Source organism: Pyrus communis, chromosome 17 (genome assembly GCF_041283825.1).
Source record: "Pyrus communis isolate YQ-2024b chromosome 17, ASM4128382v1, whole genome shotgun sequence".
Lineage (NCBI taxonomy): Eukaryota > Viridiplantae > Streptophyta > Magnoliopsida > Rosales > Rosaceae > Pyrus > Pyrus communis.
The window spans coordinates 5785035-5857123 of NC_142581.1; the positions used below are offsets into that span (position 1 = coordinate 5785035).

Consider the following 72089-nt stretch of genomic DNA (forward strand, 5'->3'; position numbering starts at 1 on the left):
GAAAGCACTCCCATTACACAAATGAAGTTTGAAAGGCATTAAACACACGTGACCTTAAATATAGGGTATATATTTGTACCAACCTATCCACTTCCATAATTTGACTGTCATTTGATTCCCATGACACAATATGAAATCAAGAATTTATGCAATTCATGTTATCTTGGCAAGATGAAACTTGTGTTTATAAATATTTCAACTCTTCTATTTTTTTTATTTTTTGGATGAACAATAACTTTTTATTACTTTGATTTGTAGTATTGTTAGCTAAGCTAGTCTAATGGCTTGCACATTTAAGATCCTAGAGCAATGTAAGGTCTCTCCACCAAAAGATTCAGTTCCCACAACCTCTCTTCCCCTCACATTTTTGGACATACCTTGGCCTGGCTTGCTACAAACCTGTCCAACGACTCTACTTCTATGAATCCCCTCACCCATCTCACCATTTCATGCAAATTCTCCTTCCATCACTTAAACACTCTCTCTCTCCCACACTCTCCAGCCCTTCTTCCCGCTCTCTGGAAACCTCACTTGTCCCCCTCCTCCCTCCATGCCTTATGATAGGATTTTTAAGTACCTGCGCAAAGAGGTTAAAATCACACAAAATACTTGCAAGAGAACAAGGTTATTGTAGTATAATACGGCTCAAGTAAGGTCGTTTTCCGTAGGGATTATTTAAAACAATTTATGAAAAACCAAAATTTTAGTTAATTAATTATTTGCAAACAAAGATTGGAAAATGTTGATTTTAAATTTAAAAATAACATAAACGAATTTTAATAAAAGTAATTTAGGGAAAGCAACTAATAACCAATTAAAAAGGAAACAAATCAAAGAGAGAAGGTTTTGAGAAACAAATTTGGAAAGGCACTAGGGTTCCTCCATCCCCTTAACAATCATATGTAGATTTACCAATTACTTACGAATTATTCATGCAACTTTGAATGATAGGTTTTCCTTATGCATATTCTACTTGTGGCATTCAAGTTAGAACGTATATCAAACATGCAATCCATCTGCAACATTTAGATTAAATATAAACATGCATGACTTATTACGCTTTGTGAAAACCTTTTGAAAAACCATGCAACACCTATGACGTGGCATTCGTTGTAGGTGAAATTACAACTATCAATCACTAGAAGCAATACCCAATTTCCCGGTGGCATTCCAACTGAATTGCATCCAATTACTTATCTAAACATCCTAATGGTTGCGAATCATTAAGACACAAAGACAGTTTAAAACACAATGATTAATAATTCAAAGTATGCATGCATAATATCATAAGCAATTAAATAAAAATTACATATTCATACTAAGGTTCAAACCTTTGCCCTAGCAAAAGAAAATTAGCTATGCTTACTCATAATTAAAATCAACATAATTGTATTAAACTACAAAAAGAATGAAAACACCTAAAAGTATAAGTCTTGAAATCTCTAAGCTTTAGCCTCTCAAATCTTGCGTGCATTCTAGCTATGGCTGGACAAAAAGGCTTATTTATACTACTCTAATTAAAATCCTCCTAGTAAAAGGTCTTAGAATCAAATTAGGAAACCAAATAAATTGAAATAAAATAAAAAACATAATCCTAAATTGACTTGATAAATTCAACCAAAAATCTGCACAGCCACGTTTTGGACCCAAATCAGCTCCAAAACTGGCCCCAAATAGTTGGATTTAAAGCTTGAACTATCCTGAACACTTCTCCAGAAGGCTACAAACCCATCCAAGATCATCGTGGTCTCCAAAAACGCAATTCAAGCCCAGAAACGTCACTTTCCAGCAACATGTATTGCTCTTTTAATAAATCGCCAGAAAATAACCGCTTGGTAGAAAAATTCCAAATTTTGACACGAACAAGCCAAGAGACACACGAACGTCTTCCAATTTGAATTACTCCAAAATTCATCTGTTTGATCATATTTCGCTCCAGATGAAGTCGAATGCCCTATATTAAAAATATAAAGCAAAGTATCAAAATTCTACCAAAATAATTACCAAATTATACTAAAAATAGGGTAAAATATATAATATAATATTGACTCATCATCTTACATCCACTACGCCGCCAATGAGTCCTCTGTCAAATTCACCATTGGTGAGTCCACTGCCAACTTCACCCATCTTATAGGCAACCACCCAAGACATATCCAAGAATTCCATCACCTTGTTCCCCATTTGCCCAATTTTAATAATTTGGATTCTTATTCCAATTCCAATGACACAACCACATTTGTACTTCCTATTCTTGCATTACAAGCAACAATTTTCCCAAACTCTGGCTTATGCATTTCCATAGCGTTTCGCCATGTTGTGGATGTTGTGCCTTGGCTGATTATCTTCACCAACATACAAACCTACAGTTGAATAGTTTAAAATACAAGAAATAAAGACACCGAGAAATTTACAAGGTTCGGCAAAAACCTGCCTACGTCCTCGGAGAGATATTGCTCTTCACTATGAGAAAAACAATACAAATTACACATGAGTTAAATCGACATAACCCAATCCCATATCCCTTGTACACCCACTCACAGAATTTTCCCAAGAGCCTCACTCTACCCCAAGAGTTCTTTCACAAGAGACCTTTCACTCTAGCTCTCTTTGATTTCTCTCACCCGTGCCCATGGTAGAGCCAAATGCTCTCACCATCTCTTTGGATGCTTTCCTTCTCTTTTTTTCAAACCTTCTCCCTTGGCAAGCATTTAAATAAAAATCAGCCCCTTTTCTTCTCCTCCTTTCTTCCACCCGAAAGCAAAATAATTATGGCTTTGAAAAAGCCACAAAACAAGGAACAAATCAAGCCACAAAATAAGGAGCAAATCAAGCCACAAAACAAGGAAACATAATCCTCATCATGATGTTCCCTCATCAATATTGTTTTGTTTCCTAACCTAATTTGGCTACTATCCAACAGTGGATGGACGGACTGCTAATCATTTCATGAAATGTTGGGCTTTCGTTTATAAGTCAGGAAGAGACTTATCTTGGATACATGAATCAGTGAATCACCTCCAAGCTATGATAGAAGTTTGATCAGAACCCCAAAAGATTATGAGCCGATTTTTGTTCAATCAATACATCGGTTTGAGATCAACATGGAAAAATCATGGCAAGGGCAAGCCTTCTTCCATTTTCGTAGACAATTTTCGTGCAACATTTGTACTAGGAAGAGAAAATATTCAAGCCCTGAAACAGTCTGTCTTGACTCAATGCAAGAATTGCAATGAACCAACCCCAAAGCGGTTGACAAAATTTATGGTCACATGTGGTTTTGTGTGGGTGTGCTTGATGAAGGCACTAGATGGTAGAGAAACAGCGGTGACTTCAATGAAGGGTGATGACCTCTTACGCATAAGGTTTGCAGCAGATATCCGAGGCCCCTTTCAAAGTCCAGTGCCCATCACCTATTTCGGAAACTGCTTGTCAGCATGTTATGTGGCAAATAAAAAGCAAGAGATAGTGGCGGAGTATGGGATTGTTAAGGCCGTGAAGGCCTTGGAGGGTGCAATTTTTTAGCTGAAAAATGGAGATTTTGAAGGGTTAAAGAAGACGGTTTCGTCTCAAGGGAAGTTAGTTGTAGCAGAAAGTGGTGTAGCCATTGCTAGATCGCCAACGTTGGGGAGTTTATGGGACTGATTTTGGATGGGGAAGAGTAAAGAAAGTGGAGGTGGTTCACTTTGTTAATTCAACAGTTTTTTCTCTTGGGATGGCATTGAGGTTGGCTTGGCGCTACCAAGGGCTACGATGGATGCATTTACTTCTTTGTTTGAACAAGGTCTGCGAATTTTCTGCTAAAATATGGATGCTTTAATTTCATTTACATTTGAGATAAATTTTAGTGTGTGACAGAGGTACAAAAAAATAATCAGTCATGCAATATTTCTTGGGGGCATTTGAGCATGATCCTTTTGGATCATCTCCTTGAATGGAGTGTGGTTCTTGGGTTTTGCTTTCTTAGGGTTTTTATATATATGGGGGCTTTGGCGCTGTTATGGTGCTGTCGTTAGTGCCTCATGGTCGTTGATGCGACGGTCTTCATAGCAGTGGCTATTAGGATGAGGGTTTTTATGCCTCTTTGTTGGGCTTAATGTTTAGGGTCATTGCCATATGTTTCTAGTCTGGTTTGTTATTTGATAGGCCTATTTGTGGGTTCTATGCTTCTATGACTATTTTAGCACCTCTGGATTCCTATTTTGTGGACCTTAATATGCTTGAATTGAAGCTTGTTTCTTATGCTCCTTGTCTCTGCATGTTCTTAATGAAATATATTGAAAAATTGGCTAAAATGATTATAATTTAACTCTCAATTTTTCCTGACCAATATTAAATATTGATGTAGCATGAAGCTAAAGGATTACAAGCGTAATTCTTTGAAGAGAAAACTTCTAGAGTCCACCCAGTTTTTCAGAGAAATCTCAAAAAGTTTGTTTGGTTAATGATTGGAAGATGAATTACATTGGGAGCCAATCAACTTAAAAAGACATAAGCACAACATTGGGGAAGCTCAAGAGCCTTGGGAAATTAAACAACATGAATTTAGACGAAAATTAAAAAGTCCGAAATTTATTACAAACTTTATTTTGTAGTTTTAGAAATCTAAAACTTCAGATGGCCTTAAACAAAGGGGCCCCAGTATACTAATGAGTCTTGTTCTACTCGTAATTCTCTTAAAAAATAAGTGCCCAATTCTGAAACCAGAATATTTCTTGCTGCCTTTTCTGTCACCATATTGATTTAATCCAATATTTTTTTACACACCTCGACCGAGATCAGGTCATGCTGGCCGTCACGTGGAAGTGACGTAACCATGTGCACAGTGCGGAAGCTAAGAAATAATAATAAAAGTACGAATAAAAACAAACCTAGCTATACACAAAGTAAATAACATACATGTGCAAACGTAAGTGTGAAAAACAAAGTTCAGAGCACGGAATACCTAGTGCAGTCCGGGAGAAACAACACTAAATAAACACACCCAAAGGTGGTCCTACACTGGTGATAATCTGTCAAATAAGCCGAGAAATCCCCTGGGGAGCCACCAAAAGTGCTAGCCAACTAGAACCTGGAGGGGCGCAAAACAGAAAACGTGAGTGGGCAAAAACAAAGCTTTTCAAAAATCATTTCATAAACAAAGTTCTAACCCCTCGCCGTAAAACCTGCATACTTCCTAGAAAAATATAATATATACATATATATAAATCATGCTCAAAAATATGCCATGCCAAATGCCTCTAAATAAGATGCAAGTACTCAGGTAATGCCAATCCATGCCATATAATCTGTCAACCGGAGTCACCTAACGTGACCTGTACGGCTGAATCTAAAGCTCAAATCTCCAACTCACTAACTACACCTGCACACGAGTCGGAACCACCTAAAGTGGTCTATACGACAGGACTGGGTGTAAATAAGTACGCTCAAGTGCTACGATCACGTGAAGACTGGGCGAATAATCGCGGGTCACCTACGAGTCGGAACCACCTAAAGTGGTATGTACGACAAGACTGTGCACCTAACTTGGATCCAAGATGAGCGTGTGGTGCGGGAGGTGAACATCACGTGAAGGACTGTGCCCAACTCTGGGCGGGAGCATTAACACCGGGGGTGCAGGTTATGAGCTCTCTATGCATCTCAAGTCACTACTAAACATAAACATAAACCATAACTTACCTGGCACTTACCTATGCATCTGCAGCACCAAATATATGTATATATGCAACTAATAATGCATAATTAAACAGGCAAACATAATGCATGGCATATAAAACATATAAACGTTTCATTTCACTTTCTAGGAAAAACACAAGTATATAGGTATATACGGAAAACCAAAAGCCCACTCACTGATATGTAGAAGGGTCGTAACCTCCTTGCCTCGAGTGACCGCGCTCGTCCTCGGGATAGGTCTCACCTATATGCGAAACAACTATAAAAACGTAAATTTTAAAGCACATAACCAACATTACAAAATAACTTCTCATACAATGCTCAAATGGGGTGTATGAATAATACACCAACGTGATCTACTCAACCTCACGAACATCCCCATATTTTTAAAATAATTTTCTGACACCGCACGCGCCCCTACGCCCCGGCCAAGGCACGGCCACACGCGCAGGCACATGCTTGGCACACTAACGGCGTCAGTTAACGCCGTTAGGAATATTCCGTTAAATCTAACTGATTCCGTTAACGCCGTTAGAAATATTCCGTCCAAACTGACGGAATATTCCATCATCTTCTCCGGCCAACCTCCGGCGCCATCGTCAGCGCCGGAAAACCAGGAAAAATTCAAAACTTGATAACTCACTCGTTTTTCATCCAAATTTCACAAAATTGGTACCAAAATGAAGCTTACAACAAGAGGAACAAATTCATACCACTTTCAAGCACTAAAACCACCGGAAACTTGCCGGGAAAACACCACCAACTCCGGCCAAACCTGCAACTCACAATCCCGACGTCCAAAACCTTCAAACGAACCACCCCAAACCTCATAAAGACCTCACCAAGCTTCCTACAAGCTTGAAATTCCCAAAAACACAAGAATTAACATGTGCATAAACAGTGAAATGGGTATGGTTGAACTTCTAAGGACCTCATGAGCACAAATGTATAGTTTGTTTCCTCGATCTACCACGTTCCCACTTGTTTTGGTGTTGTCCGTACATATGGAGATAGGAAAGAGAGAAAGAGAGAGAGAGAGAGGGACAGGGATACGAGACAAGGAATGGATGAGGGTGAGTGTGAAGTGTGTGTGTGGTCCAAAATCAACCAACCAAAACCCCATAGTGACCACACAACGAAACAAACATACTAGGGGCAAAACCATCATTTCACCCCTACGGTACGAAAAGTCCGGGACAGACTGTCACATTTTTCAACTTCAGTTTTTTTTTTTCAAAATTTGAAACATTTTATTTTCTTTATATTTCTCCATCAGATTTGATCCATATCTTGTCTTACATCTGATTCCTCCACTTGAAACGATCTTGATAGCAATAGACTACAACTCCCTTATTAAGCAAATAAATTCTTCAACTCGAGAAACCCCAACTTTTAGTGTACTTAGGTGAAATGATCACAAAATTAATTCCATAAACAAGATTAAAATGTGCCAATCAATAATCAAAATATTTTTACTTCCCCAATGTTCTTGTTTGGTCAACAATGGAATTTAACTCCAATTTATTAGATTGTTGATTCTTCATAGCCATAACATTTAGAATCACCCATACCTTGAATTTCTTGAGTCTCCACTTGTTGAGTTGTCATGTTTTGGGAGATCTCCTACAACGAGATTCTCAACAAGCTAAATTACTTGTTCTTTTTCTTCCACCTTGACCTCCACCATTTATGGGCGTGACGAAATATCAGTCTCCATCATTTTAGTTTCTTTTCTAATGATTGCTTGACCCATCATTTCTGAATACAATTTATAGAAATCGAGAAAGAATTATTTAACCCTTAGTTGTTTCAACCAACGTCAAGTTTTGATAGAATTTTTACCTAGTTGTTGCCTAGACCCTTGCATTTGATCCCACCATAACCGCACATCACCATCTAAACAAGAAGCAACCATTTCCACTGTCTAAACAAGAAGCAACCATTTTCACCATCCTCCTTTCCAGAATTTGTTGTGTCTTGAAAGACCCACAAGAGAAAATCTTCAATGGAACCACTTCCCAGGAAAATAGAAATATCTTCAACATCAATAGATGACGTCGGTTATGGGCGAATCTCATACCGTGTTCATCTTCAATATTTCGGACTCCTTTACGAACAATGTCACTTGCATATGGTTCAATAACCTAGTGGATAGGGTGTTGAGTTTATACCCATATGTCCCGGGTTTGAAACTTCCCCTCTCCTAAATTATTGTAATAGGCTCGAACTCTCCCCCCCTCCCCTTAATAATAGTAAAAAAAAAAGTCGCTTAGAGTGTTGCTGCTCCCACGATTGATTGCCAATTGATGCAGCACAAGTAGAGGGATCCGAAATGTATTCCAATCTGACTTGTTATACACCCAATTCTAACACTAGAATATTTTTTGTCATCATATCAATTGAACCCACTATTTTCCTACTTTAATTTTTCTTTTCCAGAAATTGAATTTTTTTTTTTTTTTGTCGGCATTGACCTGTATCTCATCCTACATTAATTACCGGTGACATAACAATCAAGTATCCACTAAACGATTTGATATTGAAAGTAAGTGAAAACCGAATAATTTCATTGAGACCTATAAAATAATCATTTGGACCAATTTCTGAAATATTTCGAACAAAAAAAGGCTTCAGATGCTAAATGCATAATAAAAGACTAAATCTTTGCTCTCTAATATTTGAGCTTAGCTAATATTGTTTGTTAAAAAAAAAAAAATATTTGAGCTTAGCTTAACCAATTATTAAGACAGAGCCTGGTGAATGAAAACAAAAAAGAGGTTGGACACAGACCAGCTTCCATTCATTCAGCATGCCACTATGGAAACCAAAAAACAAAAGAAAAAGTCGATAAAAGTGCGAGCATATTGAAGCAAATAAAAAAAAAAAAAAAAGGAATTATGTGAAAGGCAATAATGAGAGATTAAAATACAATCCCACGCATCCCGTACATTTTCTTAATCAATTAATAATTTGCAAGGCCCCGTATCCCATACATATTATTTTATTAATACTCAGATTTTCCCACACCACTGATCCCATGCATTAATATAATCAATTATATATCCATGATCTCACTTTCCACATCATCACAATATATTTGAAGAAACAGCACAGTGGCCAACAAAGAAATAAATTTAAAAGGTTGATCAACACCAGAACAACCACTAACGTCGATCAGTTGCGTGTAATTTTGCCATGCATCGCATACAATTTTGGTACCACAATTCTAATCCACGTGTTTACAAGTGAGAACAGCTGAGGCCTCATGAGGGAGGTCAACTCTTCATGCAGATTCTCTGTAATTATTCAATCCTCAAATTTGTAGTATACAACTGTAGATTTCATACTGTCATACACAACAACTACGTATAAATAATGTGCATGGATGTATAGAAAATTCAGGGATCGACCTGTGATTCTATTACGTCCACAAAACTTAGATCACATTTCTCATTTAAAAACCCTAAATCGATGATGCCCTCAGAAGATACAGGATAAGGAGAACCACTTGATATATATTCAAAGTTTGTTGGGAATTTTGGAGGCCACACATCAACAAAAGTTAGCTATCAACGATCATACGATACAATTAATTAACTACCAAATTTTATATAGTATAATTTACCGACCCTAGATTTTTGACAAGTAATTACATAAACTGGTATAATGTGTACGTCTAGTATAAGGCATGCATCCAGTTCATGATCGTAAACCCTTGAAAGCAATTATAGTGACGAAGGACGACTTGGAAAACTTTCCACGACCACAGATATGGATTTATGATACTTAGGTATGCATGATCTGGCCAAATTGATGAAACAGTTTCGGGCACGTGTCTACGGCCATAAACGTGTGATTGAAAGCTCGATCGACCTCCAATCTAAATAAAAATTAAATTAAGTGATGGCTAACATGTATGTCTAATAGACACCAAACAGGGGACAAAGATAAAATTATGATTTGCTTAAAATTATTTTATTATGAGGCATGTACAATAATATTGTAAAGTATGAGCTGAATTGAACTAGCAGCTTCTTCTTTGAAATTCAACAGCTGATATCATATATTTGAAACAAATGATCCTTATATAGTTACATACGAATATTTTAAGGGGTAGAAAAACAGCAGATCGATATTCATATTCTTCTAGATTTTCTCTTTTGGGAAGAAAGAAGAAAGATAGTGAAAATTGCAAAGCAAAGTGAAACAAGCAAGAAAGCTGCAGCAGCATTTTGACCTCTCGATGCAAAATCTTAGTAGATAAGTATTATAAGATAGTATTTGACCAATTCGGGTAATGTTAGATAGAGGTGGATGGACTGTAGCACCTGATTTTCAATGACTAATTTGATTTTGCAGATGGAGAGAGAGTGTCTTGCCCTTACAATGCTACTGCGCGCAGATGACAGAAACTCTACGCACAGAGGACATTTGTCAGTTTTGAGATGGCTTTGATATGGGTTGACTTTATTGTTGGAAAGTAGGAAGTACACCTTGCTATGTGGCTTCATCTTAATGGTGTGTTTTAGAATACGTTCCAGCTTGGAAAGTTAGCAACGACGTGTAACATGTGTAAACAAAGACGACACATCATCTTCAACTCATCTTTAACTTTTAATTTCAAGACTTTATTTTCACAAATAATAAGATAACTTGAACTAAATTTATCTATATTACAAGAATTAGAGGGTTTGAAACTAAATACAGTGAGTTGAAGAGGAACACTTTATTCATCCAAATAGACCATCACTTGCGAGTTTTCAAGATTTATCATTTTTTACCAAAACTTTTCTCAATTTATGGATTTGTTGTCATCTATAGTTGGTCATATGTAAAAATAGAATGTTGATATATTATCTAATTGTAAGTATATTATAGCCAACAAGAGCAATAAGTTTCAAATGTAGAGAAATTTTAACAATACGTTAAAATTTCCCTAAAATAAATCCAACCAGCATTTTAAGTTCAAATTTCTTCTACCCGTACGATAAAAATGGCATACATATGTAGATTCCACAGAGAAATAGAGACGAAGAGATACAAATGCATGCATGTTGGTTTTTTCGAGTATAGTGATAGGAGAGTATGGACACCAATTGTTGGAATGTAGTTCTTTTTCTTTCTGTTTTCTTTGGTTAACGAAACACACAAAAAGGTTGGGCTCCAATCAATCAATCTTAAAACATGGCAAACATTACCGTATGTTCCTAAATATGTCAACATACAACTGAAATTTTGTCAATTGTTGTAGGACCAAGTAGAGAAGTTATTTTCAATTATTCATAGTAGATTCCAACCAATGAAGAAATTAACTGCACTTTTAGAAATAAATGACAATGTTTTAAAAGATGGTCAAAATATTCAATATTATCATGACAAAAAACACAACATCGATCAAAGGTTTCGCTTTCTTCCCTTTCATGTATATAATGTATTTTAACACAACAAATAAAAATGTATTTTGATTAATTAGACATAAATAATTGTAGATCTAGGAGCTAGCATCATTGACCATGCTGATGATAGCCCGACGTAAATAAAGTTAATAAGCTTTGGCTTCCTAGCCTTCATGAGCAAGTAATCTCAGAATCAGAAAGTTGATAGAAAAGGATCAAACACTTAATGAAACACGAAATTGCAAAAAACAGAAGGTCGATCAAGCTTTTCTTGTTGTTGATCAGCAGATCTAACAACCTTACCGTCCTATCCTTTTCATGAGTACTGCTTTAACAAGCTACAAGATTAGGGTTTAATGATGGAGAAAAACAAAAAAGGTCAAACCCCAACAGCGTAGTATGTAGTATTATCTGCTGTGACTTCTCGGGCACAATTATATCCAAGCATGATTCTCTTAATTTACTTGGGTTCATTCTTTATTTATTTTTTCTTTTTCTATTTATTTTTTTAACGTGGGCTTATGATCCATAACTAAATATTATACATATTGCATTCATATTCCCTGTACTGCAGATAAATGGACATGTGTCCTCAGGCCGGCGCCAAATCCATTTTGACTTCAAAAATGTTTCCCAAACTTCACCCCTTTCCACTATATAAAGGCCTCATCTTTCCCTTTTGATCAGCAACTTAAACTACTTTCTGATTCTAAAGTCACAAAGTACCCTTGTCCATCCTAGTAAGTACTTTTGGAAACTCATCTCTCCACCTCCACATCAAGTTAGATAACAGAACCAGCTGTACCACTGCAAATATGGGAAGAGCTCCTTGTTGTGATAAAAATGGACTCAAGAAAGGTCCATGGACAACTGAAGAAGATGCCCTGCTAGTGAATTATATTCAGAAGCATGGCCCTGGAAATTGGAGAAACCTTCCAAAGAATGCAGGTATACACAATGTTCATCAAACAGTTTCTTTTTTTCTTTTGTTAATAATAAACAAACTGTCATCGATGAGATTTGAACTATCAATTTAATTAATGATTTGTTGTGAAAAATTGTATAGGACTCCAGAGATGCGGGAAGAGTTGCCGCCTCAGATGGACTAACTACCTGAGACCTGATATAAAGAGAGGAAGGTTCTCCTTTGAAGAAGAAGAGACTATAATCCAACTACATAGCATCCTTGGAAACAAGTAAGCTTATGTTTAATTGAAATTTAATTAACCGTACAAATCGCTAAACAAGTTGTTGAAGTATTTTAGGGTTTCTGACCTCCCAAAATCAAAATGATTTGCAATTAATAATTATATTACATCTTCTGATCAATTTTCTTTTTCCAATAATGTTAGGTGGTCAGCTATTGCTGCTCGCTTGCCAGGAAGGACAGACAACGAAATAAAAAACTACTGGAACACGCACATCCGAAAAAGGCTCCTTCGAATGGGAATTGATCCCGTGACTCATGCTCCACGCATCGATCTTCTTGATCTGTCCTCAATTCTCAGCTCATATGTGTGCAACAACCCAGCTGCTGCACTACTCAATTTGTCAAACTTGTTGAATAGTACCCAGCAGCAACAACCCCTTGTTAATCCAGAAATGTTAAGGCTAGCAACAAGTCTGTTATCAATCAAACAAGAAAACCCGGAAATGTGTTCCCAAAATTATAATCTCCATCAAAACCAGATTTCCAATTCTCAGGAACAAAATAATCAAGTTCTCCCACCTTTACAATGCAATGATCAGTTTCAAAATCTTATCCAAGGGGGAGACTTTTCTGCTGACATGGCAAAACATCTGATGCAACAGATCAATGTGAAAGGTTACTCACCAAACATGACCAACTTGAGCTGCCCCCTTTCCCAAGAAAACACAGTCCCTCCGAATTTGAGTGCCGATCATCATCAAACAGCTGTCTCCCAACCAAACTATGTGCCTTGCAGTACTACTTCTGGTAACCCTAGTCCTGATTATCCGGAAAATTCATATTTCCAATCTTTTAACTACAACAAGAACCACGATTTCAGCTTCGATTCAGTTATGTCAACGCCTTATTCAAGCCCGACTCCTTTGAATTCATCAGGTACATACATAAACAGCAGCACAGAGGATGAGAAGGAAAGCTATTGCAGCAGCTGGTTAAAGTTTGAAATCCCAGAGGGTACTTTGGACTTCAGTGATATCATCTAAAATCTCTTGGTGGTAGCTCGTAGCTAGGCATAATAATCTTGTACTTTGTGTTTGTAGTTTTGTATTTTCTTGTAGTTGATGTTGATACTGAAATTCTTTTTTCATTGTTAATTAATACTACAGTCTTTGTTTTTTGTACGTACTAATTAAAATAGCAGTTTCCTATATATATATTAGATATCGATCAAAAGGTAGGGCTTGCATGCGCATTAATTACTAACTAGGGTTCTTCCATGCACGACGACGAAAGTATAAGCATATATAATGTTACCATTTTCTTTGCCAAACTATAGATAATATTTTTTTCAAATTAATCTTATATATAAATGTGTACTTTTTTGAGAGTTCATCTATTATTATTGGGTACTATTATCTTGTTGGTATGTGTAGCGTGGGCAGTAGGACCATCAATTACAAAGTCAAATGTATTACAGAGAAGCAAATGAGAAAACACTTTGATTTTCTTGCTTTGAAGATTTCTAAATTCTCATTCGATACTATCTCCATCATCTCTACGTACAGTAGTACTGGATCCTTTATTTTTCCTTTTCTTAGTTTATGTTGATTGCCAACTTAATAAAACAAAACCCACGGTGTTTTTGTTACATTGTAAGGGAATCATGTTAGCAAATTAAAGAGAGAAATAAGCAAACTAATTGCAAACTTTGAAGTTTATATTATTGGCTAAAAGAAAGAGGAAAACTACATAGAATTGGAAAACTAGTTGATAAAATGAGTAATTATAAAGGAAGCGATCCTAACATTCCAAATCCTACAAAGAATTGGAAAACTAGTAAACAAAGAAATATATAGGGAAATTCTAACTGAACAAACCAAATTTATAACTCCAGATCTAGTAAATAAATCAATTAACTACCAAAAAAACCCCTTATTCCAACCTAATTGTAACTCATTTTTGTACCCGCACTCACCACTTGGGTAGTATTAATTTGTTAAGAATTTACAGTTAAGCCAACGACTCAGAATTACACTGATATTATCCTAGCTTAACCACCTGCACAACCCGACAGATGTTGGATTTTATCACAAAATGTCTCAGTAAGTAAAACATTGGATATAAGTTGTAATTTATCTTGTGGTGCGGTACTCTATTCTCCGATAGTACTAATCCAAGCGGCTTTGGTTTGGCACATTTTTATTGCTGAATCTTGTAAATTGGCTGTGATTGGTAGGGAGGGTTGAGACAAGTTCTGCATTCCTAATTTTGTAATTACAACTCAAATCAACAAAAGGCAAACACAAGTATATTTCCCTTTTTATCTGTTCTTCATTTATTCGTCTAATATATCTACGCATTTGCATAATTAGCAGCATATAAATGTAACTTTGGTAGAACTCTGATGACGATTGTTTGTTATTGAGCTCTTTCCACCAGCTGCCTAGTAAACGATGACCATGAATGATTGATCTGGAAGAAGAAATTTTACCTTCTTTTCTTGGCCGAATGGAAGACAATGAAGCTTCTTGTTTTCAGTTTGGTCAAGAGAGCAGCTACACACATTTCGTGCTTCAATCTACTTCTAAGTCTTTGATCTTGGAAAAAGCACTTAAAGTGCTTTCTACAAAAAAACACTAGTTATGTGCTTCTTGCAGAAGCATTTCAAATGCTTTTGGACATGATAATATTTTCTTTAAAAACGTTTTCAGTCATTTAAAAGCATTTCCTAAACAAGCTCTCATTCTTTACAAATTCGTTCTTTATAAGTAAGCATGCCACAAAATGACTTTGTTTTTTTTTTTTGACAAACGATATTATCTACACTAAGAAGGAGAGGGTGGACTAGCCTCACAATAAGTTAACAATAATGTGGTTCAAATTGATTAACTTGTTTAAGATTGAAAAGTGGGCTATGAGATTAGTTGAACCTCTATCACCTCGTGCTTAATTATCTTCTTAATTCACACGGAGAAAGCAAGACTTTTGACTTCAAAATGCTCGCAGTCATCTTTTCATTTTCTTCACGACAATAGAAAAGGTACATTTAATTTGTTCCAGTCATGCAAACGATAATTGCTATCGGTCACTATCCTTGTAATATTTCAAACAAGAGTAATGCTAGGGAGATTAAATTTGTAAGCAAAATTTTGAAAACTAAAAGATATAGAAGTTGATGATTGGTTTATTACTTTAACGTTGATAAACATGTTTATTCTTATTGGTGACATATCATTTAGTTTGCAAATTTAGTCTCTCTAACATTACTCTTCAAACAATGAGTTTTCTTCCACTTGAAGTGGGGGCAAAATTAACGAATATCCGATACATTTAATATATTTTTTAAAGGATATGAACTCAAATTTGTTCTTGCAAGCGACCCCTTATCACAGTGGTGGAAATGAATTGAATCCTTACATAACAGCATGAGTTCGAATTTTATCGATGACTAATTTAACATCCAATCTAACAAAAATCTACCAACAAACAAAAAAAAAAAAAAAAAACTCAAAAAACTCAAAAAGACCAAGCAAAGCATGACACATTTATTGCCCCATAAGCAAAAAACTCAAAACGAATATGTCTAGGTCAAAAATAGTGGGCTAAAAAACCAGTGGGCGAATCAGTGCAAAATTAGTATTGGCGGTTTGATTTGATTGGTCGATTCTTAATTTTATTTTTCACGTGTTCCATTTTTGTGTAGAAAAAGTGCACATATGGGTCAATAAAACTATTTTTTTGTTGGCTAGAAAAGAAAAAACAGAAGCTATAATGTATGTGATGACAGTGATGGAGTGGGGGGCGTGTTTAACATGCACAAGGCCTTCCACCGATAGTTTTTCCTTTTCGAGTTGTAATTCTAGTTCTACTTTTAATTCCTTTTCTAGTTGTAATTTTAATAGCTTTTCTAGTTTTACTAGCCTTTACTTTTCTAGTTGCTTTTCTTTTTCGAGTTGTAATTCTATTTCTACTTGCAATAGCAAAATATGTTCCTGGGTCATAAAATTGGGATTTACGTCATTTTGATTCCCTCCAGAAAAGCAAGTTTTTCTTACCTTCCTGTACGAGTAGTGAAGAATTATAGTGAGTTGTGGTTGGTTGTTGACCGATGGAAAGCATGGGAGTCTTTGGGCATAGGAGGTTCTCTCTCTCTCTCTCTTACGATATAAATAAGTCGAGGAATGAGCTATCATATGCCTTCTGTTTGAAAGGCTAATTTCCTTTTACTCAATGAAGAAAGCTAAAACTAAAAGAGTAGGACATCAATTGTATTATAAAAGTTTAATGAGAGATGCGAATCATAGCATATCCAAAGTAGTACTTTCGTTTTGTTTTCAAGGCAATTAAATTCTTATTGTCCGGTAAGGCAAGGAAAGGCCTTTTCCCCTAAGGGCGAACTTAACCGGGCATGGAAGGCAACTCTATCAAGTAAAGCTAGTCATCAGTCAGGGTTGAGACAGTAAGGTCGTTCAGGCTTGCTTGAGATGGTAAAGTCGGGAAGGCCTCGTTCAAGTTCTATTCTCTATATGAGCTTCGGGTAACCAAATATGAACTGGTACCATGGGTGACAGCGAAAGAGGCACTTGTAAGCGATAGCACTGGACTTGCTTACTCAAATTAGTCTTACTAACTATTCTCAAGTAGAATGTGCTATTGGGATAACAATAGGAAAATGAAAGTCTTGCTTGTACTGATCTTATTTCTAGTTAATAGCACCTTTCATGTGAAGACTAAACAGCAACTAAGATAATAAGAGCTATAGCTAGATGATCATCTTATATCTCTTGATCGGACTAGTCTCGTCCCATCTGGTTTGGCTGACATAGACAAAGGGTATCCTTCTCGGGTGAACGTGCATGGTATGGTGAGTTGCTAGCTATGGCCCAATATAAAGCAATATGAATACGTTTTCTTACTAGGAGTCCGAATGAATGGATATTTTCTATTGATTATCCCACTCACTCTCTTTCTTACACTGACTTGTTAGCTATTTTGTCTGCAATTTACACTTTAAACTACTCAACCAATAGGAAGAATGGAACCAAAAAGGGAATCCAACTCGATTACAGGGCACTATAACTCGCGTTAAGGGGGATGAAAATGACTCTACTGAACAAGAAGAGGGCGAAGGATAGGTAAGAGATTTGTTGGCTTTACACCTATAACTTACTTGCCTTATATTACTCTTGCCCAGAGAGTTTATATTGGAAGAAAGCCTACACTTATATTTTTATATTCTACACTACCCAAAAAAATATTATCCATTTTTACGGGAAAGAGCTGAGAGGGAACTGGACGAAACTTACATGCAAGGAGACTTTAATAGGATCGCAAAGGGAAAGATATATAAAAATAGATAACAAAAAAGCTACTTCAACAAGGGTGAGAAAGAGGCTTGTTAAAGCTTGAAAACTGGTCAGATTAGGATAGTAAAGTAGGAGGACCAGTGCTGGCATCAACCCTTGCCCAACCTGCTCGTTTACCCCAGTCTAGCTTGAAGAGGCCCATTTTAAAGTTGCTAAATGTTACTCAATTCTTTTTTCTTCATTCAATTTGTTTGACACATCATCACTTAATAAAATTTATAAACGATCAATCTAAAGCCGTAGTCGGCTTGTCAAAATTTCACAACGTACCAGGTACTAAACTGTTAATCCAAGAGGCAGGTACTAACATGTCTTATTGGATAAAGTTTAGGGTATTGAACTGAAATGAACTCCTTTTAAATCTAATTATAATTTGGATTTGATGATGTAGTGTACAATCGATATATATATATATTTTTTTTTGAACAAACAATATTTCTACAGTAAGGGTGTGGGGGGAGTTTGGGGGGGGGGGGGGGGAGTTTGGCTAGCAATAATATGATTCAAATTCGTTTTTGGTGAGAACCAAACCTTCGATCTCTCACTTGGCTACATTTGATATTATGATGTCTACAACTTTACATGCTCGGTGCATGAATGAGAATTTGTTGAGTAGGATGTGAGACAACCTTTGTTTTGACAACACATCACCTATCCAGTGTCGGTTACAAGATTTTTGAGGTCCGGGGCAACGCCCAAAAATGTGTCCTAACTTCATATAAGAAATTTTTAACTCGTAAGATTATGCTTAGAAAAACACTTAAAACTCAATAATTTAAAAAAACGGAAAACTAATTTATTTTTTATTGAGAGAAGGGAACTAAAAAACCTTGGGTTTAAAGTGTTTTTATATAAATCTTGAGTTGTTTCCTCGTCATTGTGGGACTAAAAAAAATTAATCATATTTTTTACTCTTTAATTGATATATATATATATATATATATATGTATAAGCATTGTATGAGCACTAAATTAAACCTATTGGTGACACATAATATGATTTGCAAATTTGGTCTAAAAATCTGGTCTACATTAATTAGTCTTTGTTGAAGGTTAGACTTGAAGATGAATGGCTTAAAAGTAAAACTGTAATCCACATAGCTATTAGCTAGTAATTAAAAAGAAATTAATAATGAAACAGAAGTTCAAAAAAATTGGAAAGAATAAATATGCACATAGTACTTCGAGGTCAGGTCCTCTCGTTAATTTTAAACAACAAAAACTACTGCTTCTAGTTAAGCTTTTTGATTATTTAACCAAATTTTATAAATTCATACTCTTATGAAAAAAAAAAATGAGTAGAAATTTGAAAATAAAAAAGCAAACATAGTATTTTGAAACCAGGACCTCCTGGTTAATTTTAAATTGCATAAACCACCACCTTTGATTACACTTTCTAATCTTTTGGCCAAATTTTATAAATTTATACTCTTATGAAAACAATTTGTAAAAATTGTAAAGTAGATAAACACACAGTGTGTCAAACCCGCGACCTCCTAATTAATTTTAAGCAATAGAAACCACTAATTCTAGTTAAACTTATTGATTATTTAACCAAATTTTATAAATTTATACTCTTAGGGAAACATATATGAATATATCACCCTAGTAAATTTGGTGCCCCTAATTTTTTTGGGCCCTGGACATTACTAGGCCAGGGCCGGCCCTGCACCTGTCAACCAACCACCTCATATCCAATGAAAGGATCCCACTCTTGAAGGTTTGTTATTGGGTAGTGCTATCAACATACCTATTTTTACCTTTCACACACCTCTTTCAATTTTTGACTATCGAATCAAATGAATTGAAAAACCAATGAATAAAAATTAACAAGAGTCTATGGAAGGTAAAAAAAAATGTGTGAATAGTACTAACTTTTTTATTATGCCAATGAAAAATGATATTGAAACATCGATTTATTCTTATGCAACACTATGCAACTGTGAAAAAGGAGAAAAACAATGTGTTAAAATCACTTCCCTGTGACAATATACACACACTTATTCTTATGGCTAGGATCATCTCCTGAAAGCTAAGCTTAGAGAGGAGCAGAAATACAAGACAACATGCCTTTCCTTTTCGTACAGCATGCGAATACCCGACAACAACCGTACTACTACTAGGAGTATACTGTACAAATTAAGACTTGACCCCATTGTCTAGATATGCAACACGGATCACGATCCTCTCCTGAGCAAAGAATAAGGATCCTCCTAATCAAACATATTGGATCGTTGAAATTTTATCTAATGATTATAATAATTGTAGTCGTTAGATAAAATTTCAATGATCCGATAGGTTTGATCAGGAGGATTCTCATCTTTACTCATAAGAAAATCCTGATCCATGCAATACCATGATTAAACCTTTTACGCTTTTTCTCTGCTGCTTTTGAATCTCCAATACCAATAAGCGAACTTTTCCAGAATCTTCTTTTTGCTTTTAAACCTAATCTTCTTGTATAATAATCTTGACTCAAAGAGCTACGCCCAGTTGTGCAGTTGTAGTATTCTCTACACAATAATTTTCAAATGGGAGGACCCAACGAGTCTTTGGCGAAGACCCATCCCAACGCCCAATGAGGTAAAAAAAAAAAAAAAAAAACTTTAATGAAAAGTTTCGGTACTGTTTACTTTAACGAAAAATCATATTTTTACACTAAAAAGTCAATCATTGTACTATTCACTTTATTCTTTATTTTTCTTTTATCATTAAAACTTAAAATTTTCAAATTATTTTTATTAATTTTTCTAAAAAAAAAAAAAGCTTAAAGCTTTAACAAATCAAAGTTATTAAAATGCAGGTAAAGAAAGTCTGTGGGGCATACGAGAGAGGATTAGCTTTTCCCAAAGGAACTTTTGGTCGGAATAATTTTTGCTTGATTGGCCCTTTTATGTTTGTCATGTGTTAGTAACAAGTTAATATTTTTTCATTTGTGGTTTGGACTGTTGCTTTTCCCTCGTATATATAATCTCTACAGTCTTTTATCTCTTCCGTGAGTTGGAACCTACTTGGGGTTGTGCTAATTTGTCCTCTGTGGAAAGGAAATTTCACTTTTAATCCTAGAAATATTTTTTTTAGGTTATTAACCCTAGCTTAGTTGAATGAACATTATTTGACTCATTTGCTTTGTTACCTGCAAATTAGAGTCTGAAATATATGTAAAAATAGTTCGTTAAAATTAGAGACGATAACTTTTATACATATATCAAATTGTGATTTGTTAGCACGATAACTTTATATGTACGAAGAAAATCAAGTATTATATATGAATTAAATGGACACCATTTTGAGACATTTTACAGTTTTGCTTTTTGATTATATGTACAAAATTTATTTTTCTTGAGTACAAGCACTTAACTCTGACTCATTTTAACCATTAATCCAACAACTTAAAATAAGTGACCAATAATCATTGGACTTCATTGTGGAGCCAAAAATAATCCAAAAAATCACGGAGCTTACACGTGAATTATTTCTGAAGAAAGACAAGATTGTCCTTATTAAGTGAGCAGGGATCAGCCTCATTCACCACGCGCAGCTGAGGTAGAGCAAACAATGATCAACGACTGCTCAGGGCACCTCTGCCCGTAGGAAAAATTAAAGGTATTTATGATAGAATAATCCCTTATTCTTATTATAAATGCACTCCTAATCAAAGAAGACATCTTTCAAGTAAGTTATCCTGATTCCATTTATTTAGGATATTTACCTAATTATTCTAAGATATTTATTTACACAAATATCTTAAAATATTCTCACCCAAATTCCACCCAAGGGCTAGCCACCTTATCTTATAAATACTCCATTTATCTCCAAAATTTGGGGAAACTTTAGCTACCCCTAAAGAGGCTTTTTGCTTCCCACAAACACTCAAAATACATTATTTTCAGAATTCTAACTTTGGCATTAGAGACTCTTTGACCAAAGCCCCTTCATTTATCATGGGCGCTTGAGGCTTTTGACCTTAATCTTAGGTGTTATTATTTTGCAGGTGCAGATTCGTCAATCAAGGAAAGGCGGAAATTTGCATCCACAAATTGGTGCTTTCATTGAGAGCTCTGATCCGAAGGCTCGAAGAAGACTCTTGCTTTCAACTTTATTCGTTCGTAGATCCACGACTACGATGTCAGGAAATTCAGAAACCACAACCAATGAGACCTCCTACGTTGAAGGACATAGACCAACTGGTGGAGATCGCGATGTGGCTCCATGTCGTTGCTCTTCGAGGTTTACCACGGTAAAGACTGCACCTTTGCCACCACGAGCTACCGTGGCCATGCCAGCAGCGGCAATCGCCGCTGTAGTGGCCCACGGGACAACCACCACTCAACGCGAGGAAACCCTAGGGCAGGAGGCCCACGACGCAAGTAGCCAACAGGCGCAGACCCAAACAGCTGCTCGCCCTCGGCAACAACTTTTGGCTCCTGCCACGTTCACTTGGATGCGAGCTGCCTAGACTGAGGTAGCCCAAGCCACACCAACCGAGGTGGCCTAGCGCCCATACGCCCAACCTACTCCCACAACCCTCTAGACAGTCCAGCATAGTCCTATACCAGTTCAACTAGCCCAGATTTAGATCCCAAGGCCGACGGTTGAACCAAGGTATTTTTACCCCACCTTACTGCAGATCTGACCCATCTTAGCTCAAGCTTTGCACCTAGAGTCCATTACACTACCATAACTTAAGCAGGCGTCTACCGTCCCAACTCTTCCATTCCAAATGGCGAACAACACATATCTCGACAAATCGCCAAAGTCACAAGCACCCTCGCGCAGCAGACTACCTTGGTGAGTCAGCTCTTGCAACGCACCGAGATGCAGCGTGCCCCGGACGAGGCATCCCGGAGCAGGACAAGGGCAGGCGATGACGTTTCTCTCTAATGGCATCCTAGTAAGTAGCCCTTCGACTAGTGTAGACTCTCGTCTTAGCGCGTGGAGGAGCGTGCACTCTCGGTTAGGCCCCCGAACGAGCATACATTTATGTTTAGGGCCACACTCCAATAATCAACATGGACAACCTTCCAGGCAAAGTGTTCATACGCGGCTAGGCCCGCAAGGAGCATCCTCCACCTCACATTGGAGTAGGCAGCACGGCAGAATGGGATAAGCAGTCGCACAATCCGACTCAAGTTCAATCGGCAGCCTACAAGTAAAGGTGAAAATTTGTAGGTGTTATTATTTTGCAGGTGCATATTCATTAATTAAGGAAAGGCGAAAATTTGCATCTACATTTATGAAATGGTAAAATTACCCAAGAAAAATTGATACAAACACTCTTTGAAAGTTTGGTGGGTGGGCGTTCGATTTCCATGTGAACTGCAGTGTAATGTTTCCCTTCCTCTCTCTCTATCTGAGCCATTTATATTATTTCATGTTATCTTTAGAAAAATAATGTATGCGGAAAAAGTTTGGCTGTACCACAGGCACACACGACTTGGGTCTGAAGAGGAGCTGTTACCCAGTAAATGAACCAGTTACTATCACACGCTTAAGGTCACGCATATGCTGCTTGCTTGAATGAGTTCATCACAGAAACGGTCAAATACCTAGAACGATGCCCTTCCTTTCCAACACCGAAACTGCTCAATTTGCTTTCCCTTTTCATGCACAAGTTTCAATATATATAACTCTCTTTCCCTCTTTTCTCTTTTCTTTTTTTCACCTTTATCTTTTTTTTAGCTGCATGTTATTAACCTTCGGCCATGTTAATTGCCCATTTATAATTATATATGAATAATATGAAAATATGACTAATTAGGCTTGTGACTAACTTGGCACGAGAATACCAGATACATATCCAATCTATTCCTATCTCTATATTCAGTCATGATGAGAGAGAGAGGGAGAAAAGGAGAATGCACACAATGTATACAAGTTTATCTCCTTATGACCTTACGTAGCAACAGAGGAAATCTTTGCTTCAGGAGTTATGCTTCTATACATCAGTATGGTAAGTGGCTCGAATTAATCCACTCATTGAAATTCTACAAAACGTTAATGCATATTCAGTCATTAATTCAACACTATATGTTATGCATTGACGTGGTATAGAGTTGAGGTACACTAGTATACCCAAATTACCAATATTAAAACGAGGAATGTTAGCAATTTTTTATATGAAAATTCACATTTTTTTCGTACTTGACTTTCTCACTTCCAGTGTTATGATTCAACCTATTTGTTTTCCGTTATCATTTAAAGAACAACTTTACTTAAAAAAATTAACCAAAAAAGTATTGGGGGTGTGATATCCATACACCCATTTTTACTTCTTCCACACTTTTTTGGTTTTTAGCCGTCGGATTGGATGAATTGAAGAAGATCAACGAACAGAAATTAATAAGGGGTGTGTGAGAAGTAAAAAGGAGTGTGTGGATAGCACACCCCAAAGTATTATCTCGTTGAAAGATTCTATAATTTACATATCTGCCTTTTCTCAAGGCATTTCTTTAGACAAAGACCTTGTTTTTCTTCTTCTTTCCATATGGTAAATATTTCTCAAACATAGAGTGTAAATCAAACTCAAGTTTAATCATTTAGTCGTCTAATGACAATGCAACAAATAGATGAACTATGTTATTAAGTTAAACACTGAAATTTTGACAAAGTTCATCATATTTAATGGCTTGAAGTTGTGCCACATATTTAATGAGCTTCATTTTATTTTTTCTTATTTTTGTTCAACAATCCTTGCTTTTTCTACTCATGTTCAGACCACCATTTACCTTCCTCGTTATACATGCCAGTCAAGGTTGGCTTCTCATGTCGATCTTGAAGCCATAAGAAAATTTGGCAGTTATCTCGAAAATTTCAGAGTTGCTAGAAAGATTGAAAATAAATTTTGAATTGCATCGTCGTTCTCATAAATTTGCTTAATAATCTTCACATGCGTAACACAGCAAAGAAGAAAAGAGAAGGGAATGGCAGGGGGGGAATGAGGGGGGATAATCCTCCTATCAGTGTTTGAAGAGGATAGAGAATGAAAAAAGGAAAATGACACTACATCCTTCCAAATCTTTATACAGCCTTTTCTTATCATACAAAAACCCAGCACTAGTACTTAAAATCCTCTCTCTCTCTCTCTCTCTCGGGTTCCCCCAAACGAATATCTTCTATTTTTCACGGACCCTCATTGCCCTTTAGTCTTTATAAAATTATTGAACCCAAAAGTAGTTATAAACTACTGTATTATGAGTGCCCACTTTACTTCGTGAAACTCCACACACACAGTACACGGAGCGTCTCTCTGCATAATTCGAGAGGTCACGGTTTCTTTTCATCTGGATCATAATCCCCATCGAAATCACATCACACCATTTCTAGATAGAGAAAACTCCCACTTCTACAGAAAGAGAGAGGGAGACGAAGAAAGATGAAAAAAACCAATCTTTCCATCTGGCTTTTTACTAATTTCATTTCTCACTCTAATTTCTGTTCAAAGTTTGTGGCTTAGGGTTTGAGGAGAGAGAAAGTGCAGCCTTTTCTTCTGCTCTAAATATTTTCAGAATCTCTTCCCTTTACTTTTTTTTTTCTTTTCTCCAACTTTTTCCATTTCATAATTCAAAAAACACCACCATAAAGTTGTCACCTTTCTCTAACAAAAAACAAAACCAGATTTCAAAGTCCTCACCTTTCATCATTTTTCTCCAAAACAAGCTTACTTTACTCCCAAAATGTCATCATTTCTTCCCACCTCCACTCTCACATTTTTCCTCCTCCTCCTCCTCTTATTAATATCCAGCTTTCATATTTCCCTCGCCGGTCTACTCGTCGAACCAGTGACCGGTCACCCCCAGCCGCTCAAACCGGGGGAATACTCCAGCCCCAACACCATCCCGGCCCTCCCGTCCCAAACCCAGACCCAAACCTGCCACCTCGACCTCTCCGCGGAGCTCTTCGGCGGCGTCAGCCAAGCATGCGGCCGAGACCTCGACCGGAGCCGGTGCTGCCCTGTTTTAGCCGCCTGGCTCTTCGCCGCCCACGCCGGATCAGCCCTCGAGCTCCCCTCGTCGGATACGGCTCCGTCGGCGGTGCCCGACCAGCCGATGATGCCGGACGACTCGCAGAAGTGCGTCAACTCGCTGCAGTCCTCGCTCGTCAGCCGGAACATTAGGATTCCTCAGCCCAACGCCAGCTGCGACGCGGTTCTGTGCTTCTGCGGAATCCGGCTCCACCAGATCGGCTCCTTGAGCTGCCCCGCCGCCTTCAACGTGTCGCGAGGATTTCACAACGCCACCCCCACCGCCGCTGTCAGGAATCTCGAGAAGAACTGCCGCAACTCTTCGTACTCTGGATGCACCAAGTGCCTGGGCGCTCTCCAGAAGGTCAGTTTCGTCTTTTCATATTTCAATACGAATTTTCCCCCTTTTTAGATTACAAGAATGCCCTGTGACTTGAGTGTAATTACAGCTCAAGGGAGGGAGCAAGAACGGAACGGCGGGGGACAGGAGCACGAGCGAGAGAGCGAAAAAGATGTTCAACCTTGACTGCCAGCTAATGGGCCTGACGTGGCTCCTCGCCCGGAACAAAACGGCGTACATTCCGACCGTTTCGGCCGTGCTGCGCGCCATAATGTACAGCGCGCACCCGCCGCACGAGAACACGTGTAGCCCGGACCAGGAGAACATGCCGCTGGCCGTGGATTCGCTGCAGATCGAGAACGGGCAAGGTTTCGCCGCATCGCCGCCGTCCATCTTCTTGTTACCGATTCTCCCTCTGATCATTTGGGCGTCTCTGTTTGTTTAGGGGAATCCGGGTGTGTGAGGTTTTGCCCATTTTTTGGGTAGTCCCTGACACCCTGTCGTGTCGGGTCACGTGACGCAAGTGGACAAGACGGGGCTGTTGGGTTGTTTTTGTCATTTTGCCCACTGTAGATTTCAGCTCGGTTTCGAAATTGTAGTCAAAATTGTAGTGAGTAATAATTCGTTCCTCACATGGGGAGAGATTCACTTCCAATACGGTAGACACAGGATGCCACGGCAATCTGCAGTGGTTCTGGGTTGGTGTTTTAAGTCATTTACACAAAAATAACTTACATGAAACGAGAATGCTAAACTGACAGTGTTTTAAACTAATCACGTGAAGTTGAGTGGAAAGTTAAAATATGTGGTGATGTGTAGTGGTCGGTTTAAGATACCGTCTTTTGACATTTCTGTTCTATACAAGTCTCTTCAAGCATGGTCTTGTTTTTGGCCGCTAGCATTGCGAGGGTCTAGTCACTCACGTGAATGCAGGGAAAATAAGGTAAATAAACGGGTTTAGGACACTGCCCCCTACTTAGCATATTTGTTTTTTGTTTTTTTTTTTTTTTTTTGGGTCCATCGATGGTAAGAAAATAAAGTAAACAGATGGGTTTGGGACTCGGGCTATCCAATCCGAGGGTGAAAATATTCTATTTGATTGATTAGATTCATGGGTGGTGGGAATTTCTGGAGTTGCATTAATGGTAAATCATTTGGGGGTGCCCAAGGCTCATTTATAACATAGAAACTCCCCAAAACTGAGGATGTTGGTCGAAGAGTAAATGCAAAATTTTGGACCTAACAGTTTCGGATTATAAAACCCAGGACACTGTAACTTGAGGAAGTAATAGAAATGGATTAATTAATAAATTGTTTTTGGAATCGGGACTATTAAAAGGCAGTTTCACATGTTACAGGGAGCGAATTGCGGATGTATCATTGTCTTGCTCCTCCATTGGATAATTCTTTTTGTGTTCGCATTGAGAATCGTGTTCGGGTTAATTTTGGTTTGGTTGGGTTTGATTTAGCTTGTTTGGTAAATTTTGCGCAAATGCTATAAGTTATTTCATCTTTGTGCAATCTCCACTTGCATTAAACATTTCTTAGTTAACCAAACAAACTGCAAATTGTGTGAAAATGGCAAATCCATTCGCTCTTCTATTGAATAATTGTCATGTGACAAGCACGAGGGTCATTTTCAAGCATGTTATCGTTAATTCCATGTAATTATGAAGAAAAATTGATTTCTGATGGGTTTAGTCGTGTAGAATGATAAGAGTAGTCTTCCGCTTATCACATAATAAAAAAGTGAATGAGTTCGACGGTAATCCAAAATTGCAGGAAGGTTGAACTAGGGGTTGACATGATCCATATCAAAACATATTTTTCTTCCTCATTATTTAATGAATCACCAAACTAAAAGAATTATAAATACATTATTTTGCCCTGTAAAACTTGACCAACAGAAAATCACAATCTTCAAATCACCTAAGTAGTATCAAATCCATCCCTTACCAGCCCTTCCCTATAAGCCACAACCAATCAAGTGTCACCCCTGCAAATATACCTCCAAGCAAGAACATCACCAGAAGATTTCCCAAAGCATTTTGCTCCGGCCCCTGCAAACCCAAAAAACTCCGATAAGTCTTTGCTTTCAACTCGAAAAAACTGTTAGGTTTAAGTAAATTGAAGTGCACAAACCTTGTAGCCCTTCGGTGCTGAAGTGAGGACGCAGACAGTGAGGTAACCGTTGGTTAAACCTAAGAAGGATGTGAGCATGATCATCCAGCCTTGGTCACCATACTTGGCCGTGAAATAGAAACACGGGACAAGTAAGAAGCGTGAAAGAATCACGATCATGAGCCCTCTGCGCGATTCCATCTTCAGGAATTTCACTAGCGGAATGTATCTTCCGATGAGATCACACACATTGTACATTGTAATCAAAACGAGTGCATACCTGACAAACAAAAGTATGCACACTCATGTAAGCGTACTCTGAGCGGGAAGTGAATGGAACATTAAGGCAAAGGGAAAATTTTAACAATGCCTCTAAACTCAGTTCCCTATTCCAATTTGCCTGTTTAACTTTCAGTTTGTTCTGAGGCTCCCTGATCATTTAATAGGTTCCGGTATGCTCCAAATCTGTCAATTTTTTTTGTAAACTGAGAGGTACTTTCGTCCATTTAAGGTGGGAAAACTAACGAAAGTTGAGATTGAAAACCGAAAGGAAGACATAAGTTCAGGGAGTAGTGGTAAGGTCCAAGGTGCAAACATGTCATGTGATAGATTGTGTTCAGTACATACCATGTTCCCAAACTGTGAGATCCAGTGTCTTCTGATAAGAATCCGGGGAAAATTGACAGAGTAAGCGTATAGATTAGAAACATGCCAAGTGCATAATCAATGTTTTGAAGCAATAGCTGTTTGTTCCCAAGTCGGTCAGGTTCTTTTCGATTTTCCACATCCTGCATCAAATTCCAGCGTTTTTTTTTGTATAACATTAGAACATGAATGCTTGGGAAACTTTTTAAGCAAGTATTGGACAGAATAACATACTGTTGCTTCTGGCAATTTTTGGATGCCACCGGCAGCAAGGTCAGCTGAAACAGTTTTAGATCCTTCGGAAGCTGCCTTTGAGCGATAGTACTTAACAATTGGCAGCTTTGGAAAGGAAAAAGCATAGAGGAGAACGCAGAGAAGCTCGAAGAATGAAGAGATGGCGAAGAACAAAACTGCAGTGGACAGTGAAAAAATAAACAGCCTATAGTAAGAGATCCAAAAGAAAACAGTAAAATGTTCAACAAAATATGAAAAACTGAGAACTTTGAACCTACTGGCTCCCTTTCGAAGACCATTTTGGGAATTCTCAAATGCCGCCTTTGTAATCAGCCTCAAAGCAGAGGTTAGAGCTCCTGATGCAGCCGAACCAGCAAGGAAAGACTGAAAAGTTTGAAACAAGAGAAACTCAGAAACTGATAACAATTTCGAAAACACAAAGGAAAACAAATATTAAGCATCGAACATGAAATTGTGGAAAGACAATACTGACTTGGATGAGCTCAACTGGCATGAAAGAGAGGTCTCCAACCATTCCACCTTGCACATGAGCATCTGCAATTCCAAAGGCAGCGCTAATTGCACAAATTCCGATAAAAGTTCCAAAACCTCCTTTCCCTGATGTAGCTAAATCCAACTGTGCCAGAATCAAGAACATTTTAGAGACTTAAACCAATGCTAACATTGTGAAATTAAGAAGTATACTAAAAATTATAATCTTTGAAGATTTGATGGGAACTTACAACGAGCACCAACAGAGAACTTAGGAAAAACAGAATGTATCCAAATAGGTTTCGCTTCCTAGTATTGATCTTCGCCTCATGGTATGACAGTGCAAAGATCGTTAAAAGTGCGAATGGCTGGTATACCAGTGTAAGTACCCTCGAGGGATGGTACCGCTGCAGCGGGAAAAAAGAAAAAAAAGAAACAAACCCGAGGCATTTATCCAACTTCAAAGGTAACAAACTGTCCAAACACACTGCCTACTGTCACATAATTCAAAAGCAAATACAGGAGATTATGAACTAACAGGAACAGTGAGAACAAAAAATGATTTCTTCAGGCAGTTACCGGGAACAAGTTAACATAGTAATCTTGAATTGTGAGCATGCTGTTCCATGAAAAGAGGCATCCATTTCCAAGAAGCCAACACACTAAAATTGCAGCATACTTCCCCTACAATTAGAGAACACATCCATATTAGAAATTGGTTCTACGCTAATTTAAGCGAGAGGGATTCGAATTTGGGTGCAAATTCGTGCTAGCGTAAAGGAAACAAAAGAAAGGGCAACAAACCTCAAGCTTTGGAGGGGGTGCATTCACATCAATGCCTGCCATGACTGCTTCCTTTCAACCAGCTTCCCTACAAAGCGACGCCTTTATGGCAAATTAGCACACCAATATATAATAACCCACATGATTAGAAGTCGTTTTTTGGAAATTATTTATTAATGGCTAGTTTAAATTGATGATCTTCGGCTATTCCTCTTAAATTTTTCTTCTCTGGCCACGAACTTTCTGCTCAATCTCGTCATTAGCAAATCATTAAATTTCTTGAGTGCATAAAATAAGACTTAGAAATAAAGTCCTACTGTGAATCTGTCACTACAATAATCAGAGTCAACCCCCCTTCAATGAAGAGATTTTAGTTAGCGAACACGAATGGTACATCAAGTATCATAATACGAGTGGTTAGATACTTAAAAAAAAAATTTCCAACTACTTATATTATAACACTTTGTGTACCAGATCGTGTTCCCAGCACAGTAAAAAATTTCTCCCTTCAATGATTAAGATTTTCTTAGATTCAACCAGACAAGGCATTAGACATTTAAGTACATAATTTGTCCATCTTGTATCTATAAATTAGTTCGAACGTTAAAAATGAAGTTGTAGACTTTTCGCCAGAAGATTCATTATAAGATAGGAGTTGGGTTCCTTGAATAGGGAGGTGGAATGTCTGCCCTCCTATTTCCATACTCTCCCCATATATGCTTTCTGTTTGTGTAATCACGGCTACATCAACATTTTATATTCCTATTACTTTTTGTTTTATTATTTCTATAAAAAATTAATATAAAATGTTAACGTAGCTTAACCGTGACCACACATCACAAGAGGGCATGAGAAAAATATGGAAATGAAAAGACAGACAATCCACCTCTCTTAAATAGGGCGATGTGTCACCACTGTTACACGTTCATGTTCAAACCGTAAATTAGATTAATTTAGATATAAATATCTGTTCGCAAGAACAAACAATATATGATATTCCCAACGTATAAAATTTGAATCCTACGATGCAAGAAGAAACAAAAAACCCAAGCGATCACATTTGAATTTCCTTCATCATTATCTTTCATAAACATGCAAAACCAAAGATTTATCCACAAAAGGAGAGAGAGATAGAAACTTACTCTTAGAAGAAGGTGGGTAGGATTGGATATGTATGGATTGGACTGTGAGTGTGAGAGGACCCTTTTCGATGAAGACTCCAACTTTAGCCGTCAGCTACTGTGCAAACCCAGAAATAAGAACTCGCGGGTGTTTGGTTGCTGGCGTAAAACTCAAATCCTATGTTTGTTCAACTTTTTTCTGGCTTTGTGGCTTCCGGAGTTGCACTGCATTCAACAAAGTCGTGAGGATTCATGAATCACAATGAAATAATAATCCAGTCCAATTCAATCCATAAACAAAATCAAATCTCAACCCGTTTTAGTTTCCCCCGAAAACATCTCAGATTCTCAATAGTCGCCACAGAAAATTAAGAAATAAAAGAAAAAAGAACTGTAAGACTTTGAATTTGAATAGGACTGGACGTTCATGGCCAGTTGTTTGGGTCTATAAAAGGACAGAAAGGAGTGAAACTCTCCTGAAAAGGGACGCAAGTGTTAACAAATTAGGGGGTGTTGACTCTGCCGCCACGGCGTCTGTTTCTCCCTCGTCACTTCCACGTGCACATTGGTAATAGGAAGAGGATCCTCTCCTGAGCTCAGGATGAAGATTCTCTTTATCACGAAAACCGGATCGTTCAATTTTAATCCAACGGCTCTAAATAGGGGGTCTCTTAAAAAATTATAATAATTGCAACCGTTGGATTAAAATTGAATGGTTTAGATTTCGTCGTCAGGAGGATCCCCATCCTATGCTCAGAAGATGATCCTCTTCCTTGGTAATATTCTATTTTCTTTATTATTGATTAGATGCTTTATTAGACATCATAAAATAGTACAGAGAAAATTATAGCAGCGGTCTCTCAATTTTAACATAATTGAAGTAATGGTTCCTTAACTGAAAATTCATGACTATTAGTCTCTTAACTCCTCAAAACGTGTAGTTATAGTCTTTTTCTTCAACTCCGTTAGAATTTACATTAAAATGAGTCATGTGCTACGCACATGAAGCTGAATTGAGGGGCAAATATGAAAAACCAAAATAAGAAAAATTGTAGCAATGATCCCTCAACTTTAACCCAACTAGAGAAATTGTCCCTCAACTTTAATCCAATTAGAGCAATGGTCCCTCAATTTTAACTCAATTTTAGCAATAGTCTTTCCAACATAACTTATTTTAATGGAATTCTGACGAAGTTAACGAAAATGATTATAGCTGCACGTTTTGATGAGTTAAGGGATCAATGGTCATTGATTTTAGTAGAGAGACTATTGCTTTAATTTAATTAAAGTTAAGAGACTATTGCTTTAATTTAATTAAAGTTAAGAGACCATTGCTTAATATTAAAAACTAAAATTGCTTCTTATTTTAAAGACACGCTGCCTGATTAAACATTATTGGACGTAAATCAAACGTTGTACATATACTAGCGCTAAAAATGATAAAATATTGTCTATAGAAAATGGCAAACCGAAAGAAATACGCTAGTGATATCGACCTTGATAAAAAAAATAAAAAAATTAAAAATTAAAAAAAAATTAAAAAAAAAAATCTCAAGAAGACCACTTGGGACAAGACTTCGGGCTAGTTTGATATTGCTGTACTTTGAAAAAAAACCGATTCTGCTATGCTGTGAGAATAAGTAGCTGTGAAATAAAGCAGCAAAGTGTTTGGTAAACTTTTTTTGTAAAAGTGCTTTTGAAAAAAAAAAAAAAAAGCAGTATTATAGTGTTTGGTAAACTTTTATGTAAAACAGATGTGAAAAAAAGTCGGTTTTTCAAAGCAGGGTTTTGCAGCTTCTTGTTTTTGGCTTTTTTTTCACCCAAAACTGTGAAAAAAAGCTGAAGCTGAATGTTTACCAAACACAAAAACAGCTCCCAGCTTTTTTTTATACCAGCTTTTTTCAGAATCACCTCAATACCAAACCAGATCTTCGGGGTAGTAAAAAAAGCTCCAACGCACTTGGATTTCAACATTTACCAACTATTGCATTAGTCGACACCACCGTCATCACCTTCATAATCGGAAAGCCAAGTACACCCTCATTAGGTCTATTCCCACGAGTAATTACCCGGAAAGCAAAATTCATTCATAACTTCTCCTTGATTAGCCGGGATATTTCCGTCGAACATTAGGTCTATTCCCAGGAGTAATTACCCGGGTTTCGCTTTGTCTCCCGAGTTGCCTCATGAGGTGGTGGAGGCTGATGTGGTATCAGGTCGACATGGTCGCACTTTATCTAAGTAATGCTACATTTATCATATGTTGACGTGATCCTATTTTATCTGAATAATACTACATATCACATTTGTATTATCTCTATAATAGAAATATGACTCACTATCATGTGAATCCTATCTTTATTGGAGAGGAGTTGGCTTTATCTAAACACGGGATGACTATTGGCCGGAGGTTCATGTCAAGAGCATCTCCAAAGGAGATGTCAAATATAATATGTCAAAATTTTATTTGATGACTAATATGACAAATTGAATACAAATGCTAAATTCTCTTCTTTTCCAATGGATGTGTCAAATATTTATTTTATTATTTTATTGGGCCTAGAGTTACATTAACTATTAAAAAACAATCAAAATTAATTGTAGTTTTTATTTTATTGGTTGTTAATGGGATCCATGTATTAAAAAATTCAATTAAATATATTTGACTCATTCTTTGTTTGCTGTAAAAAAAGGCAGCTAGAAAGCAAAGAGTCCAATGACTCACATGCCACATCATATATGACATATCTATTGAAGAACACCTAAATATCTTTTAATCATATTTGACATATTTAACATCTCTTTTGGAGATAATCTAAAACCATGGCTGGTGTCACGTAGTTATGGTATCGCAAATCTTCAGAGTCACATTAGGTCGGACGTCCGACTGGCTAAATGTTCAAGGGTTTCGTAAATTCCGACCCCTGATTTGAAATCGTTGGGCAGGTTGGACAAGGTTATATAGTTGTTCAAAGCTATGTCGCCATCATGTATGAAGACATAAATTTGGTTAGTGGTGGTGTTCAAGTTGGACAAAGTTATATAGTTGTTCAACATTGTCTGTGTTTCTTCATTTAATTGGTCTAAATTCTGCATTGGATAAAAACTGAGCTTTTCAAATTAAAATCCGTCACTTATATGACTTGTCAAATAATACAGCAATTTGAATCTGGTATTTCAACAAATTATAAATAAATTTTTATGCGACTTAACTTAATACGACACATTTGCAGTCAGTGACGGAGATAGAATTTTGTCACGATTAGTGCGCGATAATTAAAGAAGTTCCCATCCTCACAAACCTTAGAGATCTTAATTCCCATACTCAATGGAACCATCAACTACAAGACAATACAATCCAACAGGTTTTGCAAAAGCCAGTATTAATACATAAAGAAGAGAAGATCAGAACATGGCACAAAATTAGGTCCTCCTTGGACACAAATAAATGCTTCAAATTCAACAAAGAGTAACCTTATGACACAGGTTGTTTATGAACGAAGAAAGATATAGCGAAACAATTCAAATTACATATTTTCATAAGAGTTGCTTTGTGATGTTTAAGACCACCATGGATCTTCGCCGGTTCTGAAGTCGGTTTCAACCCATGGAACAAACACCACCTTCCCGTCATCAATATCGGCATGAGCCAACGCCAGAGACTGTTCCAACAAGTAAAATTTCAAAGATTGGTTATTTCAGAAAGGAGGTAAAGAAACAGACTTTTATCGTATGTATTATGCAGCACTCGACATAAATATATGCATATTGCAGTTTGAAAACCGTTGTGGACATAGCAATTTTGTATGCTCGGTTAGCCTTCATCATAAAACCAATCACTTTAACGCCTTAGTTACAACCCTACGCTACCAAGCTCAGTACATACTTGGTTGACATATCTTCAAGAAAAAGAATTTAAACTAGCAAGAGTCAATAAAAGTCTAAATGAACTCACCAAAGGAGCAGGTCCTCTGACAACCCTTCCTTGGTCATTGTACTGGGATCCATGGCAAGGGCATAAGAACTTGTTCTCCGCCTTGTTAAATGGTACGACACAGCCAAGGTGAGTGCAGACGGCATTGATTCCGTACGTGGCAAGAGTTTTATCTTTCTCCACAACAAGGTATGTAGGATCACCCTGACAAGCACAGCAAACAATCCGAGATAATTTAATACCTTCTAATAATATACATCCCAAATTTCTCAATTCCATTTTCAGAATGGTTGACCACAACAAAAAGTATCATTAGGTCATAATCCCATAATGCTGCTGATTGTATTGGAAGTCAGACTTGTACTTTTCATACAAATTTAAATGAGGATATGATAATCTAAGATATTGAGCTTCATCAGTGACATGTGTCAGTACCTTCAATCCTTGTGTGAGGGTCCTGTCACCAGGGCCATGAGTCTTGAGCCATTCAGCTGCAATCACGTCGTTTCCGAGAGCATCCTTAGCAACTTGACCAGCAGAGCCGGAACCGGAGCTATAATGTTTTTCCAAGCAATCGTAGCCATATCAAAGAGCTATGGATAAATTATTTCATGCCAATACACTATTGTGAGTATGATGGCCATTGGGATATAACATGATTGTTCACTCACATCCTAACAAACACTCACTAATAGAAATCAAGAGTTCTTGTTGAACAGTTCAGTGGTGAAGAAAAAACTCATAGTGTGAGGAGAAAGGAGTTTCTCTCGGGTAATGAATGCTATTTAGAGAGTGTCTCTAGTTGGGCGTGTCTAAATAACATTATTGTTTTCTATTTGGTATCAACTTCTCAATGGGGGATCAGTTCAACTTTTAACATTCAAGACGTGGTTCCATATAGAGGTTCTATAACTTCTACCTTGGCTGTAAAACATTTGAAGAAAAATTAGACTTCTTGCAGCTAAGCAAAGCTCAGTCGATATCAGTGGACCAATGAGACTAATAGCTTATGAAAATACATTGACGCAAAAATCAATGAAACCTTTGAAGTGAATCCTAAGCCGCACTTGGATTGGTCTTAGTGAGTTCAACGGTTCAATATGATACACAAGATATAATCCAAATACAATGAAAACCCCAATAACAAGTACCACCACCAATCAACACAAATACTTGAATGAAAGAAAAGGGCAAAAAGTAGACATGAGTTATGTCAATTAGCTACAGTTCAACCACATCTTCTTAAATTAGAATAGTTTAGAATATATATCATCTTGTTTAAGAAAAACTAAAAATTGCGAAAAGGGTAAGGTGGGAAGGAAGAAAACTCACCCAGGTGGGGCAAAGAAAGTGGCATAAGGAACCAGCATGAAGCCACTGGGAAGTGAGATGGCACCCAGAAGAAGCAGATTCATAAGCTTCCTCTTCTCCATGTCTGGCACTCTATCAGCAGAAATACTGGCTGCCTGGCACGTGACTCTCATTCCCTTCCCATTTCCCATCATCTGTGTCCTCTTGCCCTTCACGGCAAAGCCCTGCGCTGATGAAAACATTGCACTCTTGCTGGAGCATAGCTGAAATAAACAAATAAATAAATCAAACACAACAAAAGCTGATTTTTCATTAATTCTGGCCTTAACCCTCCAAGCCCACGTCAGGGAAATCAAGTAAAAGAGATCAATCAGTACTAATCAATGGTCAAGTAAGCAATAGGAGAGTTGGTTTTTGGTTTTATTACCTGGGAAGTGGTAGCAGGAGAAAGAGTAGAGGAAGCCATTGGAACGAGATTGCTTGGAGATAGAACTGTTAGCTTCTTTTTTGTGTGAAATATGGTTTTGTAACGACCACAGCCATTGGTGGATAAGGCGCATGGCCAAAAGGGCGCCACATAACCACATGTTCATGATCAAGAATTTTCATTTTTTCCCCTCCTCTCTATATAATAAACTTTCAAATAAAATAAATTGACGACTCTTTTGAAAAATTAAAACACAGCAATGATGGGCTGACTTACCCAAGATCGGGATGGGCTATAAATATATTTGTCAACAAAGATTGTGAATTATAGTATTGGGCCATTAGTGGTTTGGCTTTGGGCTTTGCACTGAGAGCGGAAATGTTTGCTTTTCCCTTTTTTTTCTTTCCAAAAGTTTCGAAGTATGGTGGCAATGGGGTCAGCTTTGAGTTTAAGTGTTTAACCATTTATATTCATGTTGCGTTCTTGTTAATTCATTGATTGGTCATCATACAAAATAGTGGCGGAGACAAGAGTTGAACTCACTGGGGTTGTGATGAAGAAGGAGGCATATTTTTTTTATTATATATAATTCATGACTAATTCTTATATATCTCGATGGAAGCAGCCATATTATAACCATATATCCTCAATGTGTAATTAGATAATTTTTTTCAACCTAAGCAGTCGCAATCGTTAATTTGGTTGCCAAAGCAAATGCACCAACTTGTGTGAAAGACTATCGATTAATAGTGTTTGAGAAATAATGGAAATCAAATAAGAAATCAAACGCATGAAGACATAAAACTGAAGCTGAACCTAATTGTTGGAAGTTGTTATTGGGATAATGGGACTGGTAGCAAAAATTATATGGAGTTGTTGGGGTTATGTCAACCCATTGACCACCCCTTCCCTCCGCTACTGATGCAAATGATGTGAAAATACTGACAATAACTAATTTTAATCATCTAAAATTTGAAAAACAGTTACCATTTTGTTAATATAATATTAGTCGAACAGTTTTAATCGTGTTTCGTGGCATGCACACAATGATTCCTACATTTGTGCACATTTGAAGTCATTATAATATGTTGTGCCCTAAATTTCTACTCCTTCATGACTTAATTATCGTACCAAGAACACAGTAATTTATTTGACAACAGAAACTTTGAATAGGGATTAATTTTCTGCTTAAAGACAACTTTTGTTGTAGTAGTGTGAGCGACAATGTTAAACCATAAGTCAAATACCAAATAGACAATTCAGCTAATCCCCCTTTTTTCTCACTACCAAACCCTTTGAATCCTTTGACAATAAAGTAAGAGCAATGTTCGATTGTCTTCAACTTCCACTTGAAATTCTGGGTTTGCATGCCCTCCTTTATCCTAGTTTATTGAACACAAGTTTTGACATTCTTTCCTCTCCCTGTCCCTCTTACACTCACTCATATACCCCCCTTGCAAGTTGATCTTAGGTGAAAACACAAATACAACTAATCATAATCCTAAAAACAGTCTCAGCTTTTGCTTCTAGCATTATTTTCTTTTACCATATGATTATAAGGAAATTTTTACCATATGCTATACATCTCAAATCCCTAGTACTGCTACTTCATAATGATTTTTTTTCCCCAGTCTACAGCCAAGCACCGTGGGGAAAAACTTTTGGTACACTGGTCTCCAGAAGCTAATTAAGCTAGTCCTTAGGCAATGAATATGGACTTGTAATTGGATCTACTACGGACCTTAGTGTTGGATGGTGGCCAAATTAGGCTAGGAAACAAAACAAAATTGATGAGGGAACATCATGATGAGGATTATGTTTCCTTGTTTTGTGGCTTGTTTTGTGGCTTATTTTGTGGCTTAATTTGCTCCTTGTTTTGTGGCTTTTTCAAAGCCATAATTATTTGGCTAGGATGAAGAAAAGCATAAAAAGAGATGGTGAGAGCATTTGGCTAAACAAGGGGGCAAGGGTGAGAAAAAAATCTAGAGAGCTAGAGTGAAAAATCTCTTGTGAAAGAACTCTTGGGGTAGAGTGAGGCTCTTGGGAAAATTCTGTGAGAGGGTGTACAAGGGATATGGGATTGGGTTATGTCGATTTAACTCATGTGTAACTTGCACTGTTTTTCTCATAGTGAAGAGCAATATCTCTCCGAGGACGTAGGCAGGTTTTTGCCGAACCTCGTAAATTTCTCGATGTCTTTATTTCTTGTATTTTATTTTGTTCAACTGTGTGTGATTTTGGTGAGGTTGTAATCTGAATCTGGGTTCCGCACTAACGAACGGGCCAAGGCACAACAATTGGTATCAGAGCTTTGTTGGAAGCTTTGGTTCATTGAAGGTTCAGATTTATTATTCACCATGATGACTACAAACATGTCGTTTTCAGTTGAGAAGTTTAATGGGAAGGGCAGTTTTACTCTCTGGCAGATGAGAGTAAAGGATGTCTTGACTCAACAAGGCTTGGTTAGAGCTTTGAAGGGAAAAGATGGGAGGAGCTGGAGTCGCGTTGTGTTAGCACGATTCGACACTGCATAGCTGATAACATTATCAACAATGTTATGGATGAAGATTCTGCGCCTGCACTGTGGGAGAAGTTGGAAAAACTCTATATTGCTAAGAGTTTGACCAACAAGTTACATCTGAAGAGGAAGCTGTACAAGCTGAAGATGGATGAAGGCGGGAATCTCATGGACCACATGAATGTGTTTAATGGATACTTGGATCAATTGAGGAAAGTTGATGTTAAGGTTGAGGAAGAAGATAAAGCCCTCTTACTTCTTACCTCACTTCCAGATTCATATGAGAATCTTGTGACAACCTTATTGCATGGAAAAGATACAGTAAGTTTGGAGCAGGTGCAGGCTTCTTTGGTGTCTTATGATACACAAAAGAGGAAGACCATTGTTGATGGTGGGCACGAGACTGCTTTAGCTGTTCAAGGTTGGAATCATGGAAGAAAATTGGGAGGAGGATTTGAGAGAGACAGCAGGTTCAAATCAAGCTCCAAAGGCAAGGGACCACAATGCTATGACTGCAAAGAATTCGGGCATAAAAGGATAAATTGTCCTTTGAGAAAAAGAAAGGATGATCTTGGTCCAGGTAGCAGCAATTTTGTGGCGGAAGACTTCGAGTATGCCCTCTAGGTACTCGAAGCAACACATCTCCTGGTGATGTATAGTCTCAAGTGTTGCAGGGGTTTTGCAGCAGGTGGAGCTATGGGATTCACAGGTGATGAGATGGTCCTGAAGAATGAGAAGTGTGAGGAATGTTTGTCTGGCTCGACGGGTGTTGCTGGAAATGGGTGCACTGACAAGTTTCCAAGTTGCAGACAGTGAAGAGGAGGAAAACCTGCTGGAGGAGACGAGGATGTGTCGAGATCCTGTCTGAAGCTAAATGTTTTTTTTTTTTGCTTGCAGCAGCTGCACATGCATTGGCAGTGACTGAATCGGAACAGGACCAACGAGGTTGATTCAGAGTGTGCATGCTGGTACATAAGGCCAATGGACTTTGGTACAATTTGGCCAAGGTGGAGATTGTTGGATGGTGGCCAAATTAGGCTAGGAAACAAAACAAAATTGATGAGGGAACATCATGATGAGGATTATGTTTCCTTGTTTTGTGGCTTGTTTTGTGGCTTATTTTGTGGCTTAATTTGCTCCTTGTTTTGTGGCTTTTTCAAAGCCATAATTATTTGGCTAGGATGAAGAAAAGCATAAAAAGAGATGGTGAGAGCATTTGGCTAAACAAGGGGGCAAGGGTGAGAAAAAAATCTAGAGAGCTAGAGTGAAAAATCTCTTGTGAAAGAACTCTTGGGGTAGAGTGAGGCTCTTGGGAAAATTCTGTGAGAGGGTGTACAAGGGATATGGGATTGGGTTATGTCGATTTAACTCATGTGTAACTTGCACTGTTTTTCTCATAGTGAAGAGCAATATCTCTCCGAGGACGTAGGCAGGTTTTTGCCGAACCTCGTAAATTTCTCGATGTCTTTATTTCTTGTATTTTATTTTGTTCAACTGTGTGTGATTTTGGTGAGGTTGTAATCTGAATCTGGGTTCCGCACTAACGAACGGACCAAGGCACAACACTTAGTGTCCAGAGCCTAGGGATGAAATCATCTGGGCCGCTAATTGGTGTGTAAAGGAAATCAGAGCCGTTGGTTTTGTACGGTGGGCCAGGAAAATGAGTTAATGGGGACCGTTGTATTGAATTTGTGAGGCTCAGATGAATTGATCTCTAAACTCCAAACACTAAGGTCCGGAGCGGATCCAATTCCTATGGACTTATACATATGGAGTATAGCCGTTAGCCATTTAGAAAATGGATAAATGAAAGAGTTATATCTTATACAAACAAGAGTCTTTCTTCTCTTGATTACTATGGAGTATGGATTATGAATTGAATTAGTGAGACAACTACGTGTATACGTACGTACATAGCTTAGTTGTCACTAGATCAAAATTTAATGGTTGGCATTTCATTCAAAAGTTACCATTGGATTGTGATCAACGGTAGTCTACAGCCTTTAATCTTAATATTTAAGTACTAATGTGTGTGAGATAATGAGTCTTTCATCTCTCCCAAGCTGTTTTCGTGGTAGATTAGCATGCAGTATACTGCCAATGAATTCTCCACAGAAAGATAAATAATTGAGTATAACTAGGTTTTCACTTTCGTCCCAAAGGAGAACAAGGTCCACTTCACCTGTCTCCACCATGAATTTGCAAACCATAAAAATAATATATTAATGATGATGTTATCTGAATAGGGTAATGGCGTGAAACACACACATCATGTGGTTCCACCTCTTTCTCTCTCTCTCCCTCAATATCTCTCCAAGCGTGCAATCTCATTCTCAACCTGTTCCACCTCTTTCTCTCTCTCTCTCTCTCTCTCTCTCTCTCTCTCTCTCTCTCTCTCTCTCCCCCCCCCCCTCAATATCTCTCCAAGCGTGCAATCTCATTCTCAACCTGTTCACTCTCTACCACTCTCAAATCTCATCCTTTAACAAAACTCCATTAACAACTTACTTAATAATCAATCAATCTTCTTTTAAATCTTATTTATATGTATACATTGTTAAAGGTTCGACAGTTCACGGGCTACTGCTAATTAATGTTGATATTATTTCCATTTTAATATGTGCAATCCGGTAAGTGTGAATTTTTATACAACAAATCTCGATAAAATTAGTGTAAAACCATTCAATTCAATTAATAATTCAGTTAAGTTTTGAGTGTGAAACATGCCTCAACATACACCTAGCTCTAAAAGTAATTAAAGAGACCTTATATTATATATTCTATATATTGGTCTTCCAAGGAGTAAGAAAGAATAGTTCTTTGTATTTTCTTTTGCTTTCTCTTGCACCAATGTTGAGAAACTAAAGAGAATCCATTGTTTTTGTCAAAGATGAAGACACCCAACAAAGTAAAAGAAAGTAGGAAGAAAAGAAAAAATATATAAGGTACCCGCATCAATGATTAAAAGTAGGGTTTCGAGATGGAGCAAGCTTGAAGCAACCAAAAAACAATGGAACGTTCTTCAAAGCAATTAGCCAGGCATTTCGATTCAAGTGATAAAACAAACAGACACTAAATTAAAATTTATTTGGTTTCTTCTGGTATCCCAAAATTTTTGTCTCCCGACTAACAAGAAATTAAGATCGATTTTAGTTTACTATTCCTTATGTATGCCTTGCGGAATGACTCACAAGTAGAATCCTATGGTAAGGTCGTTACTCAGTTACCCTTGTAGAATAATTAAAGGGCAAAAAATGGTTTAAAATGTGGATGGTATTTGTAAATCATGTGAAATTGAGATCCTTTTTCATGCAATCAACGGTGGTATACGATAACATGGATTCTCAGAAGTTGAATTTGACTATTGTTTTGGAATACCTGTGGTTGATGGTATCGCATTATTATATTTAGGGTGTTGCTATCTAAATACCATTTTTACTTCTCACACAGTTTTTTTAATTTCTAGCCGTTTGATCAAATGAATTAAAGAATATCAATGAACAAAAATTAACAAGGTTGTGTGGAAAGTAAAAGAACCTGTGAATAACACTCCTATATTTCATTCTAAATTCTATTATTACTCTTTTCATACTCCGCGTAGAAAAGGCTACAATTGGTTTGGCATCAATCTATTCAACCACATATATAAGAATTTAGTACCTTAAAAACATGGGTGATTATTAACTGGTAATTTATTATAACGCTAGTGAGTGGTTTTAGCTTCATATTGCGTTTTTTGTCATATTATTGAGAAATCTTGTGACCATATTCTTAATTATCCTCAAACTATTGCTTTATGAAAAAGGATTTTCATTCTTTTGACAAGCCTCTTATGCTCCTTGACAGTCCATTGAAGATGTATTTCTTTATGGTTTTTGGTCTCATCATTGTCCAAGTCCGTTTGAAAGCTTTGGTCCTTAGTTACTTGCAATTTATTTGGTGGCTTTGGCACGAAAGTAACCATAAAAAGTTTCTATGTATGTTGATTACCTTCTATTAGCTTGGTCTGTGGATGTCCTATTGTTTATCAAAGTTTTTTGCGCAAATTGTTGATAGTATATTGCTCGCTTGCGCTTCTATTTTTAACACATTTTTAGGGAAGAAAATTTTGACGGATTCTTTTGCTAATTTTGGTGTAATAAATAGTAGTTTTACGTGGTGGGACTTGATACCTAATTTTGCAAAGGCATCATATAAAAGAGACAGCGTTGGACTTCTTTTTCCATTTGAGGTAATCTTTTTCAGATATGATTTATAGATTGTGGCTTGGTTGCAGGTATTTCTAAGTTTTGTTTTAGAGGGGTTTTGGTCCTTTGTAACCCCCTCTCCCCTCCTCTCTTAAATCATTTTCTTCAAGATTCAGGAGGGTTGAGTTTTTGCCTCCTTCTCGTTGCTTGTATAACGAAGGATAAGATTTGTATTCCCCCTGTCTAAATATAGCTTTTATTTTTTATATCAATAAATTTTCCACCTAACATGTTAAAAAAAAAAAAAAAGGTCTAAAATATTATATATTTAACAAAAATTGGCATAAACATGGTCGTGCCTCACAACTGTACTGGTGCAACTATGGTCGTTTTTTACAAAAAGGTCAGAGACGTTGATGTTAAATATTACCGTCAACTCATTTTTATTTTGGTATAATGAAACACTTACAAGAGCTACTTCGAGGTAACGTTTAACATGATACAATTGTACTCTCGGAACTTTAACATGAAGGTTGTGAGTAGGAGTTCACAGATCATACATTCTACTATTAATTACGAGATTGTTTGGATGTGCTTTTAAAATGATTGAAAACGTTTTTGGTGAAAATGTTTTTAGAACCAATCTTTAGTAAAATGTAAGTGAATCCTGGAAAAACATTTAAAGTGCTTCCTAGAAGAAGCACATAACTGGTGCTTCTTGCAGAAAACACTTCAAGTGTTTTTGAAATCTAAAACAATTATCTCTAAAAACATTTTTAATCATTTTAAAGGTATATCTAAACCAACCATACAATATCAAGGTTTTAGAGAAACAGATAAGTGATACACAACTAAAAATATTGATATTGTCTTGCATTTTACACCTGTGGGGCACGTGTGGAGGGTTTATCCCCAAAAGTCTAGGTAAAATCAAAAGTGGAACTGCACAGTATAAGTTATATAATTTTGTCTTTTTATTTTTTAGTTGTTAAATTCTTGTATTCTTCAACAAATTTACAAATAATTAGATGATGCTTCACTGCAGCGACAGAAAATAATTATGCTTATACCTTTTAGTACGAGTTTAATTCTCACCGATATTCCCTAACAACTAACAATTTAACCCGCTAATACTATCGTTTGTCAAAAACAAAAATTACAAATAGATTATAGGTTCATAATCATTAACTTGAACACAAAATCACACGGCCTAAACATGACGCCACATAACTTTATTTTCACCCCTGTAAGAAATTAATACAAGTACTGATGAACGCCAATGATTGATGACCCAAATTCAAGACAGATGATCAGAGGAAAAAAGAGTAATTAAATTTCTAAGGACACATTTGTAACCAAAAAAAATAAAAAATTTCAAAGGACGATCCGGTAAAATAATTGAGTGGCATGATGGCAAACTATTATTATGTAATATTACGGATTAAATAGCAATTATGATGCAGCTGGGTTGCATTGCATCATCTTGGAAATGTTATTTTAGGGAGATTAAATTTGTAGAAATTTTTTTGTAAACTAAATAACGACAGTTGATGATTGGATTATTACTTACATGTTGATGAGCGTAATCATTTCTTATTGGTGACACATCGTTTAATTTACAAATTTAGTCTACATAACATTACCTCTTCTTGAAAAGCACATTGTTTCTTTTTGTATTTTTAATTTTTTTTTTCTTTTCATTTATACTAGAATGGCACGTTGCCAATGACACATGCCAAACGATCTTTATTTAGATTTGGTTAATCTCAAATTTTATTAATTATATACGATTCGAAGACTGTATGATGTCTTGATGATCTTCAACAATGTCAAGACCTATCTCAATCTATCATGTCCTTATTCTCTATATACAATATAATTGAGGTTAATTAATTAAAATTATTACAATAATTGATGACTTTTTGGTTAATTATATATTGAAAGGAACTAGAGGGCTCCAAGTGGATTTCAAGATCAAAAGCGATAGGTCAAAGTATTAATTTGGATTGGTGAATAATTTCAAAAGTAGGTGCGTTTGAGAATGTGGGGGCCTTTTTTACATAACTAATGTTTGGCTTTTGAGAGAGACTTATTACTGCTCTGTTCTGGTTAGGGTTTTTGGTTGATGATCCATTGGGGGATCGAGTGCTTTGGGTTATAGACCATCCCATGCAGTAAAAAGGGACCACGATTTCGGCTTTCTGCTATAGCAGTTAGGAGACGTAACATCTATATCAAAACAAGACCTTTGTTTAGAAAGTTCTTAATGATCAATTGTCCATTGTGTCTGTCATACACTAAAATAAAATATAGTGAATAAAATCAGTATTTTTAGTATTACTCTCACCCTAGTCTCTAATTATACTAATTAATTATTTGTATAATTAAGAAACATCAAGCATGCTCAGCCAATGACATGCATGTGGTTATGTGATTGTGTAAGTAAATATATTATAAGTAATTTTAACGAAACACTTATAGTACTGTTCACTTTTAACGAAAATGATATTTTTACTCTAAAAAGTCACTTATGGTACTATTCACTTACAACACATTTTTGACATTTTGATTAAAACATAAAGCTTTCAAGCCATTTTTATTATTTTTTCTTATATTATATGTACATACTTGAGTAAGATATGTGCATTAATGTATACGTACCGCATAATTTTGCTAGATTATCATTTGAATTTAAAAATAATTATAAAAATGAAACTGTCCTTAACACTCGATAATTACAACCCTCCATTTACTTGTTCTCTCTTATATTTTACATGTTTGGAGTACATGATAACTTTTTTAGAGTGCTGGTTAACAACTCCTTTAGAAAAATGATTTGTTAAAGCATCCCCAATGGGGACTTTACCCTCTATAAGGCTACTATATTTCAAGCCTCAATGAGAAATTTCATCCCCAATGAGCCAGAAAATGGGGTTAGATCCACTACCGGAGCTAGCAACTTCCTTTCTTGGGTAGCATAAAATTAAGCTACATCTAGCCCCAAAAAGATGTAGGTCCCACAAAAAAGTAGCAACTCATGTGACAAAAATTCTATCAATATCCATCTACTTGCGAATACATATACTCTCATTTTTTAATTCTTTTTTCTTTACATATTTTCTTGCAATTTGGCTAATTAATAATTGTTTTAAATTCCATAAGAATTAAAATTTTCAAATTGATTTAACGCTTAATGGCATTGTGGGTGAAATTTTCAAACAAACTTTTTCAAAATTGTATGGTACTAATATATCAATTGGTGTTAGGTAAATTGTTATGTTGTACGTGAAAATCAAATTATTTCAGAGTGGGTTTGTATCTTTCAACGGATGAGATTGACACAAGAGAATCCAATCTAGCGAACAACTCATAAATGATGAAATCTAACTTTGTCACAATTTGAACTTTTTTAGGTTGAAAGGTTCATAACAAAAGTTTAAGATAGCACGTCCAAAAATCAACTTAAGAAAAATTAATAAATTTTTTTTTATCGCATACTCAAATTACTACATAAATAAATAAATATATATAGCCCAAAAGAAATAGCCCCTCATTGGAAGATATTCTTTTATAAAGTCTCAAAAATTCCTCGGAGCTCTAAAATGGGATATATCCATCACTTTTTCAGCCCCATATAAAGCCTCTCACTGAGGATGCTCTTAGACCATGGACTCATGGTATGGCTGTATGAATTAATGCATGAACCATTGGTGCATGTGTATGTTTAGTATTTAAAGTACCAGGCGCGGTGCCTCTTGAATGATTGTGTATATTATTATGGGAATTTTAACGAAAAACTCCTGATACTGTTCACTTTAACAAAAAACTATATTTTTACACTAAAAAGTCAATTCTAGTACTATTCACCTTACCATTTATTTTGTCATTTTCATTAAAACTCAAAATTTTCAAGCTCTTTTCATTAGTTTTTCTTATTATATATTGGGTAATGTTAGAGAGATTAAATTTTTAAATCAAATTTTGTAAACAAAATATGTGCTTATTGATGGTTAAATTATTAATTAAGTGTTGATTAACATATTTATTTTCTATTTGCAACACATAATTTAATGTGCAGGTTTCATCTAAAATTTTAGACTGCCTAACATTATCCTTCAATTATGGTTCCCTGTTTGAGTATTTTTCGGTCAGCAAAAGTTGATCACCAAACCGTATGCAAATTAAGTAAGCAGCACTTGCAACCCTCATATATGGTTCCCACAAACAAATCGCCACTAGGCATCCACTACACAACATACATTCATACCTACATATACATATATGTATTCACAAATACATATCTAATTGCATAGAACTTTAATTAGTTTAATCAACTTAATTATGACATATTCTTCATTGACTTGAATTTAATCAAACCCCGCAATGGTTATATTATGTAACTAATATGTTATTATATTTCATTCGTGATCATCATGCATGTTAATTAGATACTGCTGTGTTAAAACTTAAGAGCATCAGAATAACTACATATCAGTAGACTCTCTTCTGCTTGTAAGGAAGAATGGAGACTCATTCGGTTCAGGAATATGCTCGAGCTGTCACTCTGCCATGGACATGAAAAGACTGAATTGTATTGTTTGTGTTTGGGGTAAAGCGGCAGCGTTTGGTCAAGAATTGGAGCGATGTGAAAGACTTTTTTCACTGGGAGTGGTTGCATAATTTGGTGTAAAGCGGCAACGTTCCTCACCTTCTTGTTTCTTTTGTTGAATAATTTATCCCAATTCCCAAGTACTGTGGTGTGGGTGGTGAACTTGAGGCCCACTTGTTTCATTTCTAGGATTCAACGAGCTAGCCGAGGTGATACAAAATTTTATAAACATTATTCTTCCTTCTTCCAAGTTGCCTCTCTGTCTATCAATATCAATAGGGTAAATTTGAACTAAATCCTCTTCTAATTTTAATTTAATTTTATGTTTATAAGGAAATCTTCTGTACAATTTATGTTTGAATATATGAAAGACGGTGAGGGGAGAGAGTGGTAGACGAAGAAGTTTTTTTTTTTTTTTTGTCAAACGATAGATTTTGTTAGATTAGATGTTAAATTAGTCACTGACAGAGTTCGAACCTACGTCCTCATGCAAGGACTCAACTCATTTCCATCACTGTGGTAAAGAGCCACTTGCAGATGAAGAAGTTGAATATTTCATTGTTAGGCTTACGTTAAAACAAGGATAATAATTTTGAGAAATAATAAACACACGCAATTTTTAAATTTTCACACATTCATTTTTAATCTAGTTCATTGATTTTGCTTAATTTATTAAATACGATGGGCAGAAATGTGCGACGAGCTGAAAAAGTAAAAATTGCCTCCCAATAATTTCAGGGCTGTTGATGCTTAAAAGCCAGTTATGAATGTGTTAAGCATACTTAGATTACCTCTCTTGATTTTTTGATGGTTTGACTCTCCTCATTCTCTCCCTTGATTCCTTCACATGATTATATGTATACCTTACTTGGTTCTTGTATAAATTTAAAGTCTTCCATGCTATTCATATAAACTTAAACGAGAATTTGACGATTGTTGTTCATGGGATTATCATAAGACACTAACTGCAAATGGACTCCATTAATTTTATAAAAAAAAATTACTTCCGTACATAATGGCGAAGAAATTCGATAAAATAAATTTTGTTATAAGTTCTTATAAAGTTCTCTATATAGGAAGTATATTTATCAGCTTCTAGATGAAGATATGCACAATTAGTTCTTTTGAGAATATCCAATAAAAATTAAACAGATATCAAACATCTCTATCATTCTGAATCTCCATCTACATGTTTATTTATTGTTTTAGTATAACAGTATTATCAGATTGATACAAAGAAATTACTCACATTTTAAAAATGCATAAACTCAGGTGGAAGGTTGGATTGGCTCGAATAACAAAAAGGTCAAAGACAATTAATTTAGAAACACATAAACAAAAATAATTATCGAAAAAAATTAAGGTTCTACATAAAAAACACAATTAGAGTGATGCGGAGTACTTGTAGCTATTGAATTTCACACATAGGACAACCTATTCTAATATTATGAAGAAAGTCGACGTTTCACTACAAAACAAATTGGCAATATGAAGAATAATTCAATCACTTATAGACACATGTAAAGTCCCTTCTTCCGGTATGGAATTCATACTCTCAACACTTGCATTTACCCATGAGTACACCTACTTGTCCATCCAATTGTGATTGGTGTATTTTAATCATACACTTTTTATAATATCAAGCATTCAATTTCTTAAATCATTTAAGAAATTATCTTTACAAAAACCAATCAAATTGGAGTTAGAAATCCACATATAAAGAACAAATCAATAATTTTGTAACATGTTGTTTTCTCATGATAAATTGTCGATTTGCTGATACCTACAAACAACAAAAACGGTTGTCAATTTGATTGATTTGTTAGCAGTGATGATCATTAAATGATTAAAAAATAAACAATTCCAATGATGACATTTGTATAATTAAAATACGTTAATCACATCTGTGTAGACAGTGAAGTGCACTCATACGATAAACAAGTAATGTCCAAAAAAAAAAAACTTACTTTTTTTACCAATCACGTGGTTGAGGTTCCTTGCAAACTACAGTGAGCTGCAACCCATCTGATCATAACCCTCTCACATCTCAATTCCTCTGTCCCAACATGTCAATGCAAATGGAACCAGATCCTTTTCATAGAAATCCTAAGGATTTCACGATTGTAACCGTTTATCGTACATCGTGTAGTTAGAAATTATTTTAAAATTTAAAATTTAAAATTAAATGTAAAATACTTAAGAAAAACTGACCGCACGATGTATGATAAATGATCACGAACGCGAGATCTTTAAAAAAAAATCCGGCGAGGATCCTTTTAAATTGCAACACACTAGCTATACGATGGAGTGAGAGTCATAGAGAGATGTAAATGAATGAAATCCGAGTCTTCACCCACTCATTCATTCACTCACTACACTTCCTTTCGTTTCAACAACCCAAAAATAAAACACTCAAATTCTCTGCCTTTTCGTTATCTTACCACTTCGCTTCTTCTTCCCTTTCTACAATGTCTTGCGTGCTCTGCCCTCAAACTCACTGAAAACTTAACCAGACTCATCCATGGATTTCGACCTCGAAAACCCACTTACAATTTCCCATGACTTCCACTCTGAAACACTCACTTCTTTGTTTTCCACTGAATCTGATCACATGACATCAGAGACTTACTTTCAAAGCCTGAAAGCTCGAGACTTCGACATCTCGATTCGAAGGGAAGCCATCTCTTCCATCTCAGAGGTTTAAATTGTACATAGTTTAGAATATCGTCTTGTAATATAAAATATAACCCACAAATTTCTTTTCCTTACTTTATTTTTTTATGGCGTTGCAGCTGTGTTGCAACTCTGATGAACTTTTACTGTACCTTGCTGTAAATTATCTGGATCGGTTCTTGTCCTGCCAAGGAATGCTGGTAAAAAACGCACACCATGGTGTTTTGCTTCTTAAAAGATTAACAATTTGGATTCTTGGAAACACTTTTCTTGCTTTTGATAACCAAAAATTGTATAATTAACAAATGGTTTTTAAAAGCAAGAAGGGTTCTTCCCAATGCCAATGCGTAGAAATTGTTTTCTGGGCTCAAATCTTTTCTATAAGATCTAAATCATGCTTGGTATAACAGAAACCAAAGCCATGGCTCATAAAGCTTCTTGCAATCTCCTGCATTTCTTTAGCTTCCAAGATGAAGAAATCAGAATTCTCTCTACATGATGTTCAGGTAAATTAAACTAAACATTTTGATTATTGTGGTGATTAACCCATAATTAATCACTAATTATTCACTTAAATGATGTCTTTTTATACTCTTATCCTGCTTTAAGCTAACCTAAACTGAAGGGAGAGAGATTCAAACTCGGGTGGTGGAGGTGTATTTAATGTGGCTACATTCACGTTTGCTAATTTAAATTTTTGGTATTTTATAGGGTGATGGAGGCATCATTTTCGACACACAAACAATTCAAAGGATGGAAGTACTCATATTGGGAGCTCTAAAATGGAGAATGCGTTCCATAACACCCTTCTCATTCATGTCATTTTTCATTTCTTTGTTCAAACTAGAAGACCCGCCATTGCTGCAGGCTCTCAAAGCCAGAGCCACCCAAATCATCTTCAAATCTCAAAAGGGTACTTCACTTCCACAAGATAAAATTTTGACATGGAAATAAATTCAGTTTCTGCTAAGGACTTAACAGTTTTTATCTAATCATTATGTTGTTTGCAGATGTTGAGCTTTTAGTGTTCAAGCCATCAATAATCGCGGCCGCTGCTCTCCTCTCTGCTTCTCACGAGTTATTTCCTATGCAATTCTCCTGCTTTAAAAAAGCACTATCCCACTGTTCATATGTAAATAAGGTAAAAATAAAAAAAACATTCTTTATACTTACCATTATGAGGTAATTTTCATAGGAAAATACTTTTGTTTCCTATATGTAAAGAGTAACCTCTCTCTACAGAAAAACCAGAGTTTGTCATGTGTGTCGAAACATTTCAGTTCTTTTATTTAAGTTAGTTATCTTTACAATGTCATATAACGATTTGCTTGTAACAAAGAATAATACATTCATGTAACAAGCCAAATAGGAATCACTTTTATATGAAAGTATTCATCTTCACATGCAAAAAATCATGTTTTTTTCTTCAAATTTTGTGTAGGAAAACATGTTGCAATGCTATAGTGCAATGCAAGGCATTGTGGTTGATGGGTTCGATTCAATGCTAGAGAAGGTGTGTAGCTCGGTCGTCACACCAGCCAATGTGCTAGACCATACTTTTTCAAGCTCGGCAGAAAGTGGAAAAACCGGAGTCACAAGCATTACCACGTTGAGAATGGAGAGGGACTTGAAGAGGAGAAAAATTAGTGTACTGTAAAGATCACAGACTCCAAATTTCTCACAAGCATTTCCAAAGTCACAAGCACTGCTGAGACCTTCTCTTTTTCGAGAGGGACACTAGCTTTTAGCTGCGCCAATAAACAAAAAGAGAAAATGGGCAAGAAAACAAATAGAAAAAAAGATGAGAATAAACCGATGTGAGACAGAGAGAGAGAGAGAGATGAAGTTCTTATCTTATGAACCAAGCCAAACAGAAACACCGCTGTCAATTACATTATGTTGGGTTGGAGAAGAAATTGAAAAAGAATGGAGGGGTCTTTATTCTTTTTGTTCTCTTGTATTTTTTTGATGTTATTTCTCCTTTTGTTTTCTCTTTTGGAATCAAACGAAGACACGACATATATAATAATAACTTTGAATACGATATTTCATGCATTGATAAAAGGACATTATAAATACATATCATGAAGATTTATCCTCAAAAAGTCCTCGCAATCTCAAAATGGTCCTCGCTGGAGGGGTCCTTATTCTTTTTGTTCTCTTGTATTTTTGATGTTATTTCTCTTTTTGTTTTCTTTTGGAATCAAACGAAGACACGACATATATAATATTAACTTTGAATTGAATTTGTTGTTCAGTTCTCTATGTTTTGGTTGTAGCCTCTTTTTTTTTTTTTTTCCTTTCTAAGAGTATGATATTTCATGCATTGATAAAAGGGCATTATAAATACATATCATGAAGATTCGTCCTCAAAACGGTCCTTGCAAATTAGATCTTAAAATATTACAATAAAGCATCATTAATCACAAAGCAATGAGTAAACTGCAAACTCTCGTTTGAGCTCATCGAGAACCGTACCATTACAGAGATCAATAAATTGTTAACCTTCATGTTACATGGAGACAATGTGAGAACAAAATCTCAAACCATAAATTGGGATAGGGAGTACGATGCCCATAGGTCTATCGCATCACCTCATGACCGCTACGATCCCAAAACACCAAATAAAGTAAATCTAGCAAATCAAACAACTCCACCCTTTATACATAGATCCAAAAGAGGTAGCACATCAAAACGAAAATTAAAATCAAGCACTCTCCTATAGAGAGCAATCAAACTAGCAAACTCTCTTACAGAGAGAAATCAAACCAAACTCCAAAACAATTCCTGAAAATTATTAAACAAAAACAAAATAAAAAGATAAAATCATGTCGCCCTCCACATCCTCCGGACATCCAAAAGCGATACCACTGCACCGGCTAAACCCAAGGTGTCGTACTGACTAAACTTAATCCAAAGAAATTCGACGTCTTCCATGGCTTCCCGTTTCAACCCTATATCAAAAGTGATAACTTGATCCAATACCTTGTGTTAACTATGTGGGTGGGTCAAAAGACGACGACTATCATGATGTCTACAATGTTTTACTGCAACAATTCAACACCAAATAAAGTAAACAAAAAGTGAGAGAGACGAGATAAAGAATGATTTTCAGAAAGATTGTGGCCAACTCCAAAGCCAAAGGCAGGAGCTGGCAGCAGAGAAATTTTCCTTTGATTTTTCCCTAGACGGCTAGGGTTTAAGATGCTTTGTTATTGATAGTGAATCTTAAGTTGGTTTTAGCTTTGTTAGTTTTTGGTATTTTAAAGTGTATCCAGTGAAGTTCATCCATTATACATGCATTTAAGTTTATGAACGACATATTCACAATTATGTTATTTGCATACCAACAACTATAAGAACATAACGATAGCTCCACAGTTATGTTATTCGCACATCGAAAAATGTAAGAACATAACGATATATCTTAAGAACATCTTTAATGAAGAGGTACAAATTTGAAATGTAAAAAAACCTACATTTACATCTCATTTACATCTTCAGAACAAGTAAATAAGAGTTCTCATTTATTTTTCTCTCCTTAACTAGCGAGGTCCATTTTTCTAAAGACGCAGATGTAAAAAAAAAAAATATATATATATATATATTTCTCTTTTGGCGAAGATGAGTTGTTTTTTTTTTTTTTTTTAACAAACGATATTATCTACACTAATGGGGAGGGGTGGGTTTAGCCTCACTATTAGCTAGCAATAATATGGTTCAAATTTGTCTTTGGGGAGAATCGAACTTAAGACCTCTCACTTACAAGTGAAGAGGAATACCACTGGATCATAGTACTAAGTGGCAATATGAGTTTTTAAATTAATAAGGTCGTTTAGTCGTCAAACTATTTAAAACAAATGAACGGAATTGGTAAAAGCATTACGAACCGCTATGTATTTGCTACAATAGATTAACTAAACGACCTTAGTTTTAGTTTATTTTTTGCAGAGATGATCTTTACAGTGTGATTCATAGTATGATCAGTTCTTATCATAAGCACAAAACTATGTGATTAAAACACTAAAAGTTTTAAGTAGAAGTTTATACTCGTCTTTGAGTAGTCAAGTATTATTCTTAAAATTTGGCCATTAGAGAGTTTTCCGACCTATTAAAAAAATGTAACACATTCATTCTAAGGCATTTAACATCTCTCATTAGAGATTATCTAAGGTTGAAGTATCAACAATATTAATAATATAAACAACATATTAACATTTATAAAAGGGAATATAAAAAAAACACATTATTCCTTTTTCTCAACCAATACTTGCGGATGTGCGGTGCCCTTAATCCGAGGAAGGGGAAGAGTTTGGTAGTCAGAAATAAAAGTCTTAGGTTTAAATTTAGGAATAAATAAACCTAGAGGGATGGAGGAATGAATTAGTTTTGAACTTAAAACCACTTATGTGGATGCAAATTTCCGCCTTCTTCTTATTTGATGAAAATGCACATGCAAAACAATAACACCTAAGATCAAGGCCAAGAGCCTCACGCGTCCACGATGAATTGGCTGAAAAATCTTTGATGCCAAAGTTAGAATTTAAGATAGAAAGTGTTTAGACAATTTTTGGAAGAGAATAAACTTGCCTTTTGGTGTGAAGATAGGGCTATATATAGGGGTGTGGCCGGCCCTATTTGGAGAAATAGGGACCGGCCACTTATGGTGGAATTCTTGCTCTAATTGCAAGATATTATGTCAAATAATATCTTGCAATTAATTTGGTAATTAATCAATTAATTTAGTAATTAATGGCAATTTGAAAAGATAATTCGGAGTTATCTTGTGGGTAAGGATTTGATGAGGATTGATGAGAGGATTTTGAATAAATACCATTTTGATCACCTTTGGCCTCGGTTGAGCCGTTATTATCCGTTGCATGCACGTGGGAATCCTTATGTGCTTTAAGGGTAATTTTATTTTTTTCACCTAAGAGTCCACATGTCATCTCCATAATTTTCTTGATTATTTTTTGCTCTACAACTTACTTAGAAATGGAAAGAAGTATCACTAAATCGTAATACTAACTGACAAACAAACTTGAATCTTAGTAATTTCAAATTGACCATGCATCATTTGCCCCTAGCCCGGCTTTTGGAAAATAAAAAGTATAAATTGATGGTGGTTTGTTAAGTTTAAATAGTTTTGTTTTGAGATTGTGTAGTTATTGAAGCATAATTAGTGGCAGTGGAAAAACTTTGTCATGTGATCTCATGGATGGATGAGAGCCGTTTGAAGGTCCCCCTCTAATGAGATTTCTTCATCAAAGATATCTGGACCAACTTTTGGAGATCTCTGTTTCTGTACCTGGAAGATAATGGAAACTGCACAGAAGAAAATTGGACCACTGGGAGGGTGAAACTGCACAGAAGAAAATTGGACCACTGGGAGGGAGGGTTGCATCCAATATGTACCGTGGAATAAAAATAACTTACCAAATCTCAAAATAAAAATATTTGTGAATCGAATATCCCGGAAATTATTAGACTCGACACCGAATTTAATCAAATTACTTACTATTTATGATACAGACTTAAATTATTTATGTTATTAGATAAATGGACGAGGATCTTCTTCGGATACTTTTTGTGGAGATTCTAGGAATCCTCACATCATAACCGTTCATTGTAAATCGTATGTTGAGTTTTCATTAGTTACTACTTGTGTTTAATCTTAAATAAAAAAATTCAAAATAATTTCTTACTGCACAATGTACGATAAACGGTTAGAATGTGAGGATTCCTAGAATTCTCACAATTTAGATCAGAATGAGATCCAAATCCTAGATAAATTACACTCATGACATCTTTTGTATGACATTTGTATAAGGATTTTTAAAGACTAAGATACTAGATTATGACACAAATGAATCATAATCATTGTTTATGCTTGAGCGTGTCGCACCCCAAAGGAGGAAGGAAAAAAAAAAAAGAGCCAAAATATTTGAACTTGGTTTCTTGGTTTTGGTGATAAGAAAAGAAAATGATATTATTACCTTGTCATTTAACATTTTAAATTTTATAAGAAAAGTTTTTGTTATCACCTGGAAATTCGAATTGAGTGATTTAAATAAGAAAAAAAGTTAGTATCCGGTCCTTAACTATTAATATTTATTAACTGAGACTTGATTGGTTTTTAGATTTTAATCAAAGTTTCTACCATTAATGCATTAATGGATTTACATGTTAGTTACTAAATTTTTTAAAATAAATATTAGTAACTGATATAGGGTTTTAATACTCACACCTTTATTAAACTTCTAATTGATTTTCAAAAAGAAAAAAAAATTTAAATAAGTTTGTACCCATTAATGTTTTATAAAAGTTTTCAAATTTTTAATCTTAAATGTACGCATTCATATAATTTTTTAATTTTTCAATCTTAAATGTACCTATTTTTAAATATACCAATTTGTTACATGTAAAATATACCTTATTTTGGTATAAAATGTACCCTTTTTTTTTTTTAATATAAAATCCATTCCATTTTTTCTAATCCATTGGATAGATCATTTTTTGTTGATTTGAGAATGTATCCATGTCAAGTTTAATTGAAAAAATTTACTGATGTTTATTTTTATTTTTATCAAAGGTACGATATTCATTAATTAAGACCGAATTCGTACAAATTGAGGATAGTGTGCACAATGGGCCTCGATAAAAACCTTGTCGGGGATTTCAACCCGGTCGAAGGAAAAGAGCGTCCCGCACAAAAAGAGAACTATCCTCAACTGAACAATGGAAAATAACTACAAACTCTCATCCAGAAGTATATATTGAATAAAATCTGGGGGTTCCTTGAACCACACTACCTCCTGAGCACTATTAATTCCCATCCGAGCAAGTCGATGAGCTGCCGAGTTCCCTTCCCTCTGAATATGACTAATCACTGACTCATCCTATTCCATACAAAGACACCGGAGATCATTAATTATAGGACCAAGGGTAGAGCGGTCATCCCCACTCCCTCGTATGGCAACCAACACCAACGTCAAGTCTCCTTTAAACCGAACCTTCCTCTCTACCGTACAAATACAGCCAACCAATATTGTAGCTCTCTAAGCCACATAACTCAGCATGCACCGCAGACGATACCCTTTCAACAGGACCAGCAGCAACAGTAAGACACTCTCCTAAATGATTACGAATCACCACCCCAGTTACTTCTCTTAGTCCAAGCTCCATCAAAGTTGCACTTAACCCACCCATCCACAGGTCTTCCCCATTTCTGAAGCTCTCTGCTTGCCTTCTTCGCTTCTAGCTTATGCCACTTATGGAACTCTTGCATCTAGCCCTCAGTACGAAGCACAATTTCAAGCAGCTAGCGCTTTGCCAGACCATAAAATCTCATTCCTATGTTTCCACAGAGCCCAAATCAACATTAAACATAGGTCAAACCCTGAAGTATGACCCTTAAGTTGTAAATTGGCTAACCAATTCATAAAGCACTCGCCCTGCCCATCATCCACCTGTAAGCCCAAGCCTCAAAACCACACTGCTCTAGCCCCATCATAATCTCTGAAAACATGTTTTGTTGATTCCACCTGACCTCCACAAACTGCACACACCTCCTCGGTCATCACTCTTCATTTACAAAGATTCAACCTCGTGGGCAGAGCATCAATACATGCACGCCACACACAAATCTTGACCTTCCCAGGAACACAAGCATTCCATAGTTTCTTCCAAAGCTTTCCACCAACAGTACTAAGAGAAGATGATGAGCTAGTTGCCCCTTCACCATTAGCTATAGTAATCCCCCATGCAACATGATATGCACTCCGAACAGTGAAATTCCCATGTCGTTCGTAATGCGAAACCCTACGGTCCTCATTATCCCGTAAACTTAGGGGAATTCCACAAATTAGATCCACATCCTCCTGGGAAAATAACTCATTCATCAATTGAATGTTCCACTGTTTCGACTCCCGCCAAAATAAACTTTCTACCGTGGCCTCCTCATCCCAATAGACCGGTGTTAAATTCAAAATCCGGAGACAAGAGTCATTCAACACCCAATTATCCTTCCAAATTCTGACCTTTCTCCCGTTACTGACCTGCCAGCGAATGCCCTTTTGAAGTACCGAGCACGAGGCTGCAATACTTCTCCAAGCATATAAACTATTAGAAGTCGCCCTAGCATCCGGAAAATATGTTGTAGGGAAGTAACGGGCCTTGAATGCCCGGTACACAAGAGTCTCAGGATCATGTAGAAACCGCCAAGCTTGTTTAGCCAGCAGAGCCTAGTTAAACGCGTAAAGGTCCCGAAAATCGTATTTTGGTTTACACAAAGTCCTCCAGTTGAGCCAGTGTATTTTCCTCTTACCCGGATCTCCACTCCACCAAAACTTAGCTATCATCATATTCAACTCCTCACAAAACGTTTTAAGGAGTAGAAAGCACTGCATGGAGTACATTGGTAGCGCCTGAGCGACTGTCTTCACAATAACTCACGACCTACACTATTTAAAAGCCCCATTGCCAACTTTGCAGCTTTTTCCACACCCTATCTTTCACATACGCAAACGTTTCTTTCTTCGACTTTCGAACTAACATCGGGAGCCCCAAATATTTATGATGAAAATCCATTATCCGCATGCTGAGACAATCCGCTAATAACTGTTTATCATAATCAGTGAGATTGGAACTGAAAGAAACACAACTCTTCTCAAAATTAACCGCTTGTCCAGACGCCAATTCATACATACTTAACACCTGCTTAATATTCTGGCACTCACTAAGTGTGCCACGGGCAAATAGAAAGCTATCATCAATGAAAAATAAATGGTGAATGCTAGGCGCAGCACGACACACCTTGATCCCCAGCAAATCTCCATTGAGCTTAGTTTTCGTCAAAAGTGCTGATAATCCCTTTGCATACATAACAAACAAATAGGGGGATAAAGGATCACCTTGCCGTATTCCTCTTTCCGGGTGCACATAACCCATAGGATCGCCATTCAACTTAAAAGAGTAAGATACTGTTGTAACACACAATATGACCATACTAGCCCGTTTGTGCATACAGTGAGCAACTTCAGCAGCTACCAAGTAATTATCAGAAATTAACCTTCTTAGGACAAAAGCACATTGTGTAAGAGAAATAACATGGGAGTAGTTGATTTTCCAGAGAATTTGACCAGAAAGAAGCATATACCGAACCCCATTACAAACATCGACACCTATCACTTCCCAATGCTATTGGTAGAAACTCGGAGACATGTCGTCAGGTCCCGGAGCTTTCGTAGGATGCATTTGAAATACAACACATTTTATCTCCTCGTCCGTGAACGGGCACTCCAGCGCATTATTCATCTCCTCAGTCACATTGGGCATGATGTGGCCCAAAATATCATCAAAATTATCCACACCAGTTGAACCAAAAAGTTTCGTGAAGTATGACATCACAATGTCCTCTATCCCCCTTCGATCCTTGTGCTAGTGCCCATTATCATCCATCAACCCATACAAAACAATTACGCTTTTGCCTCTTATTTGCCTTATGATGAAAATATTTGGTATTTCGATCACCAAGTTTAATCTAATTTTCTTTCGATCTTTGTCTCCAAAACTGCTCTTCATGTTCAAGCAATCTATTTAATTTCCCAACAACCTCTCTTTTCTGCTCAATAGACTCATCAATGAATGGTTAACCCAACAAACACGTAAGTTTATCCTTCACCTCCCTGATTTCGTTTAGACTCGACCTTGCATTATAATGGACCCAGTTGTTGATCTTCATTCGAGTCATCTTAATTTTCTCGGTAACTTGGAACATTGGTGAGCCCTCCACTTCGTGGTTCCACCCCTCTCGTACCACTTCAACACAACCTTCCTATATATGCCAACTTTCCTCATAACAAAACTGTTTCTTACCTCGAAGTGGATTGCATCCCGACCAATTAAGTAAAATTGACACATGGTCAGATGATGTCTTGTTTAAATGGTGTACTTTAGCACAAGGGAACAACTCCATTCATTCCAGATTACCCAAAGCACTATCCAACCGAACCTTGATTCCTCCCCCTTTCGTCATAAACCACATAAATGTATTCCCTGAGAAACCCAAGTCCAGTAGCCGACACTGCGCCACCGCATCCCTAAACTCCTCAATCTACCTCTCTTGTCCCACATTGCCCCATTCCTGCTCATTAGCTTAGAGGGTTTCATTAAAATCACCAATACATAACCAAGGTTTAGACTCATTAACTGCAAGAGTCTCCAACAGCCTCTATGACTTATGTTTATCACAAATGGCTAGATAATTGTTCTTTGTCAATACGTAAACGGTCCATATAGCTAGAATTGTTCCTTGTCTCGCACAAGAACACTATAGTGGGATCTTGACTAGCTATTAAACGTTGGAGCGCATGAATTGCTTGGAGGTTCCCAAGCCCTTGGTAGTTCCAGCTTAAATAACTCATTGCTGACGGCGGGGTTAACTTTTGTCAACCTCCGCCGATGAACTAGCTACCACCGATTTATTCAGCAACCTTCTTCGACCTGCATTGAGAGCCTCCACTTCCTCATCTTCTCGCACCACTCGCTTCCTAAGTGCAGGTAACAATGGGTTTTTCTGTTCCCGAGCATTAAGCTACATAGTGGTCGACAATATGTGCCAACCTCTTCGTCTTTTCCTTATTCTCCTTTTTCTAATTATCTGATAATGTTCAATAATCGACATAAGTTCAAATGGATCTAAGCCGAGCCCCGAATCCACATCGACTGCTGCAGCATGAGCCCCTTCTTGTTCTCCAGTTAGCCCACCCTGCCCCACAAAACCCACATGTCGTCTCAAGACAATGTCACTCCCATAATTGGACCTATCTGTAGGCCCACCCATTGATACGGCGTGGTCCCCCCTCCCGTGTTGCCCATCTAGCTCCATCGGCCCCATCAAACCCATCTACTTACTCACTACATACTCACCACCATATCTAGCCTCACCAGAACTGACCCCCGCTGAGAGGGCTTGGTCATTTTATCGTTGGCCCACATATCCCAATTGCTTCACAAAGCCCATTTGCTGATTTACCTCTATCACATCTCCATCCCTAGGCCCAATAGAATTGACCTCAAACCCAATATTGACATTTCCAAACTCCCTATCAGCTACAATCAATGAGAGATTGACTTTCCTCCCTGTTTACTACAAGAGATAAGTTCAAATCAAAATCAATCAAAGTCAACCCCACTCATTCCCCAACTAATGGGATTTGCTGATTTGGCCTAAATGTAACTGATTCTTCCCTTATTCCCTCCAGATCAACTTCCGCATTTGAATCTGGGAAATTACCCCCATCATTAATGATTGCCTCATTCATCACCGCCCTATGATTTTCGTTGCAAACTTGTACCACCGCTGCCACCATCGGAATCGCCTCCCGTGTGCCCTGATGCTCTATTGTCCCCGTCCTCCACGTTTATCGGATCTTTCATGGACCATCCCTGCGATCCTTCGAATCCAAACCTTCTTCCTTGTGGTCTCCTATAGTTATCTCCCAGCACATCGTTCTGGAACCACCGTCCGTATGGTTTGGACCGATCATCGTCATTCATACTTATGAACTGTGCACACTGCTTCTCTATATGTCCAATGATCCCATGCTATTAAGCTTAATATTTTTTTTTTTTGGTGGTTTTGAATAATTTACCCATGTTTTGGCACAATAATGTTTTGGTTAATTTTGATGAATGTACCTATGTTTATCTATATGTATATGTGTGTGTGTGTGTGTGTGTGTGTGTACACAACAATGGAGATTTAATTTATTTTTAATCCCATATATTATAGATTTTATTTAAAATCTCATTAATATAAATAACTAAAGATTTTAATTTTTAATTTAAAAATACAATAACATACGTAGAAATACATTATTACATTACTGTCAGGAATTTCGATAAAAAAATAAACCAACAAATTTTTTTGTTCAAAAAACATTGATATGTACGGCCACATCGAAAGTATCCCTTAAATTAATAAGTATAATCTTATAGTTTTGGGTTCAATCCTTTAAAATTTGCAATGATAAAAAAATCCTAGTACTATCACGCTACAACTTTTTTACTACATGGCATTAAGTAAAAGTGATACGAAATTTAGAAAAATGTTTTCTTTAAATAATAATTATTATGGGGAGGAGAGGGTGCAAACTATTACAATTATTTAAGGAATAGAGAGTTTCGAACCCAAAAAGCTTGTTATAATCCAAGACCCTATTCACTAGAATATTAGATCAATAAAATCCCTTCTCTCTTCTTAGATTTTCTTTTTGGACAAACGATAGAATATCTACATTAAACTAGGGAGAAGAAAATTCAAACATGGTACCTCGGATTTAAAGGTGAAATACAAGTTGGATAAAGTTAGGGCTATACATGACTAGATACATTTGAGTTTGATTCATATTCGGTTTGTATTTGGCTTTTTCGAGCTCGGGCTTAGTTCCTAAATGGTACAAGATGAGCTAGAACAAAATATTAGATTCGTTAGAAAAATGAGTGGAGCTTGAGCAGTGGTATATTTTTATGAAATAACTTTAGTTTAGCTCAAGTTCGGTTTCTTCGTTAAAGCTTGACTCATAAGACGATCTTTAAATGATATGTCAAATATGCTAAATAAGATTAAAAGACATTCAAGTGTTCTTCAATGGATATGTCATATATGATGTGGCATGTGAGTTATTTGACTTCTTGCTTTCTAGTTGCCTTTTTTACGGCAAACAAAGAAGGAGTCAAATATATTTAATTTAATTTTTTTAATGCATGGGTCCCATTAACAACCAATAAAATACAAACTAAAACTAATTTTTGATTATTTTTTAATAGTTAATGTAACTCTAGGTCCAATCAAATAATAAAATAAAAATTTGATACATCCATTGAAAAAAAAAAAAAGATTTAGCACTTGTATTCAATTTGCGACATCAGCCATCAAAAAAATTTTTGACATTCTATATTTGACATATCTTTTGAAGATGCTCTAAGGGTACGACATTTTAATCTTATAATTAAAATAAAATATGTCATAAAAAATAAAGTTCAACTATTATATTATCTTACTTAAATCCAAAGTATTATTCATGTTCACTTCATTAATTATCCTTCTTCGTATTGATGATAAATCTCTCAATTAATATACATATATCATTAGAACATATCCTATTATATATGTTCTTTTGTTTTTTTTTTTTTTTTTTTTTGTATTTTTAGTAATTTTAAATTTTCATTTAAGTCGGATCAAACTTATGTTCGTGCTCGTTTCAAAAACAATATGAGCTCAGCCAACCATAAGCTCCAACCTAATCCACGTACAAGTCAAGCAAAGCTGAGTTCAAGTTTGCAAAAAAAAAAAAATCCATTGAGCGAAGCTTGAGCACAACTAGCTTTATTTGCGCTCGAGCAGATCTTGAACTCGAACAAGAGCACTTTGATACTCGGCTTGTCGAGGCTTATTTACATCTCTAGTTAAATAAGGAGTTGATTTTCTTTACTTCTCCCTAAATTTTTAAGAGCTCATTTAGATACTCTTGCTTTCTTTGTTTGAGTATTAAACCCATGATCCATTAAGTTGTGTGGTGAATTATGACATTGAAGTAGTTGGTCATCTAACCTATACTCCGTATATCAAGGGACCATGTTTGAAGTGTTGGAAATTTTGAGTAGAAATTTCATTGTCCCATATTGGCAATTCCCAAAAGGTTTTCTCACTTTGTAAGGCTTTGTTCCTTATATATAATTAATTATCAAAAGATGGGCCTTGGGCAGATGAAGTCAGAAAATTAAATTTTTTAATTAATTTCGAATTTAATTAAATAAGTTTTTATTTGAACAGACTCATCTTTTTAGATGAAGTTTCATCTGAAAACAAAAAACGTAGAGAGCATAGCACCCCTCTGAAGAGATGTCTCCCAACAGTCACATCTCATCGTCATACCTGTTGCGAACATGCATAATCCCACTATATATACATCCATCTGCATGACATTTAGAACACAGAAAATATCAAATTCTTCTTTTACATTCCTAAACCTTCTTACTGAGAGAACCACACAGAAATTTGCCAGAAGTTAAGTTTTTCGGTGCTGGAATTATAACTTGATAGTTCATTCCTGGTGAAGCAAATGTCTGTAGAACTACAAGCACTGAGTAGGGACAAATTTTCTATTTCAAAGATATTGCGGTACGCAAGCCTCGATTTTCAAGTTGTCTGTTTTATATTTTTGTTTTGTTCATACTCTGTTTATTTTTCTATTTGCATTTATTATTTATTAGCATACATAATTATATCACATATTGTTGACATATATCCAACATTAAGCTTGACCGATTCAATACCATTGATAAATAAACTAAAACAAATTAATACGAAATGATGGAATAGAAGTACTTCTTCAAATTCGGTTTTGACTTGGAAGAGAAGTGGGTGGAAGTGGTTAACTGCAGTAGTGTTTTAGAACAGAGAGAGAGAGAGAGTACTGGGCCTCTTTCACATCCTCCGGATCCCTGCGTGGACCATAGCAGAATAATGCCATCATTCTTTGGTGGTCACTGCTGCATGCCAATTTTCCTTTCCTGTTTTGGAATTATTTTCCACTTCGATTGTGCCAAATTCATTGAGCTGGAAATAATGATATAATATAAATACGCATGGAATGCCAACTGATGAACTATCAGGATAGTATATGGCCATAAAGAACTTGCATGATTCTAAAATGCTTAATTAGTTTTGCCTCAATTGGTTTGTCATGCGGTGCTCAGTCTTAATTTTGTTAGACGAGATTTGGAGTTATAAATTTTATGAACAGTTTTACAACCGCAAACCGGTTAACTTTTATGTTGAACTATTCACGTAGGACCGAACATTATATGTGTCTGGGTAGCCAACCACACAGAGAAATAAATATCAGAAGAAAATTGCAGAAGTGAATTAAGTAGGGTTGAGAGAAGCTTATCATGGTTCAGTAGTTGTCTTATTTTCTGGGTTTTTTCAGTGACAATACAGAAGTAAAGAGTGGCAGTTAAATTGTGGATCCCCTGCAGAAAGTAACATGGATTCCGAGAGGTTTCTTATGAAGGTGACAATTATAAGCATCCAAAACTTTATGGCTCATTGTCTCCCCTTGGGGTAATAACAGAAAGTACCAGAGGTAGATAGCTTTCAACATTCAATGCCACGTACTTACAATTTCTTGCCATGCCAGCGAAGGTGGCGCTTTGTCTCTCCTATAATAGTCCTAGGCATTTGCTAATGGAGGGAAGACCTCAACTGCCTTCCACCTTTGTTTTTTTTTTTAGGGAAAATTAATGAAAACGATTTGAAAATTTTGAGTTTTTAATGATAATGACAAAATAAAGGGTAAAGTGAATAGCACCAGGATTGACTTTTTAGTGTAAAAATATGATTTTTCGTTAAAGTGAACAGTACCAAAAGTTTTTAGTTAAAGTTCAATTTTTTTTTTTATGGTTGCTTGTGACCAGTTACTAGCCACATTTATATGGTATATAGATATACAAACAATACTAGATTTGGATTTGGATTTGGATAATTACATTGCATTGAATATGATTTGAGCCAATAACTTTCCTGCAATAAACTGCATACAACATTTTTTCTGTCTCTATGACTTTTGTTTTTACGAGAGTTATATATAACCCGTTGGATGTAAGTTTCTCTTTTATTTAAATTAATATTAGTAGTATTGCAAGGTTAATTAGGTGGGTAAGTGCATATATATATATATATATATATATATATATATATATATATATATATATATTAACATTGAAAATTTCATAACAAAGTGATTTTTTTAGTTGTTGCTGTTTGCCAGGTCATTCATTTTATTATTGTTGGATCAAAATAAAATAAAAAGCCCTAATCAAGTGGGCCTAAACATCCTAATCCATAAACAATATTTTTGTATTTGACAAGAGAGATAGTTTTCACACACCTCTATTTATTTATGCCTCTTAATTATTTATTTATTTTTAATTTGAAGGTCAAAAATGAATATGAATGTGCAAAAAAATTTTGTGGAAATAATTTCTCTTTAACAAAAAAAAAAAAAAAAAAAAAACAAACAAACATCCAATCTAAAGTGTGGCTCTGGTCTTTGAACAGTAGAAGCAAAGCCTGTTAGTTGTGATGGGCTTGGTCATTTTGTTCATATGATGGCTTTATAAGAAATGAAATGTCAGTGACTTTCATGGTTACTTGCAAAAGACACTCAGACACTTAAGTTAGTGAGCGGTTGAAATGAATTCAAAAGAATCTATAATAATTTTAGACCTCTTTTCATATATCTTTGACCTTTATATAGGCATTCAAGTCTTAGACTCCAAGTCCTACGTCTCTTGAATTTCTTCGTAAACCACAAGCAATTCATCATGGACAATTGGACATGGCAGTGTGATCAAGTAGGTTTTGAATTTAACATGCTTGCCCTTGGTAATGGGCTCATGACATGCATGCTTCTGTGTGTGTGAGAGAGATTAAACCGGAGACCTAAATATGTCCTGTTCCTTGTGCAGCAAAATCTTGATCTGCAAGCCATCGAAATTAAATGGACTGATTAAGGTATCAGCATAATGCCATGCACGCTCTGTTGGCTTCCTTCTAAATTACTAACTTTTAAGTTTTCCACACTTTTGGATATTTATTAAGGTATCAGCATGCAAATGCTTAATTCGCGACTGCACTAAAACATGATCAATCTACTGAAAAAGTTAGAAAGAAATTCACATCCAAGGTTAGATAGGCTTTTCAAAAAGATGGTGAAAACTACTAATCGGCAGGAGCATGTGCCTGTTAAAATAGTTTATACACACGAGTTACGTACATTTCAATTTATATAATATTCATTTTTCTTGAGATATTTAAAAAATTGTTATGAGATGTGAAGAGTTCACATATTGGAAAGTTAAAAAACCTTGCATGTGCTTACAAGGAGCCAAGTTACTCCCTATGTATATTTGGCCAGAAATTTTAGGGTTGCCCGACAACTTCATATTATTAGAGTGCCTATTTGCCAAAAAAGTTTTAGAACTTACACGTTTAGCTTGAGTGTTGCTACACTTAAAGGGACATGTGAGGATGTGAACTCTCTTCCTACATCGGAAAGTTAATGGAACTTGCATGCGCTTATAAAGAGTTGGACTATTTCCCCTATTACCACTAATAACTATGAAGTGAAACCTCAACTTCTTTCAATTACGGAAGACAAGAATCGAACAAGATGCTCAACTACCACACTTACATAGACTCCACTCCTGAGTCTTGCATTACATCATCAAGGGATCCTCAATTGAAGGGGCTCTATAACCTTATATATCTAAACTACCTATTAATAGAACCTTTTTATCAACCAAAAGAGGGTACAAAGACTATTTAATCTTCTATTACAAAAAAAAAAAAATTGATGGGCAATAATGTAATTTTACAAACCAAATTTTGTTGTTTTATTATTGAAGCCTCATAGGTGATTTTAACATATATGTAATATTAAAATAAAAATAAAAACCTCTCTTTCCACTCCTGCTCCCACTCCCACTCCCACTCCCACTCCCACGTTCCCTCTCTCCTTCTCTCATTCCCATTTTAAAAACAAAAATCAAAATAAAAAATATTAACACACACAAAATATGTAGGTATATGCTGGTGTCATATACATGGCTCAAGAATTAGTATTATTATTATTATTATTATTATTTGACTAAAACATTGCAAGGTCAATCATACTCCAACATTGCTATTATGAAAAGAGACTAAGGTAAATTGATTAAAAACAACAACAAAAATACAAATGTCAAGACGGATATGAAGCCTAACCCTAACCTTAAAAAAGCCATGAACAACCACCCAAAACCACTTCTAACATAACCTATAACAAAGAAGCTGAAAAATTATGAGAGTAAGTAGATGCAAAAAGAAGGGCATGAATCCGACAAATGAACACCAGGGTGATCAATACCATAAAAGGCTAGACAGTCAGCAACTTGATTACCCTCTTTAAAATTAAGAGAAAGATGAACTTGCATAGAAGATAATAAAACTCCACAATTATGCTAATGAACTAAAAGCCACCAAGGCACCGTCGTCAAAGAAGACGAAGATGAAAAGAGAGTGAACACCTCAATAATTTTGGAGCCTTTGCAGGACGTCCATGAATGATGACACCTCAATAACTTTTGGAGCCTTCGTAGGACGTTCATGAAAGCCAACAGAATGAAGAATGTAAAGCTCTTCCACTAAATTCTTCATAAAACCAAAATTAAGAGAATCAACCAGAATCTCATTATTATCCCGTAATTTTCTCTTTTGAGATTTTGAAATCACCAAAGTCATATCATCCTCAACTTGGTTAGAAATATTATTTGCTCGATCTAAATCATTGTTTCCATGCTCATCAACATTACTTAAAAAGCATCTTCCTCCACCATAGTGTACCAATCATTGACTTTTTGTATTTCAGGAAAGTAGTGCTATACTTACCATTTAGTTGTACCATCACTTATACCATCTCTCTAATAGAAGTAGGGCCCACCAACTCATGTGGTTCCCATCTCTATTAAAGAGATGGTACAAATAGATGGTAAAAATAGCATTTTTGATTTCAGAATGAACTTGAGGTGATAAAGGATGACGCGCCACTTGAACTGGAAAACCAGCTTAAATTGAATTATTAGCACTATTTCTCCCAGAGAACACAAGAGAAGAGTTTACCTGAACACCTCTAATGGGAGAATCATTCTGAGAATCTGAAACCTGTTCGGAGGTTGTATCATTGTCATCAACTAAACCCTCCACAGAATGTGAGGGAGAAGCCTCATTCAAACCTCTCGCACCCGAGATGGTATCATTACTAACCAAACTTGCCTTAGCCAAGTGACTAGCCACATGATCGTGAGAAGGAACTGGGAGTATCCAAAACGTGTGTGGAAGCCGCTTCATTGTTATCATTTAAACCCTGAACAACAAGTGTAGGGGAAGCACTACAAAAAATATGGGCATTGTGCACAATAAGTTATTTGCACCCTATGATGCCAAAGGGCACCAACATATACGCTCATAGAGCAATAGCAAAAATGCAGTAACCAAAAACTTATATGTGCCCTCTATGAGCGTGGCCATTGGTTATTGGGCACAATTTGGCAATTGGTGCTCAAAAGGTTGGCACAATAGGCTGCCTATTTGTGTCATAATTCTGACAGCCATGTCAGATGACAGAACCAACCATATAGAGCACAATTTTCAAATCGTGCCAAATAGGTTATGTTTAAAAAAAAAATGTAAAAAGTTGAAATAAAACAAAAAATTTAAAATTTTCATAAAATCACACATAATTTACAACAAATCCCCCATAATTTACGACAAATCCTACGTAATTAACAACCAAGTCCTTCAGGATCCCATCCTCCCACTACAGGCGTTGAACCCAAGTTCTTCATGCAATAAAGCTCACTTAACCACAATCCCTTATTGCATATAACTTTTAAAGAGTCCCAGAACTTGTTTCTGATTGAAAAACAGATCTTTTACAGAACAGTCAAAAGAAAACACGAAGAGCTAAGAACAATATATTGAAAACAGAGCAAGACCTTTCATCTCTGTGAAACATCTGCTGCAAGCATGGCAGCATATGGGGAACACTAGTCTCTGGCAACTTTCACCTTCATGCCACCTGCATATAAACACACACACACACACACACACACACACACACACACACATATATATATATATATATATATTTAAACCTTGTATGTACAAAAGGGTTCACAACACCAAACTCCAAAATGAGACTGAAAATCTTTCATTAGAGTATTAGACTAATAAGTTTATACTAGCAAGAGTGCCCACGCAGTGCTGTGGGTTTTGAAACTGCATAAAACACGTAGAAAGTGTTAAATATATATATGATAAGCCATACTAATATACATGTGGAAATCTATTTACAACCCTATAAACAATGAGTAGTGTTGAACTTCTTTAATCTAATGGGTTTGTTTCTACCCAATTCAATTCAATTCATCGTTATAACTACTCCAATTGAATAGGAATAGCAAATAGGAAAAGGCAGAATAAATTAGGAGTACCTGGTCACGGGACTTGTCTCAGCTTTAAGAAGCAATCAAACAATAGAAATGGAATGTCAATAATGAAGCCGCACAAATATTCATAAAAAACATGCTTCCAAGTGTTCAAGAAAAGACAACAAAAAATGAGATTTTCCTATCAACATATCCAATAAACAGAAAATTGAATAGCTTTACACATATCTGATAACAATAAGAGTTTCATTTGCTCTGACAAAAAGAGTGAGCATTTTTCTATTGGAACAACTAAACGTCCAATGTACCTTAATAACAAAAGGAAGCAAATCCGAATCGACACGAGGAACCATAACCGTATAAGGATTTTCATCCTCTTCCTGGAAAAGAAGAAAAAAATTTAGTAAATATCATTTCCGGAAAAAAATATTCTTCCAACATTAATAAGACCTCTAGTAATGTTGTATATACTTCCTAGAAATCAAAAACCAAAAGTATTAATGGTAGATTAACCGCTTACAAGTATGAGGAATAACACGAAGGTAAAAGTACACCTCTACAAATAGATTAGTTACCTCAAAATAAATAGATTTATCAGTTAATGCAACTTTGGTGCTTCCTGCTGGAACTATTGCAAAAAATTCTCTCCTCATAAAGGTTTGGACTTTGACATGTCTGGTATGATTTTCTTCCTTCGTGAATCCTACATAAACAAGACTAGTTCAACTTGAGCTTCCTAGAACAATAAGGAGAATTACTTTGAGAATTTAACAGGCATGCACATAAACCTATAATGAAAATGTAATACCTGAAACAACCCTACACATGGACATTAAAAGCATGCAAACGAAATTTTATAATCTAGTTGAAGCTGATGATCATAAGTATATCAATTAATCGCTCTACTTGTCATGGTTATCAGAAGCCTTAATTCAAACATCTAAAGTTAGTAAAATAACAGAAGTTCATCAACATAAGTCCTCAGAGTATGCCTTCTGACCCGCAAGAGCCTTAAATAGACTACGTGCTGTGGACCTATCAGCACACCAGAAATAGCAGGAGCCATTTCTCCAACTGAACCTGAAAAAC

At 36.2% G+C, this 72089-nt stretch overlaps 5 protein-coding genes, 1 long non-coding RNA gene and 1 pseudogene across 10 annotated transcripts in view; 4 read left to right on the top strand and 3 right to left on the bottom strand.

Moving 5' to 3' along the window:
• The first annotated feature begins 449 nt into the window (after positions 1-449).
• On the top strand, positions 450-3888 carry LOC148689319 (anthocyanin 5-aromatic acyltransferase-like; annotated as a pseudogene).
• A 7891-nt stretch (positions 3889-11779) lies between these two features.
• On the top strand, positions 11780-13403 carry LOC137709372 (transcription factor MYB41-like). Its single transcript, XM_068448464.2, has 3 exons — positions 11780-12020; positions 12139-12268; positions 12425-13403. Exons 1-3 carry the CDS (start codon positions 11888-11890, stop codon positions 13263-13265), a joined length of 1104 nt encoding a protein of 367 aa, XP_068304565.2. The 5' UTR covers positions 11780-11887; the 3' UTR covers positions 13266-13403.
• An 11221-nt stretch (positions 13404-24624) lies between these two features.
• On the top strand, positions 24625-26545 carry LOC137708743 (putative GPI-anchored protein At4g28100). Its single transcript, XM_068447892.2, has 2 exons — positions 24625-25914; positions 26000-26545. The coding sequence occupies exons 1-2, from the start codon at positions 25264-25266 to the stop codon at positions 26333-26335; spliced, it is 987 nt and encodes a 328-aa protein (XP_068303993.2). The 5' UTR covers positions 24625-25263; the 3' UTR covers positions 26336-26545.
• A 1157-nt stretch (positions 26546-27702) lies between these two features.
• LOC137708626 (equilibrative nucleotide transporter 3) lies at positions 27703-31753 on the bottom strand. 2 transcript variants are annotated; one of them, XM_068447743.2, is made up of 11 exons: positions 31601-31753; positions 31308-31511; positions 30187-30253; positions 29962-30066; positions 29634-29789; positions 29384-29527; positions 29169-29274; positions 28891-29066; positions 28639-28799; positions 28033-28291; positions 27703-27950 (listed from the first exon to the last, which is right to left on the bottom strand). In XM_068447743.2, exons 3-11 carry the CDS (start codon positions 30226-30228, stop codon positions 27843-27845), a joined length of 1257 nt encoding a protein of 418 aa, XP_068303844.2. In that variant the 5' UTR covers positions 30229-30253; positions 31308-31511; positions 31601-31753; the 3' UTR covers positions 27703-27842. The 2 variants fall into 2 exon arrangements, with proteins under 2 accessions (XP_068303844.2, XP_088545862.1); XM_088689736.1 differs by having other exon boundaries at positions 30187-30267; positions 31601-31721.
• A 2946-nt stretch (positions 31754-34699) lies between these two features.
• Positions 34700-37116, bottom strand: LOC137708790 (cytochrome b6-f complex iron-sulfur subunit, chloroplastic). The gene is made up of 5 exons (XM_068447941.2): positions 36959-37116; positions 36553-36794; positions 35656-35773; positions 35242-35424; positions 34700-34948 (listed from the first exon to the last, which is right to left on the bottom strand). Exons 1-5 carry the CDS (start codon positions 36995-36997, stop codon positions 34847-34849), a joined length of 684 nt encoding a protein of 227 aa, XP_068304042.1. The 5' UTR covers positions 36998-37116; the 3' UTR covers positions 34700-34846.
• A 13413-nt stretch (positions 37117-50529) lies between these two features.
• Positions 50530-52893, top strand: LOC137709534 (putative cyclin-D6-1). The gene is made up of 6 exons (XM_088688775.1): positions 50530-50970; positions 51065-51145; positions 51356-51451; positions 51657-51858; positions 51956-52086; positions 52387-52893. Exons 1-6 carry the CDS (start codon positions 50794-50796, stop codon positions 52600-52602), a joined length of 903 nt encoding a protein of 300 aa, XP_088544901.1. The 5' UTR covers positions 50530-50793; the 3' UTR covers positions 52603-52893.
• Positions 52894-68657: 15764 nt separating this feature from the next.
• Positions 68658-72089, bottom strand: part of LOC137709317 (uncharacterized) — a 4059-nt gene continuing 627 nt past the window's right edge. Inside the window, exons 2-5 of one of the 4 annotated variants that reach the window (XR_011064849.2) lie at positions 72001-72080; positions 71576-71703; positions 70548-71380; positions 68658-69941 (exon numbers count right to left, since the gene is read on the bottom strand). This is a non-coding gene — a long non-coding RNA (uncharacterized LOC137709317). Of the gene's footprint in view, positions 69942-70252; positions 71381-71575; positions 71704-72000; positions 72081-72089 lie in introns of those variants that run through there. The other 3 variants (XR_011064848.2, XR_015958211.1, XR_015958210.1) reach the window with 3 other exon arrangements.

Coding starts and splice junctions, on each gene's coding strand:
- LOC137708743 (XM_068447892.2), top strand. CDS start 25,264: ATGTCATCATTTCTTCCCACCTCCACTCTCACATTTTTCCTCCTCCTC. Junction 25,915..25,999: donor GCCTGGGCGCTCTCCAGAAG/GTCAGTTTCGTC, acceptor GTGTAATTACAG/CTCAAGGGAGGGAGCAAGAA.
- LOC137709372 (XM_068448464.2), top strand. CDS start 11,888: ATGGGAAGAGCTCCTTGTTGTGATAAAAATGGACTCAAGAAAGGTCCA. Junction 12,021..12,138: donor AAACCTTCCAAAGAATGCAG/GTATACACAATG, acceptor AAAATTGTATAG/GACTCCAGAGATGCGGGAAG. Junction 12,269..12,424: donor CATAGCATCCTTGGAAACAA/GTAAGCTTATGT, acceptor CAATAATGTTAG/GTGGTCAGCTATTGCTGCTC.
- LOC137708790 (XM_068447941.2), bottom strand. CDS start 36,997: ATGGCTTCCTCTACTCTTTCTCCTGCTACCACTTCCCAG. Junction 36,795..36,958: donor CTCCTGCTACCACTTCCCAG/GTAATAAAACCA, acceptor TGTTTATTTCAG/CTATGCTCCAGCAAGAGTGC. Junction 35,774..36,552: donor ACTTTCTTTGCCCCACCTGG/GTGAGTTTTCTT, acceptor AAAACATTATAG/CTCCGGTTCCGGCTCTGCTG.
- LOC137708626 (XM_068447743.2), bottom strand. CDS start 30,228: ATGGCAGGCATTGATGTGAATGCACCCCCTCCAAAGCTTGAG. Junction 30,067..30,186: donor CACCCCCTCCAAAGCTTGAG/GTTTGTTGCCCT, acceptor CTCTAATTGTAG/GGGAAGTATGCTGCAATTTT. Junction 29,275..29,383: donor TGCCAGTTGAGCTCATCCAA/GTCAGTATTGTC, acceptor CAAACTTTTCAG/TCTTTCCTTGCTGGTTCGGC.
- LOC137709534 (XM_088688775.1), top strand. CDS start 50,794: ATGGATTTCGACCTCGAAAACCCACTTACAATTTCCCATGACTTCCAC. Junction 51,146..51,355: donor TGTCCTGCCAAGGAATGCTG/GTAAAAAACGCA, acceptor TTGGTATAACAG/AAACCAAAGCCATGGCTCAT. Junction 51,859..51,955: donor CATCTTCAAATCTCAAAAGG/GTACTTCACTTC, acceptor TGTTGTTTGCAG/ATGTTGAGCTTTTAGTGTTC.